A 71,384-nucleotide genomic window follows, 5' to 3' on the forward strand; every position below is an offset into this window, starting at 1 on the left:
TCCTTCCTGCATGTAATTTCAAATTGGACTCATTTACTAAAGCTACTATAATGCTAATTTTCTACTGATTGGATCCAACTATATTAAGAATGTAATATAATCATTATCTTTATTATTATAGTGGTACTTAAAAAAAAGTCTGTAAATGTTTACATTCTGTAAACATTGATAAGTATAAGAAAACGATTGATGTAGTGTATGTTTGTATGCCCTTCAGGCGTCAGTTTGGCAATGTTCTGGATGAATTGTTGGTGCCACCCTCCACCTCTGAAGGCCAGAGTGATGAGCGTGCACTGTTAGACCAGCTAGATTCACTGCTCAACAACACAGACGTCATGGCTCTAGAGGAGATCGACAGGGCCCTTGGAATTCCTGACCTCATCGGCCAGGTCATCACACACACTAACACACACACACCACCTGTGGAGTACGCACAAGTGGTAGGGGAACTAGTTTTCGATTTGATGTATAGTGAAGATCATAAGTATTTGGGCAGTGGTAGAGTATTTGTTGTCAGTTGTGTTCTAATGTGATTTAAAAGTAAACAATACCTGTGAGGCTACAGTGCAAAATGTAACATTGAACCAAGAATCACAATTGAAGAAAGAATCAGAACTGAGCTCTCTCTCCATTCTTCACCTTATCTAGTGTCAGGGTTAGAGGTTATGGGTCAGGGTTAGGCATAGGGTTAGGGTTCAGGGTAAGGCTCATTACACTTTTGCGCTTGACTCCACACATCTGTGGTAGTGCAAAGAAATACCCCTGCAAAAACAGGTGAAGGAACATTTACCTGATGAATATTAATGTCGCATTGTGTTCCAGGTTTGGAAAGTGCTGGAATTTTAGCTAAAGTACTTAAAAATGCTGGAAATTGTATTTCTGTATTTCATTTCAAAACATATGACTGAATAGTTTACTTGTATTACGTTTACAAATACAAGCCTCTTGTAATTTCAGGCCAAAACATGAGAGAACGTGAATATCTTAAGATTGGGCATTTTGAAAATAAACAACCATTAAATAAAATATATGCTAGCTTGGTAGCTAAGGTACTGGAGCAAATCCTAACCAAACTAGCAAATGCCAACAAGTGTATGTAATACACTTATACTTGTGCTGTTACCAAACATGGTACCATCTCTTTTAATGTGATAAAAAGTGAATTAATAATTTCAAGTATATGTGAATTTGTATAAATATGTAACTTGTAAATGTAAATTTATTTAGACACCCTTGCTCCAAAGTGCTTTACAACTCTAAAAATAAATGGAAAAAATAAATAAGAAATAAAATATACAAGACAATCAATAAAAACATGAAACTTTTACATAAAATGCATAACATATAAAAACAAAATAAATCAAATAAGTAAGTAAATTAAGTTAAATTAAAGTTAAATTAAAGTTAAATTAAAACAAAATTAAGTAAAACTAAGCAAAACCCCCACAATACAAAAGTTAATTGTGGATTGTTTACAATAAAAAACTGATGTTTACAGGAAGACTATTCCAGAGTTTAGATGCATGCACAGCAAATGCACGGTCATCCTTTTGCTTAAGTTTTGTTCTCTGCACCATCAGAAGCCCTTTGTCAGTAGATCTCAGTGACCTTGAAGTGGAATGGAGAACTAATAACTCACAAATATACTTTGGTGTCTCAGCATGTAAAGCCTTATAAGTTAAAACAAGCACCTTAAAATCCACTCTCCACTTCACTGGCAACCAGTGAAGGGAGGCCAACACTGGAGTGATGTGTTCCCTACGTCTTGTTCTGGTTAAAAGCCGCGTAGCTGCGTTCTGCACTATCTGAAGCTTTGCCAAAGGTCCTTGGCTAAGGCAGGTGTTCAGGGCATTGCAATATGCGTGAAGAAACAAAGATATGTATGATTCTCTCCAAGTCCTGAAATTATAGAATGTTTGATTTTTGCAGTGTTCCTAAGCTGAAAAAAACGTGACTGAATAAGCTTTTTGATGTGTTCAGTGAGTTGTAGCTGAGGGTCAAGGATAACTCCAGGATTTCTAGGAAGAGCATTTACTCTTGATGTGAAAGAACCAAGAGCCACCTCCACCTCCCTAGGGATTTGATCAGAACCCACAACCAGAACCTCCGTTTTATCTTGGTTCAGCTTAAGAAAATTGCAGTTCATCCAGATCTTTATAGCGTCTAAGCACTCAGTTAAAATGGCTAATTTACTGAAATCGTTTTTGCTAAAAGAGAAATACAACTGTGTGTCATCATCCGCATAAAAATGTCATCCTCACCTTATCTTTCTCTGTTTATCTCTATGATTCTGAGTTTCTCTCTGTCCCTCTCTTTCCTTCCATCAGGGTGCAGAGCTTCATCCAGATCCCTTCTCAGTGCAGGACTCATCCATAGTTATGGATCAGAAGCCCATGTATCCACAAGGCTACCATGCACCCCCATCCATGCCCATGCCCTCTAGCTATGGAGGCAACCCCATGCAGGGCCAACCCCCACCTGGAGGCTACAACCCAATGCTCACCCAAATGGGACAGCAGGGCAGCTTCACCGGAATGGGGGCCATGGGGGGCATGGGACATCCCCGTGCTGGAATGATGAGACCCAGGATGATGAGTGCAACCAAGCCCACCAGACTGCAGCTGCAACAGAGGCTCCAGGGGCAACAGGTAACACACACAGATGGACACTCAGTATATTGTACGTGCTGTACATGCACCCTAAGATAAGTTCACAGATTACGGAAAATACAAGATGTCTTTTTGATACTACTGACAGTAAAAAGCTAACGCACAGCAACAGCCAGTGCAGGTGCAAGAGGTAGGAAGAGGAGGTGGAGGACCAGCCTCGCTTAATCACAGTGCCACTGCGGTGTCTTTCCTCAGTTTCTGAGCCAGTCTCGACAGGGCATGGCCATGAAGATGGAGAACCCTGGAGTAGGAAACCCTGGTATGCGACCTGGCATGCAACCTGGAATGGGAGGACAGGTAGGCAATGCACACACACACAGACTCATACTGGTTTGTAAGTCTTATGAGGACATTCCTTACGAAACCAGCTAAAATGTGGTTTCCAGGGACCCACCATTCCCTTTGATCTAAAGAAATGCTGGACATGTCAATTTTTTTGCAGAACACGAATATCACTTCAGATTTCTTCTAGACCAAATCCGTCCAAAAACGGCTCTACGGTGAATATTTTCATTTTCCATACTGAGCAGTACAGGGAGCGATACAGAGACTGCACAGCCACGCACACCTGCATTCTCACACATGCAGACTGCCCCCATCGTTGTAACACTTTACAATCCATGGTCTCTGTCTCTCCTCTCTCTCTCTCTCCATTTCACATGCACTCACAAAAACACAGGCCTCCCTATAGGTTTTACATACACACTAACTCTAGTCATACCTACCCATTACTAATATACAGATATTTAGCTTTTCCACACATACTATCACACAGGACTACCTCTATACTTCATAAACACACTTCTCTAGCCATTGCCAACACACTAACTGATATTTAGGTTATTTTATCCATCCACACACACACTAAGCTAATCTCAGCAAGTTATTTAGTTTTATGGTTTGAAATATTTTGCCAATATCTCCCACACTGTATAGGACCTAAAAACAAAATTCTACTTCTGTTGCATTCCTTGGCTCAAGCCAAACAAAAATGCCTCAATAACCCCTTATTGCTTACATGAAAAACCAACAAACACATACACACAAAGCTAATCTCAGCAAGTGATTTACTTCAATGATCTGAATCATTTTGCCAATACAATTTCTTTGGATTTTTGAGCCTTTAGTGCATCAGTTGAATCATTTTTTTGCACATTCATTTATTTATCCATTTTTTGCACTGAAGTAGCTTAATTTCACTTGTAGGTTTAAGCACTGCTTTTGATACTGTTGATCATGAAATACTTCTTGATTGACTACAGAGCTGGGTAGGCCTTAATGACTTAGTCGTAGACTGATTTAGATTGTATCTAACTGGGCACGATTACTATGTTGCATTAGGTACTTCTTCCTCCACACATCAAAAAATAACTTGTGGAGTCCCCCAAGGATCAATTTTTGGGCCTGTACTGTTCAACTTATATATGCTTCCGTTACCACATATCATTAACAAACATGGTATTAGTTATCATCAATATGCAGATGACACTCAACTTTACATTTCTCTAGAACCTAAAGCGATATACATACATGGATGTCTGACAATTATCTGCAATTAAATAAAGAGAAGACAGAGGTTCCTGTTCTTGGTAGTGATTCACAAAGGAATAATGTTCATACTTATTAAAATCAAATAAATCTTAAGGTCAAACGATGTGTTAAGGACTAGGGCATCACTATTGATAGTGAGCTCAGCTTTAAATCACAGATCATGATTACATGCAGAACAGCATATTTTCACCTTCGAAACATCGCTAAGGTCCAAGATATGCTGTCTCCTGCCGATAGTGAAAAACTTGTCCATGCATTTATTACATCAAGGCTAGATTATTGTAATGCTGTTTTATCTGCTCTCCCAAAGAGCTCTATTTCTCTCCTACAGTGAGTTCAGAATGCTGCTGCAAGGGTCCTGACCCGCAGGAGAAAGAGGGATCATATTACACCTGCACTCCACTCACTGCACTGGTTGCCTGTCAGTGTTAAAATAGATTTTAACCTTGTGGACCAACATCATATTGAACCCTGTGGAATAGGAATGGAATGTCACTTAAGCTCATATGCGAGTTAAGGAAGGTGAGCTAATACTTTTGGCAATATAGTATATTTCATATCAGAATGTTGACAGAAATCTCAGGCCTCATACTGACCTTTGAGTACTGCATAAAAATGGTCCTAAAGCTGGAAAGATGAAGTCCGATTTTCACATCTCATATGAAACCACACTTTTACTCAAACAACTGAATCATACTGATGTTTGAAATAAGTTTGCCAAAGTGCTTCACAAAAATTGTGAAAATATTAAACAATAGAAATGTATAGAAATGTGTAAAATGCATAAAATATTTTTTTACAAACACTTATTGCATAAAAGTGTGGTCTGAGGAAATGAGATAAAAGGTGACTGATCAATGATTTTTTATTACATGTGATGCTTCATGGAGTATCAAAATGTCAAGATTCATGTGTGCAAGTGGAGGGAGAAAACCCAAAACTGCATAGAACAGTGTACCGCGAGTAGCATTATGGAGCAAAGAGGCAGACACAATCGCAAGATTTATTAAATGCCATTCCATACTCAGGGTCATAAAGGCAAACCATGGTCAAGTCTATGAGAGAGTCCGAGGCGTTACCATAACCAACACGCAACTGTAACAAACTAGGGCAGGTTTGATGCAATCACAAGATTTGTTTTATTATTATTAAATAAACCAGACAGAGGACAGAACAGAGGAGGATGAGGGAACATAAGTACAAAGGAATACACACACAGCGACAAGATAAATATAACGGAACATAAAAATGCTAACTTATATACCGTATTTTCTGCATTATAGAGTGCACCTACAAGCCGCACCTACAAAGTTTTTTTTTTAATGTAAAATGTTGTATAAGCTTCACCGGGCTAAAAGCCGCATATATCTACTGAACTGAATACAGTGATGGTTAACGACGGACCGGAGTTACGACCAACTTTTTTTTTTATTTTGTGCGGTGTGTGGAGGAGCAGTTGCAGCGCAGTGGCAGCACAGTGGAGTGTTGTGTACGATAAGCTGAGGCAGCGCAGCCTCCACCGCAGCCCATCTCGGCAAAGCGATCGCTCTTTCTCACGCTGTTCGCATGCACAAGAACATTGTTGGTTTTTTTTTCTATACTGTATTTACAATCAAAGCATATCTAAATCTAGGGTCACGCTTAACGACAAAAACTGCTTTACGACGGACTTTTCAGTCTCTTACCCCGTCGTGAAGCGGGGACTCACTGTACATTTAACTGAACTGATCAGTTTCTGAACAGTGCCTGTAGCATTTCATGTGCGACAATTTGTTGTGTTGTGTCGAATTCCAACTCCCCTCATTTATCCGCACATAAAGACGCTACAGATTATATTGTTGATTTATGTTTATATGCATAAATAAAAGCTATACTTTAATTATCCATCACAGCCAATGGCACGGCATTATCTATGTCCAAAGCTACACTGGATCAAGGGTGTTACTTATTTTAAATAAAAAACACACTGGCTATACCTCTGACCACAACTTCGCAGTATTACAGCAGTATTATGTCTAAATATCTAGTTAGGACAAAATTAGACTGCTCAATGAACTAAGTCATAATCACTGTAACTCCTGAATATCATCTGTAGCGTCTTTATGCGTGTGCAAATGAGGGGACTCGGAATTTGGTACAACACATGGTTTGAAAAAATTTCTCCACCGTGCCTGCTGCTTGCATGTGCTAAATGAAATTGAGCACTTTCTTCTTTGATTTACAACTTTGACCTACCACCTGATTAACTTTCTGCTCCGCCCCCTGACGGGTGAAGAAAAATCTACAGAAAAGCCGCACCTCATTATAAGCCGCATGGTTCAAATCGTGGGGAAAAATGTAGCGGCTTATAGTCCGGAAAATACAATAACTAAGACAAACAAGAAATACAATTAGTGATGAGCATTAAGCGAACGGGCATAACACAGAATAAACAGACAGAGCACGAGCCAACCACACACGGGAGAACTAATGCTCCTTGTTGCAAATAAACATAAATGCGGCTTTCCCTCTACCATGATTGTTTTCATTGTGCTGTTTGGGTTAAAATTGTCATCATTCGCAAGTCTTCCAAGAGACTCGTCCTCCACAGAAACATCAACACTGTAACATTTAAATAAAGCATAACAGATTTTAGTATTATAACGAAAAATAATATCATAGAAATTACGTTAGCCTTAAATATTACACAAACCACTTCATTAAGAATATCTCCTTGTATCTAGACTCTTTATCCATTTAATCAGTGCCACTTATAGATGCACTTTATAGTTCTTCAGTTATGGACTATTCTCAATGACAATTATTCTTTAAATATCTTAGTTTCTCTGCATACTTCACTAGCCCTCTTGCACAATTTTTCAATTGTCAGGACCACCACAGTGCAGATATTATTTGGATGGTAGTTCAGTCTCAGCACTGTAGTCCACAGGATCCTGACCTCTGAAGTACAAGGTGAAAGGGGGCAAACAAAGTATGCAGAGAAACAGATCATATATTTTATTTAAAGAACTACAAAGTGCACACATTTGGTAAGGGCTGATAAAATGGACAATGAGTTTGGATACAAACAGGTGGACTTAATGAAATGACTGGTCTGCATATCGCTAAAGACAAGTGTAATATACATACCAAAAAAGCTTTCCATTGTAATGAAATTCAAACATCTTTATATTTTTTCTTTCTTCTTTCACATTCATGTTTGCTTATTAGCAAAACATGCTAACAAAATGCATGTTTTTTGAACATTTTTGAAACACAAAATTTCAAAAGAAAATCTCCCTTATCAAAATGGACATAACTGAATACACCATGGCCTACATGACTAAAATTTATTTCCCAGTATTGGACCTGTTTTTGCTAATGAAGAACACCACATTAAACCACAATAATGTGAAATGTATAAATACAGGCAATTGAACATGAATATAAAATTATCTTTATCTTAATTTATATATTTCACATCAAGCCCATCATTGTCTTTACAAGCAGATGTGAAATGTGCAGCCTCCTCTTACTGTTTAAGCTTTCTCTTTCTCAGCTCCATTACTCAGGGGCAGTCATGGCCTGGTGGTTAGGGAACTGGTCTTGTGATCGGAGGGTCGTGGGTTCGATTCCCAGACATGAGGCCATGACTGAGTTGCCCCTGAGCAAGGCCCTTAACCCTCAATTGCTCACTTGTATAAAAAAATGAGATAAAAAATTTAAGTCGCTCTGAATAAGGGCGTCTGCCAAATGCCATAAATGTAAATGTAAATGTACTCTACTCTTCCTAGCACAAAAATCCTTATGTTTTTTACTAAGGATTGTTTTTTACTTAGTTTACTAACTAAAAAAGTTAGTATTCAACAAGGTACTGAAAACATTCCTCAGAGAGTCTGGTCCATATTGACACGATAACATCACACAGTTGCTGCAGATTTGTTGGCTGCACATCCATGATGCGAATCTCCACTTCCTCCACAAAGGTGCTCTATTGGATTGAGATCTGGTGACTGTGGAGGCCATTCAAGTACAGTGAACTCATTGTCGTGTTCAAGAAATGCTCTTCTGCATGCCTTGGTTGTAACGATTGGTTATTTTAGTTACTGTTCCCATTCTATCAGCTCGAACCAGTCTAGCCAATGTTCTCTGACCTCTGGCATCAACAAGGCATTTGCGCCCACAGAACTACCACTCACTCTCTTTATCGGATCATTCTCTGTAAACCCTAGAGATGGTATATGTTGCATTATATTAATCGCATTTTAATATTTCACATGAGAAATATTAATTTGTTTGAGTGATGAATGAATCAATGAACATAATCATAAATCTCAACATCTTGTTTATTTTTCCACCAGTCTACTACACAGACCAATAGACGAGTGCAGAAAACACAGCAAACAGTTTTCAGAACATAGGAAACTCTGACCAAAAATGAGTTTTGCTCAGGATATTGGAAGAATAAGAAGAACTGAAGTAAATCAGAAGATGTTTTTTAATACCATTTTAGATGGTAGACTTTCTTTAATTTCCCAGGCCTCTGCCACAGGCATCTCCATAGTACCTAGAAGTGGTGTTCTGCATGCTCAAATGACTGAATCTTCCATTCATCATCTATAATATGAGCTGTCACACCAAGATAATTCTTGTTGCTAACAGAGGTCCAGTGATCCCCAGTCAGAGACACATTTGTGGCGCTCTTCACAATAACCTGTGGCACTCTTCCCTTTCCTCATCATACAGCTGCTTGATTTTCTTCGACATTGTCTTTCTGGACGGCAGTTCGTAACTTGCATCAGCTGACGCAATTTGCAGCACTTCTTGTAAAGCCTGGATTATACTTTCGTGAGTGACCGTAGCGCACGACTCTACCCACCTCGCACGAACGGCGGAGTCGTTTAAACTCGCGCGTCTTACTTAAGCCTCGACCACAGAGAGCGGTCTACAGTCCACAGCAATCCATCTCGCCAGTGAATTGGTCAGTTTTGTTTCTTAATTTGAACCCCGATATGTGGTCGAGTGTTGACTGGCGACACTGCTCGTACTAGGAATACTTTTAGCAGCTAAGTTATCGTTACTGACCTGTGCGTTAGCCCCAACATGTTTTGCGTTGCGGAGGTAACGAAGGGTAGAAGTGCTCCTGTGATAGGCAAACTCCTTCCTACATAAAGTGCAGATAACACTATTTTTGTTTGTACTTCCATCTGGAAATTTAAATTTCCCATCCATCAGCGTAGCCTCTTCAGTCATCTTCATCATGCGTCCATATAATCTGTATGTCTGGAACTCGTGCACTGAGAAACATTCCATGGTGCGAAAGTGTCTCATGCGTTAAATGCGTTAAAATGCATAAATTTTTTTAGTTCGTTATTTTCCCTGTAATTAATTAATCGAAATGAACACGTTAAAGTCCCACCACTAATATATATATATATATATATATATATATATATATATATATATATATATATATATATATATATATATATATATGTACATGTACACAGTGTTGGGAATGTTACTTAAAAAAAGTAATTAGTTATAGTTACTACTTGATCAAAAAAGTAACTGAGATAATAACTGAATTACACTATAATAAAAGTAACTCGTTACCAGGGAAAGTAACTATTTGCATAACACTTTTGATATTTATTGCACATCAACAGACCAGTGCAGGATAAAATCTTTTAAAATCCCAAATCTTTGTTTAAAAAAAAAAATAAACAGTTACTATATACTATATAAAGTGCATTTACATCTATCAAATTAAATAAAATTCTCTCAACCTGAGACAACTGGTTTGTTCACAACAGAAGTAAACTTAACAATAAAACCTCTATTCTTAATTAAATAAATTAAAAAAACTTCAAGTATTTTCTTAAATAATGTTTATATCGCCACCTTGAAAATACTAATTTTTCTTCGGCTTACTCCTGACTCACCATTTCTGCCTCTTCTCTGTTTGTGTCGTGTGTCACTGGTGTGCTTCGGCACGTGTGTAAAAACACTGGCTCTGATTGGCTACCATAACGCTGCCTTAGCCAATCGCTTACTGACTTGTTAAGTTAAACAGGTATTACACCGAGAACTGTGACCTATCGAGATCTGTTACTCCTCACTAGCCTGGGCAGGGGTCCGCTCAGATTACTCAGTATATAGTAACGCACCGTATATAGTAATATTCTAATTACCTTGTATTTATTTTATTTCACTATGTAGCTCTGAGAGAATGCACACTGAATGTCATTGTATAATGGTAATAGACGCTATTAGAATGGGAGTGTGTGGGTTGGTGTGTGTGTGTATGATGGGGGTATGTGTGTGTCACTGTGTCCATGTGAACTCCTGACTCTGTCTCTCTGCACCTGCAGCCTGGCTTTCTGAGCACTCCATTGATGGTCCAGCGCAGCAGGGAGATGGTCACCATGCAGATGCGTACACACAGAATGATGATGCTGATGCAACAGCAGCAGCAGGCAGCAGTTGGAGGTTTTAGCCCTCCACCCAACGTCACTGCACCCACAGGCATGGGTGGACCCGCACAGCAGCAGTTCAACTATGGTGGAAGCTATGGTAAGAAAGGCCTATAACTGTAAAAGTTCGGTCTAAAATGTAAACACTGACAAAATTTGGGTGAGAGCAAATATCTACCAAACAAAATAATATAAGTAACATCTTGTCTTTTTGTATAATGCAAATGACATTCTACCAGTTAACACTATGCAAATTATAATTGTGATAATTGGTGGCAGCTAGTTCCTTATTACAGTGTTTGGTCAAGTTATTCTCTCAAGGTGTTTATCAAGCTGGCACTCTCACAGAACAGAGTTATCACAGCATTTTTTCATCCAACTGTAGTTGTATCTAAGATTTTTTTCCAGTTGTGTTATAAAACGGTTATTTGGTTTTCCATAGTCAGCATCTATAGATGCATTTTAGTTTTGAATACCATGTCATTTGATGTGTCATTTTTATCTTGCCACATGTATGTATACATTACTGCACTGTTCATCTTAAGGCATGGGTCAGCAGGGAGACCCTTCATTTGCCCCAGCTGGAGGCAGTCCACCCAGTGGCATGATGGCAAGTCACCTAGGACTACAGCAGAACCCCATGATGCAGCACCCCCCAGGAGGCCCAATGTACCAGGCACCAGACATGAAAGTCTGGCCTCAGGGCCACAACAGGTGAACAAGTCCAAAATAGCATGACTGAGCCTAGCACTAACCCTAACCCTAGCATTTACTCTATCCTTAATGCTTAAAGAAATTAAAAGGACTCGACCCATTTTAGTTTCAAGTCCGATATGTACAGATGACACTACTGGGAATATGTGGTGTCTTTTTCTTGTGAGTCATATGGGAATAAAAATTATTTCAAAAAATAAAATGTACAGTTTCTAGAAAGAGAAAGGAAGTGTGTTTCATTAACATTTAAAGGACATCTGAGAAGCTAACATTCATTTGGCAATGATCCCACTGCTATGCATCCGTGAGAGTTGTTAGTGTTAGTTTAGCAGTATACATGTTGTGTCTTCAGTTCATACCCACAGCAGGCATTTGGACAGCAGGGCTCTGGTGGGCAGTACGGAGCTATGATGATGAACGGAGGCATGGGAGGTGGAGCCAGTGCCAGCAGTGGTCATATGGGCCAGATGAATATGGGCATGATGAGTAGGATGCCCATGGGCCCAGACCAGGTGAGACAATTCACATTTTCTTATTGCATTTATTTTACTGTATAGTTTCCCTGCTTGTTGGTCGCCAAGGGAAAACAATCCTGTTGCAGAATGCTCAGAAAAATTTTTAAGTAAATCTTTAGTATCTGTGCTTTGTGTTCTGTTTTGGAATGAGGAGGCCAATCATGTTAATGGGAGAGGGATGTAATTGGTGTTAAATAGTGCTAAATGTGTATTGAACGTTTTGTCACTCCTTCTGTGTCTCTGTTTTCACAGAAATACTGCTAAAGAGCAGCACCAAGACCTATGCCTCATGCACGACTCTTGAAACAAACCAGTTATGCTCTTGCTGCAAGGGAATTGGCCAGATCTATCTCAGATATACACAAATATGAAAAAAAAAAAATGGCACATATAAAGCTTAGACACAATGTCAACACACATGCCAACACAAATTGGCATAACGACTAAAGCTTCACTCACTAAATGAGTGATTAGTACCATCATCTTGAGAATTGTCCTCAGAGATGCTAGGTTTTTATGTGCAGTTCATTTTTATGTCTTGAAATGTGAAGTGTCCTCTTAACCTCTAACGCTCCTCACAGTCGTACTGCACTGAATTGGAACAAAGTTTGATGACAAGAGGACAGTATGAAAGGAGTGAAACAGTCCATGTTGAACATAAGAGACAAATTCTCCTAACTGGATTTCCGAATGTATATCATGTTGTGTTGACAGTTTGGATGTAGGATCTGTCTTGTTAATGGTACTGCAAGATAACAAACCATTGGCTGGGACTGCACTTTAGTGGGTGAGCAAAGCTGATTTATGGTGACAAGACTGCTGCAATATTTCTCTTGGTCATTCCAGCCTTACTGGAAGCTTCATGTATTGGAAAGGAACCTTTGACATTCTCTGTGTCCTCTGCAGAGGAGTGGCAGGACTCGTTCAGTGGTGATTATCAAATAAAAATGCAGAGTTGATCTGTTTATGCAGACTTAAGCAATAATCTGACCCTCTTGATTTTTCAGCTGAGCAGGAAACAGCTTCACAAAGCAAAGGAACTGCAGCATTAGGACTGATGTAACATTCAGAACCCCACCCTTTCCCAGTCTGTGAATAGAATTTGTAAATAAGCTTCAAATTTACTATGTCTGCTTTTTGTAGATGACATACCATTTTTGCACAGATTGTCAAGCTTGGTATTAAAAATATGATTTTCCTATTATGCACATAAGTCAATTCAGCTTTTATTTTCAATATTTCAATTGGGGGGCGGGGTGGATGAGGAGTTTTTTTTTATTATTATTATTATTATTACTAAGTTTTTTTAACTTAATACCACTTTTTATTCTTTCAAAGAGCACTTTTTATTTCTAAAGCAAACCACAAAATTTGTGATGTTCCTTTTGTTAAAGCTGATATTCTGAAACTTTGTAAAAAGAAATTCTAAATTGTTCCTTACAGTGATGCTAGTGGTAAAGAGCTCTACTCTTAGATTCTTATTAAGCTGGTGGGAGGCAACAGCGTTCGCAGCAGATACTGGGAACTTGTCATAGACGATTTGCAACACTGACACTTTGGCATCCTGCACTATAGTTAGAAATTAATTTAGCAGCGTGAATAGAACTGTGACAGTACCATTCTGACTGGCCTTTTATTGTTTGACTGTTTTGTCCATTGCTGCTGTAATTTACCATTGTTATTTCAACCTTCTTGTACTTACTTTTCTTGCGTTTCCTCATTTAATTATGTTTAATTGTTTAGAGCTTTTTACAAATCTACCTGTAACCACTTGCAAAGCCCAAAGATTTTTGTTTTCCATTTAATGCTGTTTCATGTGCACTGTTGACACTGTTGTCGATTATGTAGTGGTGTGTAGATTCCACACTTTTATCACCTTCTTTTCAAGGTGTGAGTGATTTCACTATTTTTTGTTATTTTATTTGTTTGGTCAGTAGAAAAATATTGACAAATTTTGAAATATGTTAGTTGCTAATACAAGGTTATATTTCAGACAAACATTTTGTTAAAGATGGATTATTGATATTCTGAATATTGTTACTTTCTTTTCTACTTCTTTTAAGCTTTTGAATTTTGAGGACTACTTTTCATTCCACTATAGCTTACTAATTGTTTTGTAAGTAATTAATCTAAATTAATTCCCACCAAGATTTATATTGTTGTTCTTTAAGAAGAAATGCAGAAATACCCATAGATTATATCTCTGTGCAATCGCTTTCAAAAGTAAAAAAAATAGATTTAAAAATTGACAAAGGGTAAATTTGCTTATCTTGATATAAATCACTGGTGCATTTATCATATTTCTTTGTGTTAATATTAATGTAACTACAAATTTCTATTGAAAGATTTTTAATGTTTTGTGTGCTTTGACTCATTTTCAAAGAGCATCTGATTTTTTTGAAGAATGTAGAACTGTGCTTACAAAAATTATATTTTATATACCATACCATATTTATTTACCATACTTTTTTTTACACAAGGCTATTCAGGGCACTTTACAGATTTGAGTATAAAGAACAATTGACTGAAAAATTTAAATAATGAAATTAATTTTACAAAGATGCAAACATGCAGTTCTGCTTTGTTGCATTCTGCATTGTCAAATTCTACTCTAATAAGAAACATTCTGGGTATGTGTTCTTTAAGTATATAAAAATGTATTCTGGGCCCAATCCATTCAGTTATTTATACTCTAGTTGTAGAACCTTTAACACTACTGTATACCTAAGGCAAGGCAGTGTAGGGATTTTAGAACTGGAGTATCATGCTATAGGGTTATGGTTAGTTAAAACTTTCACAGTAGAAGTCTGAACAAGCGGCACAGAACAAACTCCTACTGATTATTACAGCCACCTAACCCTAACACACAGGGGCGGACTGGGGAGAAAAAGTGGCCCGGGAGTTCCTGACAGGCTGGCCCACTATAATATATTAAGCCTTTAAGGCCACTATTATATATTGAGCCTTTAAGGCTGAATGTTATACTTTCGCGAGTGACCGTAGGGCGCGACTCCACACACCTTGCGCGAACGGTGGAGGCATTAAATTTGAGGGGTGTTAAACAGCAGCGTGACTATGGACCGTGGCCGCAGTGCCCGGCAATGGCTCCTCCACGGGCTGAGTTAAACCACCGGCGGCTTATTTACCTCAGATCCATATCTATGATTTAATGAGTTACTAGTTCGCTCTGGCGCCAACCACTGGCGATCAGTTTATCGTGATATAACACTTAATTTGTGTCCATTTTACACCCCGACCAGTAACAATTTACGTTCGATGCCCCCCCCCCCCCCAAATCAACAATTTATGTTCGCCACCCCCCCCAGGTTCAAATCTCACTCCAATTGATCTTGAAAAGTTGGCAACCCTGCAATAACCATGAATGCATTACACAAATACAACTTAAACAAGACAGTAGAACCAAACGAACATGCAGACTAGCAGTGCACAGGTATTTTGACATGCGAACTTGGGAATGCAAAAACGAACACTACAACTAAACCAACATTTCTTAGGGAGATAGGACTGATGGGAAAACAATGCAGACGCTGAAAATGTAAAACTGGGAACCATTAACAAGGAGGGGAATAATAGACAAGGGCATATACGCACGACGGGTAACAACTAAATAAATCACGGTAATCAACAATGAGCACTGGATGAAAGAAGAGGTGACATTGGCAAGGAGTAACGAGAACTAAAACATAATGAAGACAAAACAGAACGAATCAGGTTACCACAGGTAAAGCGGGGGGAGCACAGGCTAGAGAACACAGAGAGACTAGAACAGTGGCTCATACAGAAAACCTTACAAACACAATGACCGACAACAAGGGGATAAAATACATTGAAACAGGAAAGAGAAACGAGACGCAGGTGGAAACACTGAGGACGGGAAACCAAGGAAATGGAAAAACAAGGTGGGGCTAGGGCAGAAGACACGGGACTGGGAAGGAGGGTGGAGCTGGACGTAACAATCTGCCAGTAAAACACTTGGGTAAACTAGGTATATCTGCATAATATACTTAGGTGTACAAGGTATATGTGCATAATTTACTTAGGTATACTGTGTACATCTGCACAATACCAAATATATCTGCATATTATCTTTAGGGGTGGGTATCACCACTGATTTCCCAGTTCGATTTGATTCCGATTCACAAGATCCCAATTCAATTCGATTTTCGATTCAATTAGATCCGATTCAATATGGATTCTTGTAGGGAAATTTCTGTTACAATAAAAAGTGTAGTTTGAATGTGAAATGTAATGATACAAGGAACACTAAAACTTTATTAAAATGTATTAAGATATTAGTGTTTATACTGTGAACAACAGTTACATTCTTTTTTTAATATCAATTAATGTATCCTTCATACTACAACAATGTACATGTAATGCACACACTTCCACATAGCTCCTTTACCAGAAAAGGCATTAAAAGCGGTTTTGAACAGCCTTTTAAAGTGCAAATTAAGTTAATGAAAACATTTATGAACATAGTTCTGAATATTGTAAACATTAAGGTCCAAAAACTAAGATTTATTCATGACTCCTTTCTGACATCTTGGAGATTGTCAAATTTTTCTGCAAGAAAAGGAGCTGATCAACATGTTGAGTGAGACAGCTCCTTTGTGCAGTAACAATATTGCCAACTGTTGAGAAAACTCTCTCAGAAGGGACACTGGTCCCAGGGATACAAAGATAACGTTTGGCTTGGCGAGCCAAAAGGAGATATTCCCCTGCATGCAGCCTCCACCATGTCAGTGGATTTTCAGAGAGTGGTTTAGGTTTTATTTCCCTGTATCGGCTCACTTCTTCCCATGATTTGTCAGCTGCCGGTTTCTCTGATAAAGTGTATTTTGGGGTGTAGGCTGGTCCAAGGAGTGACATCAATGCAGAAGATTCCTTTGGTTTCTTGGGTGGTGTAGGGGCATCATTCATTTCAAAAGAATCAAGGCAGTTGTCTTCTTTTCTACAGGCTCAATGTGCTCTGCTCCATCACCATCAGATTGTTGCTTTTGAAAGATGATAATATTGAAGTATAAACTTCAATGAAAAACTGATTAGGAAATTCAGTCACACAAACACTCAGGAAAAAAAAGTATGAAACTATCAGAGTACCACACCCCTGCATTATTGGGGTGGTATCACACACCACACTATGAGTTATATGAATATATAATTTATATAATACATATTAATGGCACACATTGGTCCTTAAACCATTGTTGTATTGTGCCATTTTAACACTGCAGGAGAATTTATTGTTTAATATTCCCAAGGAAAGGGATTATTTTGAATGTATGTCTGTATAAAACTGTAGAAGTTATTTTTATATTTGCATAACTTACATTAGATGCTTCCACAGGCTCCAGACCAGCAGCTTCAGTAACCAGTCTAGAAAATGTGTTGTCACGGGCCTCATCAGTCAAGAAAGGCAGGGCCTTGAAACGAGGGTCTAATGCTGATGCGACATACAGCTTGTCTTTCAGCATAACATATCTTAAAATAAATTTCACATGGATCAATTACCACAATGCATTATATACACAGATTTACCTAAATGCATGCACATGCACAAACTGCATGTATTATGTACATGTAACTGCATGTATTATCCTAGGGTTAATAGGTTAATTGTAGAATGTAAAATGACCAAGCATATAGCCCTTACTAGAAATCCATTGTATTGTCTTTTGTATATATTTATTTATTTATGCTCATTATAATGGATACCTAAGTCCCTCAAACGCACAAGTGAGCATACCTTGATTTCAAGTTGTTGTGTGCAGCAGTCTTGAGCAGCTTAATCATGGTGGACTTGCGGGTGACCTTGTTCATCTCCGCAAGCAGCTGTGCATGTAGAGGTGCAATGACTGATAAAGTTGGGGACTTTTCCTCCGACATTACCAGTGTGGCTGACGTCAGAGGTCCGAGAGCTTTCACCACATCCTCTGCGACAGTTATATCAAGCTCACTCAGTGTGCAGAGATCGCTATCATTCGCCTCACTCGGCCACTCAAACGCGCAACAGTTGGAATTTTGAGAGCTGCCTGTGAGGCTAAATTCAGTGTGTGGGTGAAACATCCAACGTGCAACAAGTTGGTTCATTCCACAGCACAGATCATGTTCGCAGCGTTGTCCGTCACAATAACTGGATCTTTGTTTGCAAGATCCCACTCTTGTATCGCTTCGGACAATAATTTAGCAAGTTTACTGGCTGCAGGGTTGCCAACTGTCACGCATTGAGCATGAGACACACGCATTTGACTGTCTTCACACGCCACACATCCGATTTCTCACGTCAAAAAAAAAATCTAGTTTATTTACCTCTGATCCATATCTATGATTCAATGAGTTACTAGTTCGCTCTGGCGCCAACCACTGGCAATTGATCGATCGATCACGATATAATACTTAATTTGTGTCCATTTTACACCTCACAATACGACACAGGTACGAAGTAAAACAGGTTATTGTGAAGAGCGCCACAAATGTGGCTCTGACTGGGGATCACTGGACCTCTGTTAGCAACAAGAATTATCTTGGTGTGACAGCTCATATTATAGATGATGAATGGAAGATCCACTCATTTGCTTTGAGCATGCAGAAGACCACTTCTAGGCACTATGGAGATGCCTGTGGCAGAGGCCTGGGAAATTAAAGAAAAAGTCTACCATCTAAAATGGTATTAAAAAACATCTTCTGATTTACTACAGTTCTTCTTATTCTTCCAATACCCTGAGCAAAACTCCCAAAATTAAACAACATTTTTGGTCAGAATTTCCAGTGTTCTGAAAACTTTTGCTCTGTTTTCTGCACTCATCTATTGGTCTGTGTAGTAGACTGGTGGAAAAATAAACAAGATGTTGAAGTTTATGATTATGTTCATTGATTCATTCATCATTCAAACTTAAATTAATATTTCTCACGTTAAATACTGAAATGCAATTAAAATGCGATTAATTTCGATTAATTAATTACAAAGCTTCTAATAATTCGATTATTTTTTTTAGGGGTGGGACGTGATTAATCACGTCCCACCCCTAATATATATATATATATTAGTGGTGGGACTTTAACGCGTTAATTTCGATTAATTAATTACAGGAAAATTAACGCACTAAAAAAATTAACGCATTTTAACGCATTTAACGGACGAGACACTTTTGCACCGTGGAATGTTTCTCAGTGCGCGAGTTCCGGGCATACAGATTATGGACACACAATAAGATGATCATGATGGAGATGACTGAAGAGGCTACGCTGGTGGATGGGAAATTTAAATATAAGAAACTTTCAGATGGAAGTACAAACAAAAATAGTGTTATTTACACTTTATGTAGGAAGGAGTTCGCTTATCACAGGAGCACTTCCACCCTTTGTTACCACCTCAACGCAAAACATGTTGCGGCTAAAGCTGGGCGTACACTGTGCGATATTTTAAATCGTGTACTCAGCTCCAGCTCAAACTGTACGACTAAATCGCAGGGAGAGTCGGCTCGTGGAGCTGCTTCAACAGTGCGATACTCTCACGAGGAGCGATTTGAATTTCAAACATGTTTGATGTTCTTGCGACGCTGCGATTTCTGATCGGGAGTTGGTCGTGAGGTGTGAATCGTTCCTTGTTTACCTGTGTAAACTATACGATGCACGACACGCGATTGAGCCGAAACGAGTGAAAAATCGGCTGAAAATGGGCCAAAAATCGCACAGTGTACGCCCAGCTTAACGCGCAGGTCAGTAATGATAACTTAGCTGCTAAATGTATTCCTAGTACGATAGGGTGACCAAACGTCCGTAATTCACATCCTGTGAGGAAACGTCCTGGTTTTTAAATGACCTTCATTGGACCATTAAGACTGGATTAAACTTTCGCGAATGGCCGTAGCGCGCGACTCCGCACGCGATTATACATGATGCGTCACATTATTTGTGTTGTCCGCTCTCTGTGGTCGAAGATAAATGCTTACAAGAAGCGCTGCGAATTGCGTCAACTGATGCAAGTTACGAACTACCGTCCAGGGGTGAGTTTCCCAAAACGTTCTTAGCGCCAAGTACTTCTTAACCTCGTACGTAAGAACGAGGTGACGAAGTACTTGGCACTAAGAACGTTTTGGGAAACTCACCCCAGAAAGACAATGTCGAAGAAAATCCAGCAGCTGTATGATGAGGAAAGAATTAAAACAGGTTATTGTGAAGAGTGCCACAAATGTGGCTCTGACTGGGGATCACTGGACCTCTGTTAGCAACAAGAATGATCTTGGTGTGACAGCTCATATTATAGATGATGAATCTATAGATGATGAAGATCCAGTCATTTGCTTTGAGCATGCAGAAGACCACTTCTAGGCACTATGAAGAGGCCTGGGAAATTAAAGAAAGTCTACCATCTAAAATGGTATTAAAAAACATCTTCTGATTTACTTCAATTCTTCCAATATCCTGAGCAAAACTCCCTAAATTAAACAACATTTTTGGTCAGAATTTCCAATGTTCTGAACTGTTTTCTGCACACTACACATACAGTTGTGATCAAATTTATTCAACCCCCACTGAAATAAAGTGTTTTGGCCAGTTTGACATTGATTTTGATCATTTCAGTCATCTTATTAACAATTATATCAAAGAGGCACTTATAAATTAGACAAACTTAACATAATATTTATGATGGAATAACCACAAATGTCTTTACTGTGCTCACATCATTATCAGTTTTATTCAACCCCCTAGTGACATTATTTTTTAGTACTTAGTACAACATCCTTTTCCAGTTATGACAGCTTTCAAGCGTGAAGCATAGCTTGACACAAGTGTCTTGCAGCGACCTATGGGTATCTTAGCCCATTCTTCATGGGCAAAAGCCTCCAGTTCAGTCACATTCTTAGGCTTGCGCACTGCAACTGCCTTCTTTAGGTCCCACCAGAGGTTCTCAATTGGATTTAAGTCTGGTGATTGCGATGGCCACTCTAGAATGTTCCAGCCTTTCATGTTCAACCATGCTCTAGTGGACTTGGATGTGTGCTTCGGATCATTGTCCTGTTGGAAGGTCCAACGTCTCCCAAGCCGCAGGTTTGTGACTGACTCCATCACATTTTCCTCCAAGATCTCCTGGTACTGAAGGGAATTCATGGTACCCTGCACACGTTGAAGCTTTCCTGTACCATTAGAAGCAAAACAGCCCCAAAGCATAATTGACCCCCCGCCATGCTTCACAGTAGGCAAGGTGTTCTTTTGTTCATAAGCCTGGTTCTTCCTTCTCCAAACATAGCGCTGGTCCATTGTCCCAAACAGTTCTAATTTAGTTTCATCTGACCACAGTACACTGTTCCAAAACCTTTGTGGCTTGTCCACATGACTTTTGGCATACTGCAGTCGACTTTTCTTGTTCTTTGGAGTCAGCAAGGGGGTGCGTCTGGGCGTTCTGGCATGGAGGTCTTCGTTATGCAGTGCGCGCCTTATTGTCTGAGCTGAAACTTCAGTGCCCACATCTGACAGGTCTTTTTTCAGTTCCTTAGCAGTCACGCGGGGATTTTTCTCCACATTACGCTTCAGGTAGCGCACAGCAGTCGCGGTCAGGATCTTCTTTCTGCCACGACCAGGTAACGTTTCCACTGTGCCCTTCAACTTGAACTTGCGAATGATACTTCCAATAGTGTCTCTTGGAATATTTAACAACTTCGCAATCTTTTTATATCCATTGCCATTCTTGTGAAGAGCAATGACCTCTTCTCTTGTCTTCTGGGACCATTCTCTTGCCTTCACCATGCTTGGAAACACACCAGTAGATGTCTAGAAGGAGCTGAGTATCACAGTCCTTTTAAATCTGCCTAATTGGTGCTTATCATGCTTGATTGCTGCTCGTTGACATCCACAGATGTTTTCAATACCTGATGGAAAACACTGGAATGAACCTCTGTTCTTAGGAGTGGTAGTCGTAAAGGGGTTGAATAATTGTGTCAATGAAGAAATCACAAAAAGGCCATTTAATACTTTATGACAAAAAAAATTGATGCTATCTTAGTTGCATTTAGTTCTTTAACAAGTCCTTGTAAGATTTCATTATGAACACAATTACAAATGTGCACTGAATTCCATAAAACCCTTCGCAGCATTGGGGGTTGAATAAATTTGATCACAACTGTATATATATATATATATATATATATATATTCATTATTTACTTTTACATATTTATTTATCTACCTTTGCATAGTTTATGGATCAGTCACTTTCCCATTCCACTATTGATTTGTACCAGCTATTTATATGTGATAAATAAAAATTCTTGATTCAACAGAAAGTAATATTTGAAAAGGGTGCAATGATAATATTTCTTAATTCGCATTCTATTTAATTTCTTAATTCACATTCTATCAGAATTCTGTGTTTAGGTACCTAGTCTTAATCTCCACGAACTCTCCTACAGGAACTACAGGAAAATGTCATGGCTGAGGAGTGCAAAATAAAAAGGAAGCGATCACGCCAGTCTGAGGGAAAAAGGAGGATTTAATGGAAAAGGTGCACAACGCTGTGATATACTCCAAATTAAGGAAACAATAACCAGCAGTCAACTGGTACAAGGACAAGACTTATATAGACAGTCAAATCCTAATAGGCCCTGCCCACCTGAGGGACGAACACAACACAACAATAACAGAACAACACAAACTACTGCCACTGTGGACGGTGGCAGCCGGCAGGGGGTCCCCATATCGTGACATACAATTTCAAATCCTTTAACTCGAAAGTTCTAGAGAAAGTAGAATTTTTGCACCTCTCAGCCTTTTTGCAGACAAATCATATCCTATTATTATTTCAGTCTGGATTTAGACTCCACCACAGCTCAGAAACTGTTGATTAAATTAGATAACAATGTCTTAATATCCTCTGTTAAAGGACACCTTTCTTTTCTTGTACTCTTGGATATTAGTGCTGCATTTAACACCATTGACCACAACATCCGACGGAAAAAGTAGAATATGGTGTCCCACAAGGATCTGTGTTGGGCTTCATTTCTCATACATGCTAACATTAGACACAGTTATTCACTTGGCATTAGCTTCCCTTGCTACAAAAAATGATAATCTTCTAATCCAGATGAATCCCATAGTATTGCCAAAATTGAGAACTGCATCCAGGAAATAAAAAACTGGATGCCATTCATTTTTCTCAATGTAAATTCCAATTGTGTTACATGTTGGTCGCAAAGCTGCAAGAAGCAATTACAATTGTAATATTCTTCTTACTCTAAATGTTTTTTTTCACTAAACCTGTCTTTTTCCATTTATGTAATACAGTACTGCTAAGATGACATTTACTTTCCTTATCAGATGCAGGGAACTGATCCACATGTTTATCTCATCAAGATTGGACTATGGTCTTCTAGTTGGATGTCTCTAAAGAAACTCCATCTTGTACAGAAGCCGATAAGAAAAACCGATGTATCTAGTCTATCCTTACTCTTTACACGCAGGTTCCGTGGGCTCAAAAATACATTGTGTGGCCACATGGTGGTGTGATTTTCCTGTGCATTGATTATATCTAACTGTGATTTCAGGTTAGCTGATTTTATTGTTTTATTGTGTAATTCCTATATATTTGTCTTGAGAATGTAATCACACAATTCACACATCAGGGGATGGTTTGGAGGGAGAGAGGGAAGAGTTTAAGGAACACAGTAACATAATGTTTCACTTAGATCAAGCCATACAAGGGCATGTGGGATAGATTAAAAGGATCTACTCTTAATTCTATTCTGGATTCAAAGTGACTACTCGAATTCTAGTCTGCTCATAGAAATATCCTTAAAATTCTGTAGACAGATGTTTTGCAGTAAATTCTAATTTCGACAGAACTTCACCCACAGTTTTTTCTGGTCACCTTAGTCCTACTTCAATTTGCTAGTTCAAAACTTAACTTATGCTAAGAGCCAGCTCAAACCTTAACCTACGCTATGGGTTGCCATGACTAAACTGGGAAATGCATCTGGTTAGTATGGGTGCTACTGTTTTCTGTTTCTGTGTCTTTAAAAACACACGCAGCCCACGCCTCGAAAAGCGGCTTGTTCCGGCTTCGCCCTTTTACAACTTTATCCTTCCCCGGCAATGAAAATAGTACCACTGCCTGTCACTGTTATTAAATGTGTTTTGTGCTGTTACTGAGGTTCACTGTTAATGCGATTTCAAACACACTTCTCAAATAAATTCCCGGCATTGTACTTTTCGGTTTAATCAAATACCAGATACCGCGGAGTGATACGATTTCAAGACCTCGCAGTGGACGAGCCACGGGAACGAACGCGCTTCGCGGAGTATGTCCGTAGTCAGTACAGTTAGATTATTAGAAATTGCCAGCATTATTTTTTGTGATATCCTAGAGAAATCAACAAATTTCTAAAATGGGAAAAAATACGTCAGTGTGCAACCGTACCATTTAAATTCGACTAAGAATTTTCTTTGGCTTGGGAAATCGACGTGGAAATTGCACATTACGATAATTCTCCGCGGTTACTGTGCGGGTAAGTGAAGTTGCGACTTTGACAGTCAACCAAGTGAGTGTGCTGGGCGCTCTGCACGTAGCTGTCAAGATGAGCTCGTAGCTATTACGCAATATTAGTAATGTTAGTAGTCCCATCTTTCATAGCATTTAACACATTTAATATATATGCTGTGAACAGTACTTGAGTTTCCTAAACCTTCCCGCAGATTCATTACGGAAGCATGATATTACATGTAATTACACTGTGGAAATGACTGGTGCGTGGATATTGGAAGATTTATTGACGATGCTTGAAGTTGATCCTGCTGCGTTAATGTGTCTCACGAAAAACCCGTCCCACTCCAATATATACTTCATTTTTTAAGCGCAAAATTGTGTTGTTTGTTCAATGAAGGACCGTTTTGGATGTTAAAAAGAAATACATACATATTTACATTTATATCAATTTAAAAGTTCTGGAAGGTTCTTCTTAGGGTGGCCACCGGTCCAGCACATTTCTTTAAAACATTGTGCACGTGTGCAAATACCCAAACACAAATGTAAAACCACATAGGCAATGTACAAAGATAGGCTTAGTACATTAGAAAAATATTTAATCCCCTCAGTTAACCCGAGTCGAAATAATTATCAATTGTATGAAACAACCTGTCAGTGTTAACTAAGTGTGTTTGTATGTTTGTATGCTTGGGTGTTTGTGTGCACACAACCCTCACCTCCTCTCCTCAGACACCCACATACCCTCACCTACAATAACTCAAATGTCTAAAATCTAAATGGAACAATTGCCTTTTAGTTCACCATGCATGGTTCAGGTGCATGCATCATGTCTGCAGGTTTACTTCATTCTCCCATATAATCTTGTGTTTGCAACTGGTTTACCAACAGCTGCTGGGTCTTATTGAAAAAATCAGATTGTCCACCAAATAAAGAAAAAGCAGTGCATTAGTGAGATACCGAGTTACGTTTTAATAGCTGATTATAGCGAATATGCCTTAAAAAACGGAATACATCCAAATACATTCCTTTGTGCTATAATGCTGATCAAGTTGCATTTTCGTGTGTGATACTAACTTAGTGTAGAAATAAGGAGCGGGCGACATACGGTAGGTGGCGGTACGACGAGGGTGCTCACGACGCACCAGAAGAGAAGGAAGAAGACCTCCTTCGCACATTATCGCCACATGTTCGGTAGTCCTGTGTGGCCCGCAGCTATTAAGTGTCTTGTGTGGCGTTAAATATAGCAGCAGAGCGGAAACATGAGTCTGTTCAGTGCCGATACGCCGGAGCGCTCCGAGCAGGGGAGAAAGTGTGGCGGACGCGTCAAACGGCCACTTGGACGGTGCGTAACTCGGGTTTACTCCACACACGGTCACGGGCCTAACGCCTGTTTCGTGGAGCGCGGCGCTCCTTTACACGATGTGCGCGGCCAGATAAGTGGCGGTGTCGAAGTAATACGGCGGTTCCGTTTGAGGGTGTCTCATAGATGAGGTTATTTACATTTATTCGGTCGGTTGACTGAATTTAGCCAAGTTGGTACTTTTGCCCAATAACTAAACTGAATAGCTATTAATTTTCTCTCTATCTAGCTAGCTTTCCATCGGCACATCCATCCATCCATTCTTATTTACTTCCTTCGTATTTTTGAAGAAAACTCCGCAGTTTTATTTAGATAAGAAATTTAGATAAGAAGCTCCTGCAGCTGGAGAACAACGTGGCTGCATAGCTACAGGCAGCTAGGCTAGCTGCTTTTGTGGCGTGCTTTTTTGGATGGAGGGAAATATTTAAGTTAAACGTATCCGAGGAAATGGGTTATGAGTTATGTATAACCATTATATAACTAGCTAGTTATAGCTTAAATTTGTTCTTTGTTATCGTTAAGCCGACTGCAAATCACCCGCGTGCTTGTCAGCAGGAAAATGAGGGAACCCTAACCCCTAAACTCTACTCCTAACTATAAATCCCTAACCCTAGAAATGAGTAAAAAGAGTGAGGGCTTGAACATACATCGGCACATTTCAAGATAATAGCACTTGGTTTAAATTCACTAAACTAAGACTAAAACTGTTCCAGTGTTAAGTGTAACATATTTGTACGACTTTTTCTTCAGTGCTGAAGCACACAGATTTCGTTTAATGTGATGTTTAAAACACACTTCCGCCTATTTATTAATTGCATTTACACAAGTTGATACATTTTATGTAAGCTTTAATTTCTTAATTTGTACTATTTCTGTTAATCAGTCAGGTCAATTGCAAGACCCTTTCTCTTCTCTGCAGGCATGGGTGAGGAGTCAGGGTGTTGCCATGCCATGTGGTCTCCTTGAAGGCACCCTGGCCCCCTGCAGGTGACAGGATGCCTGTGCAGGCAGCGCAGTGGACCGACTTCCTGTCCTGCCCTATCTGTTATAATGAGTTTGATGCCGGCGGCCACCAGCCCATCAGTCTGGGCTGCTCCCACACTGTTTGTAAAACATGTCTACACAAACTACACCGCAAGGCCTGCCCCTTTGACCAGACCACCATCAGCACTGATGTTGATCTGCTGCCAGTCAACTGTGCTCTGCTGCTGCTTGTGGGAGCCCAGGTGAAGTGTGTGTGTGTGTGTGGGGGGGGGGGGGGGGGGGGGGGGGGGGGGGGGGGGGTTAGGAGAAGTGAGTGTGTGGTTGAGTTTTCAGTGAGCACACTGTGAGAAGGGTGTAGTAGCTGAAGTAGGGGAAATAACTGGTTAGAAGCGGGGGGTGTAACAGGGTAGTAGAAGGGGGTGGGGGTGTAACAGGGTAGTAGAAGGGGGTGGGGGTGTAACAGGGTAGTAGAAGGGGGTGGGGAGGTAACAGGGTAGTAGAAGGGGGTGGGGTGTGTAACAGGAATGTGGAATGTATGGTGGAGAATGGAACAAGTGAAGAAAAAATGCACGTCTGTCCTACAGCAGCTTTTATCATATTAGGTGTGGGGGTTGTGCATGATTGGCAGATACATCTAAATGTTCTCTTGGAACTTGCCAATCAGGCAACTTGGTTATACAGTTTTCATTCCTGCATTCTGGCTAAGATCAACAGTAGTTAGACAACAATGCCAATTTGAGACTTTCAATCAAGACCTTGAAAAGGCTACTTTAAGGCTACTGATGCAGCTACCATTTCGACCCACAATATTAAACTGACTAAGAAATTACAAGACTGTAGACGTAACAATCAAAACACTTGTAATTTAATTACCGTATTTTCCGGACTATAAGCCGCTACTTTCTTCCCCATGTTTTGAACCATGTGGCTTATAATGAGGTGCGGCTTTTCTGTAGATTTTTTTTCCTTCACCCATCAGGGGGTGGAGCAGAAAGTTAATCAGGTGGTTCAGATCAAAGTTGTGAATCATTTTCATTTAGCAACTGCAAGCAGCATCCACAACGGAGATTTTTTTTCAAACCAACATGTATTGTGCCAAATTCTGACTCCTGGGCACAATCCGACTGCCCTCAGACGCTACAGATTATATTCCTATGCATAAATAAGAGCTAGACTTTAATTATCCATCACAGCAAACAGCACATCATTATCTAATACCAAAGTTCACCTCTGACTACATGACTTTGCAGTATTACAGCAGCATTATGTCTAAATATCAATTTAGGACAAAACTAGAGTGCTCAATGAACTAAGTTATAATCACTTAACTCCCGAATATCATCTGTAGCGCCTTAATGTGTGTGCAAACGTGGAGTCGGAATTTCTCCGTCGAAAAATTCTCCGTCGTTCCTGCTGCTTGCATGTGCTAAATGAAAATGAGCACTTCTTTGATTTACAACTTTGACCTACCACCTGACTAACTTTCTGCTCCGTCCCCTGACGGGTAGAGAAAAGCCGCACCTCATTATAAGCCGCATGGTTCAAAGAGTGGGGGGAAAAGTAGCGGTTTATAGTCCGGAAAATACAGTAATTACTCTTAACCCCTTCATGGAATCTAAAGAGCAAAATGATGCAATGAGAAGTTGCTGTACATGGCCTACATGTATAATGGCTACTATGTGTGCATCTTCTAATGTAATACCATAGAGTGCTTCTATCTGTCTCTGCATTCAGCATGAAGTGTGATTGTCAGCAGACCTTTCTCATGAAAGCTGAAGGAATAGATACTGGAGGTATAGAACAGCAATAATTTCCCACTAGCTAATCAATTGTAGATGTCATACTGTCGGACAAAAAGAAATGTTAATAGAGGTCACCAAATATACTTTGATGGCTGTTAATATACCTAGGCAGATCGCCAAAGGCAGGCTGTGAGAGAAACGCCACATACTAACCAAGAATATGCAAAGTACCCTGATGTGAAGTGCCTGACGGTTCATCACTGCAGTCATCTGTCTGAACTGCATTACACAGTTCATCACAGTTTGTGTGTTCAGTGAGATTAATTGTTGAACTGAATTGACTCTTGGCTACTTCTGTAGGTTCCTGAAGTCCAGGGTGTGTGTCTGGGTACGTCTGAGGACACGCAGCATTATGGAGTGTGCAGAACATGTGTGCAGGAGCTTGCTCTCTACCTCAGACCCATCAGCGGAGAAAAAGGTGTGTGTGAGAAAATGGAGACAAAGGAGTTTCACTATCTGCTAGTTAGATTATGCCACGCTGACTGTTACTGTTGGGCAGGTTATGTGTCTGTGAAACAGAGCATTTCCTGTTTTTCACCTTTGTGTGGTTGGTGCGTCTACGTCAGAGGCGATGGAGTAGAGGTGCGTTCTGGAGCCCATAGAGCTGTGTGGCCATGATCTGACAGTCACACACTCCCCTATGATGAGGTCTTGGTGTCTAAAATCGATGCTGTTTCATGTTTACATGGGCCAGCTGTAGCGATTCATACGTAGCCGAGCCTGTCTTGGGGTTGGCGTTGAACTTCATGCAGTGTTAAGTGTACTGCAAAAACACTGCACATTCAGAACACATCCCTAGTTTTAGGGTCCCCAGTGTTTTTGGAATCGGCTCATAACATTTTGGCCGTTTTGTAGCTAATTTTGTACTGTATAATAGACTAATGTCAGGGTCATTCTGTGCACTCGCAGCCCTGTCAGATCTCTTGTAAAGGGATCAGCTTCCTCATTGCAGCTTCCAATAGTCAGGGTTATAGGATAATCAGTGTTTCTATTCCAAGTATGAGAACAATTTCTCAATGGTTTTTGTCCATATGGTTAGGGTCAGTGTTCACGTGTTCTCAGTGGTGTTTGTCCATAGGGTCATGGTTATCGGTAGTGTGTTCTCAGTGGTGTTTGTCCATATGGATAGGCTCAGGGTTATGGTTGGTGTGTTCTCAGTGGTATTTGTCCTTAGGGTTAGGGTCAGGGTGTGTCCATATGCTAGCTGTGTGCAACAGGCACAGCACTCATGCTAATGCCCAAGTCCTCAAGCTTAATGAAGCCAGTCAGTGTGTCTGCTGGGATTCATCTCTCGGTGCTGCTGCCCCTTTTCTCTCTCTCCAGCAGGTGTGAACGGCCCCAGTGTGCTCAGCCGGCCCATGCAGAGGAAGCTGGTGACGCTGGTCCACTGCCAGCTGGTGGAGCAGGAGGGGCGCCTGCGGGCGGAGCGGGCAGCCCGCTCCCTCGGCGAGCGCTCCATCACCGAGCTCATTCTGCAGCACCAGAACCCTCAGCAGCTCTCCGCCAACCTGTGGGCTGCTGTACGGGCGCGTGGCTGCCAGTTCCTGGGTCCTGGTGAGTATTGCCCGTGCATCGGACTCCACGTGGAGCCCTCACTTCAATTTTTTATGGTCTTGTAGAGGTTTTTGTAGCATAGAATTACTAGAGTGGCAGTCAAAACATCTATGTATGGTGGAGGAGGGGGGGGATTATTCTACTTAACAATGTAATCCTTGTTCCTTAAGGTATGGATTGTGTAGATGTTCTACAATGTTCTTACCTTGGTGTGAGGCAGGTTTGTGTTCAGAGTGCTGGGGCCATCCACTCTATTGTAGGCTAGTATTAGATGAGGTTGGACTGGAGTGTTGCTTGGTGTTGATGATGATCACTCATAGGGCAGATTCTGAATGAGCTCATCTCATGTGATCTCATAAATGAGTTTTTAAAGTCTGACAACATCAAGCATAAGAGTCTTGCCAACTTGCCCAGCCAAACGTGTGTCGGCCTCAGTGCTGTATGCGCATGTGTTTCAGCAATGCAGGAAGATGCACTGAAGCTCGTGCTGCTGGCCCTGGAGGATGGCTCTGCCCTCTCCCGGAAGGTTCTTGTGCTGTTCGTGGTTCAGAAGCTGGAAGCTCGTTTCCCTCAGGCCTCCAAGACCAGCATTGGGCACGTGGTGCAGCTGCTGTACAGAGCCTCCTGCTTCAAGGTGGGCCTGACACTGCAGTCTTGCAGCTGATGGTGGTGAAAACACTAAAAACACTGCTTTAACATAACTGATTCAGCTTAGAAGGATTAATCTAGCCAAAGGCTTCATGAAATGAAATGTGCAGGTCACCAGAGTAAATTAACTTTAGTGATTGGTATAGTCTAGTGGGTAACCACGCTGCCTTTCCTGAGTAAGTGCTCTGTGCCATACCAGTACAAGAGTCCCTGTTCAAATCTCCAAAAACTACACTAACGTGACTGATCATTGAAGTTTTATTCAGTCACTCTGATTATCTGCCAAACATGTAAAATGTATTTAGAACAAGTTAAAATGAATTTTCATCCTAGTGGATCAGTGCATTTTACTGTTAATTGTGACTAATGTTAGCAACTAGGGCTTCGTATCATTTGAAAATGTTCGATACCGATACAATACTTTTAATTCGATACCGAAACACTACTTTTTTCTATACAATTTTCTGACTAAGCATACAACAAATAATTATAACTAATTATTAACACTACACTAACACTGTCACACTAATCTGTTTTCACCCAGATGTTAGTCAGCATGCACCTCCTTTGCTTAATCTCTGCAGCACATTTTAAACTTGTGAAGATTAGCAGGGTGATGCTTTTAGGTTTGTTCTTGTGGCCAAAAAGCACCCAATCAGATGGACTGCTCAGGAGATGCGTATTGGCTAAGGCTGATTTGTTGGAACATAATGAAATGTTTGAAGTTAATGAAACAGACATTCAGTCTAATAATGATACTTCTTGGGGTGGATTAGTGTGTGTGTGTGTGTGTGTGTGTGTGTGTGTGTGTGTGTGTGTGTGTGTGTGTGTGTGTGTGTGTGTGTCCACTTTGATTAGGGCTGGACAATATGGGCAAAATTTATAATACAATATATTTATTCGTTTGGGTCGGTGTGATGATGCCAGTAGCTCTGGCCCATCACCAAAAGACTCTATAGACATTCAAGTAATGGACAAAATGTAGTACTGACCTCTAGGTGCGATTCTCAGGGGGACTGGCGGCCCAGCCAGCTCCTTCTCTTATAGTGGCCGAAGGGCCCTCGGCCTACTAAAGGAGGGGAGGGGGGGTTACAGGTCCTGGGAATACCTGAGGACAGATGTACACAATGGATGGACATATTAATCATCATTATTGTTATGGTGCACTGAATGTGAAATGTCATGTATATATTGTTACTGCAGTAATGTTATGTAATGTATGTATGGTATGTTTGTGTTTATAGATAACCCCTGCTAGTGGTAATGGTATGCCCCAGCTTAATTAAGGGGAGGGGCTACCAGTATAAGAGGGCTTCCTCTCAGAGGCTAGGGGGAGGTAGATGGTGGAGAGGTTGAAGTTGGTTGGTTGTTGGTTGGTGGATATTGTATGTGTTGCGTTAAGCCCAAGGAAGTTAGGGGCTAGACTGGCTGCTGTTGCCAGTGCTTGTTTAAAAGTACTGCTTATAAGCCTTTGCGGGCTTGAGTACATTGTACATATTAGTTTTCCTTTATACAGTTTTCCTTTACGTTTATTCGTCAGTTATTTATTTATTCATTGGATTTCAACATTAAAACACCTGGAACTGGAACTTTTGTGCGTGCATGTCCATCTCACTCTCTGTAGTGGACCCACCTCCATATTCACCCACTCGTACCACGTTCACAGTCGGTATGGTATAATTCCGATATCGATATGAACAATATAAAAAGCCACAGAAAACTACCAAGAATGCCCAAAATGGATGTCTGTACCTACAAATGTCTGAAAAATGAATGTTGACTGTATGAAACCTGCTAGAAAACTATATTTACTTTAGAAATATTTAGTTGTATTCTGCCTTCATATATGAACATGAAGCACAACCTCACCATCAAATAAACTTGTCGGCTTTGTCAATATTAATATGTTCCATACCCGAACCACTTCCACACCACAGAATTCTTTCCCAGAGGTGTCAAATAACAAAGTACTAACAAATACTCCGTTACCTTACTTAAGTAGAAATCTATACTTTTCTGGAGTAATTATTTTTCATCCAACTTTTTAATTTTACTCCTTGCAGAATATACACTACCATTCAAAAGTTTGGGGTCACTTGGAAATGTTCTTATTTTTGAAAGAAAAGCAGTTTTTTTTCCAATTTAGCTAACATTAAATGCATCAAAAATACACTCTATACATTATTAATGTGGTAAATGACTATTCTAGCTGTAAACATCTGGTTTTTAATGCAATATCTACATAGATGTATGGAGACTCATTTCCAGCCACCATCACTCCAGTGTTCTAATCGTACATTGTGTTTGCTAACTGTAAGGAGGCTATTGGATATTTAGAAAACCCTTGAAAACCCTTGTGCAAGTAGGTTAGCACAGCTGAAAACAGTTTTACTGATTAGAGAAGCTATAAAACTGACCTTCCTTTGAGCTAGTTGAGAATCTGGAGTATTACAATTGTTGGTTCGATTAAACTCACAAAATGGCCAGAAAAAAAACAACTTTCAATTGAAACTGGACAGTCTATTCTTGTTCTGAGAAATGAAGTCTATTCCATGCGAGACATTGCCAAGAAACTGAAGATTTCCTACAATGGTGTGTACTACTCCCTTCAGAGGAGAGCACAGACAGGCTCTAACCAGAGTAGAAGGAGAAGTGGAAGGCCCCGCTGCACAACTGAGCAAGAAGACAAGTACATTAGAGTCTCCAGTTTGAGAAATCGACGCCTCACAGGTCCTCAACTGGCAGCTTCATTAAATAGTACCCGCAAAACGCCAGTGTCAATGTCTACAGTGAAGAGGCGACTCCGGGATGCTGGCCTTCAGGGCAGAATGGCAAAGAAAAAGCCATATCTGGCTAATAAAAGAAAAGGATTAATATGGGCAAAAGAACACAGACATTGGACAGAGGAAGATTGGAAAAAAGTGTTATGGACAGATGAATCAAAGTTTGAGGTGTTTGGATCACACAGACGAACATTTGTGAGACGCAGAACAACTGAAAAGATGCTGGAAGAGTGCCTGACACCATCTGTCAAACATGGTGGAGGTAATGTGATGGTCTGGGGTTGCTTTGGTATTGGTAAAGTGGGAGATTTGAACAAGGTAAAAGGGATTTTAAATAAGGAAGGCTATCAGTCCATTTTGCAACACCATGCCATACCCTGCAGACAGCGCTTGATTGGAGCCAATTTCATCCTGCAACAGGACAATGACCCAAAGCACACCTCCAAATTATGCACAAACTATTTAGAGAAGAAGCAGGCAGCTGGTGTTTTATCGGTAATGGAGTGGCCAGCGCAGTCACCAGATCTCAACCCCATTGAGCTGTTGTGGGAGCAGCTTGACCGTATGGTACGAAAAAAGTGCCCATTAACCCAATCAAACTTGTGGGAGCAGCTTCTGGAAGCATGGGGTGAAATTTCTCCAGATTACTTCAGCAAATTATCAGCTAGAATGCCAAAGGTCTGCAATGCTGTAATTGCTGCTAAGGGAGCGTTCTTTGACGAAAGCAAAGTTTTTAAAGTAGAAAATTATTTCAAATATTAAAAAAAAAACATTATTTCTACCATGTCAATGTCTAGACTATATTTCTATTCATTTTGCAACTCATTTGATAAATAAAAGTATGAGATTTCAGGGAAAACACAATTGTCTAGGTGACCCCAAACTTTTGAACGGTAATGTAGTACTTTCTGTACTTTTCGGTACAATAATCTGTACTTTCTACTGTTTACGTTTTAGAAATGGCCCCATTACTCCTGTTTTATTTTGGCTTGTTCTCTATCCGGCGTGTCATTGTTAAACAACTATCCAGATAAATTGCGACATCCAGATGAGTACCTTAGTATGACTATGTTCCTGGCAGAGAGTTGAGAACTCAAGCGAAATGTCCCAAATAAGCACCAGGGAGGAGGCTGGTATCCAAGAAAATCAGCTAACCCGTATTGTATATCTCAAGCGCTCCGTTGTAGGGTTCCAAAATATTTGTCATCCATGTATTTGTCTTCATGTTAATAAATGTTTTGTCATGCACCACTCTTGCTGCCCCTCCCTCACCACCGTGACTATATGGTTTTAATAAAGTTGCATTTTACTAAAATGCATTCATTTTTAATGGGCATATATGCTGCTGAAACAGTTAGCCTAGTGCATCCGTATTTTTTTAACATTGACATTTTAAAATTACATTGTCATTTTGGCTTTTAGGAAAATGTTTTTTGGGGGGAGGTGGGGTAGTGCCCTATAGGCCATGTGACGTGGCTTTCGTTTTGGTCCCAAATGGCATCCCCCCCCCCCCCCCCCCCCCTGCATTACTTATACTTTGATTAGTTTTGAGACCAGTACTTTTACACTTGAGTCAATACTTCAACATCCACGGAAGTATTTTTAAACCCTAGTATCTACCTAGATCATAAATGTGAATACTTTTGACACATTTGGTCTTCCCCTTTTTCTCAACTGTTATGTCTGCTTTATTATCTCTAGCCGAAGCTCGTTCAGTCACATTTGTATTGCGGTCAGCGGTACTCATTTTGCAACTAGCACGTGTCTCATTGGAGCCAAACCAAAACTAGCAGAGCCTGCTGTTGCTGAGCACTGGCTGTCTGCATGTGGTAGACGTCATCGGTCACTGCGTTTTGCTTTTTCAGCTTGGCTTCAATGCAATGAACTAACAGCAGCGCCCCGTTATGAACATTGTAATGTTGTAAATAGCGTTTATCGAAATATTGGAAAAGTGTTTAAAAATCATATCACCGTTATTGAAACATTTTCTGTTGCGTTACATAGTTATTGGCCAGCCTTATGTTTGATATTTATAGTTCTATTTCTATGTCTTTCTAATGTGGATGTTGGGCCTCAAGTACGTGTTGGAATCAGGTTGTGACAACTAAGCTTTTTAGGTGACACCTAGATTTAGGTGTTACTGAAAAACTATTTAGAATAAGAAAAATATTAGACAAATTGCTTCCTGCAGGTTTGGATCTAACACCTCAGTCTTATGGGAATTGAGAAGGACAGAATTGAATTCCATACTGTTCATTTCCTGGATGCAGTTCTCAATTTTGGGTGAAGTACTATGAAGAGGATGCAGGAGCTTATTTATGTATGCTGGGGCCTCGTTATGAACAGCCTGATAAGTAATCATTAAAATCTTAAAATCAATTCTGTATCTAACAGGTAACCAGTGTAAAGATGCCAGTACTGGTGTGATATGTTCCCTACGCTTTGTTCTTGTGACCAGATGAGCCGCAGACTTTTGAACATGCTGTAGACGAGTTACTTCTTTCTGATTCAAGCACGTGAATAAGGCATTGCAATAATCCAAGCGGGTGCAGACAAATGCATGAATAATTTTTTTCAATGTCAGAGGAGGGCAATAAGTTCCTGATTTTACTGATATCCATGAGCTCAAGAAAGCAGGATTGAAGAACCTTTGTAATAGAGTACCCTATTCCACTGTTAGAAAAATGTCTCCACCTAATTATTACATGTAATACAGATTTGCATGGCCCCACATGATCAGTTTTCAAATGGTAGCACTAAAGTAGTGAATTAATCATATAGCATGACAGTTGCAATAAAAATGTAAAACCTTTTATTTAAAACATTTTTGAGACATCAAATCTAGGCTTATACAACTTGTGTACCTGCTACACAATATTATAAATTGCACATCAGTTTAATAACAAATAAGAGGAATTTGGACATAAAGTAGACAGGGCTGTTTGTCAGTGGTTGTACTGAAAGTTCCAAATATCTTACCTTTAATTAAATAAAACTGTTTAAACAAATAAATAATAACAGTGGTCGAATACTGAGGAGATGGTACCATCTCTGTTAATGTGATAAAAAGCGGGTTGGGGGTGGCGAACGAAAGTTGTTGAGCGGGAGGATGAACGTAACACTCAAATGGGTGGTGAACGTAACACTCGTCTAAAAATAAATTCTCCGGTTTAAAATATAGTCTCCCGTTAAATTTTTTTTGGCATTTGGGTCCGTATCCAGTTAATCAGGAATGTGATTGGGTCCGGACAGGACGGCGTTCGGGTCCGGATCCGGACCGCGGTCCGCCATTTGGTGATACCTGCCCTATGTACTTCCTGACAACAGACACGGCTCCTTTCTTTCTAAGTTGGAGATCACCACATGATCTCTGACCTGATTTTGTATGTGTCTCTAGTAGTCCGAGAACATCAGGCATGCTGCACAGTGATTGTTGAGGTCCATTGAATTGAATTCTTTATTGTCATTGCTTAAAACAACAATTGAAGATGTATATATTAATATATAATAATATATATTAATAACTCTTGTGACTTGAGCTCTCTGCTTTTCTCCCGTTTCTGCAGGTTACAAAGCGTGATGAAGATTCCTCCCTGATGCAGCTGAAGGAGGAGTTTCGAATGTACGAGGCTCTCCGGCGAGAGCACGATGCTCAGATCGTCCACATTGCCATGGAGGCGGGTCTGCGCATCTCCCCAGAGCAGTGGTCTTCCTTGCTGTATGGGGACCTGCTTCATAAGTCTCATATGCAGTCAATCATCGATAAGGTACTACTCGCTCACTCTGGAAGCATGGTCTAACTAGTCTTTCCTGGTTGATTCAGGTTTCTTGAATACATATTCAGGTTTTCTTCTTCTTCAGTTACCAGCTGGTGACTTTATTTTATTTATTTTTTTCCCTTTTCTTTTCCAGCTTCCTTGATTTAGTCTCTGAGCCTTAAAATGCTTTGACTCCAGACTGTGTGCTTTTAATGTTTGACGTTTAACTGTCACTTTTATCGACTTAAAATTATGGTTGAATAGAGTTTGAGCAGTTTTACTCTGTGGCAGTGTGGTTTGCACTTTGGTGTGATTGGTGTCAATGATGATTACTCATAGGGCAGATTCTGAATGGGAGATCAGCTGATCTCTCACCTGATCTCATACGAGTCTTTAGTAGTCTGAGGACACCACCAGTCAGACCCGCTTGAACACACTGTGTGTGTGGTGTGTGTTTTGGTACGTGCATTTACAAGTTTTTGTTCTAACAATGTCTGCTCTTTGTCTTCCTCTTGAATGTACCAGCTCCAGTCCCCAGAGTCCTTTGCAAAGAGTGTCCAGGAGCTGACCATAGTCTTGCAGAGAACGGGTGATCCAGCCAATCTAAACAGTCTTCGAGCTCCATTAGAGCTATTGGCTGCCCTAGACCATAACCCAGGTAGATCCAAACACCTGAACATCTCTCCAGTTCACGAGTACACACATCCACAAGGATATAAGAGCAATGGAGTGTGCATATGTGTGGGTGCGTGCATGTATGGTTATTCAGACGCAGCTGCACCTACCTGGGCGGAACTTGAGAGTGTGATGCTGGCGGTGAAGGCTGTGGTCCGAGGGCTCGTTGACTTTATCCAGAATTTCAGCAAAAAGAACCATGAAGCCTTTCAGGTAGGTCACTCCTCAACACTGATTCATCAGTGGTACCACATGACTACAGGAGATTAGGTTAGCAGCATAAAAGCACTTGCAAAGACTGAAGTGTTTTTTGTCTGTTAACTGCGAATCCCAAGAGTGTGTGTTTTTTGCTACAATATTTGGTTAGTTTTATCCCTCACCTGCAACTGAAAATAGGTTTTGTTACCTAGAAGCTAGACTTGGGGAGCGGTCATAGCTGTAGTGAGCCCCCTTTCAGTCACAGTACACCGTGAGATTGTGTTTGCTCACTAACCTGAACATGTCCCTGGACTTCAGGCTGCTGGGCTGGTGTGTGCATGATTTCTATCAGTAATCCACAACGGCTTCAGAAGAATGATGTAACGAAAGACAAATGCCATGTGATCATTTTGGCCCTCGGTTCAGGAACTATATTGATTACAGCAAAGCGTGCTCCAAGGGGTTAAATCTCAGTACTGGTTCCTTAATTGATCAGCTCTCCTTGGGTGGGAACAGAGGTCTGTGTTGTGATGAGCGGCACAAGCGGACACTCCAGAAATCCTGACTCACTGCATGGCTCTGTCTGACATTACTCTTAGGTCTCTGTTCGTGATCGGTGTGGATGTCAACTAGAATACTTAATTATCCTTTTTGCACCGAAAAGCAAATGTTTGTGATTTGTGTCCCAGTCTCAGCCCAGCAACAAGTACAAGACCAGCATGTGCAGAGACCTTCAGCACCAGGGGACATGCCCACGTGGTTCCAACTGTACTTTCGCCCACACACAGGACGAGCTCGAGAAGTGAGTGAAACGCACACACAAACATGGTGCATGTATGCAGTCCTACGCACAGCATGCGCTGGAGAAGAGAGTGAAACACACACACATACAGCACGTGCTAGAGAGAGAAGGAAGCTTGTGTGATCTTGTTCAGGTGCTGTGTATTTACCACCCTCCCATATACCCGTTTGTGTGTGTGTGCAGTACACAGTGTCTTGTGATGCCTCACAGTCGAGAGAGAAGTGGTTCTCTTCTGTTTCCTGTTCTTATGCATGCTCACCCACCCACACTCCAGCATAGCACACTCTTCAGCTCCCACTACCAGTCTCTCTCTCCTGTTTGGTTGCTTTCTACTGCTGTTCTTTTCCTCCGTTGCTGTCCTCATCCATGTTTAGTCTTTATGTTTAGTCATTATTTCATTATTCTCTCTCTCTCTCTCTCTCTCTCTCTCTCTCTCTCTCTCTCTCTCTCTCTCTCTCTCTCTCTCTCTCTCTCTCTCTCAGGTATCGGTTAAGAAATAAGAAGGTTGGTGGAGCAGCAAGGCCAACTTTGCTGCCCACAGCAGTGGTTCCTAAATCAGGTGCCGTTAAGTCCCTCCCCACAGACCAGGTTCCTGCGATTCCGCCCAGCCATGAGCCAGAGGTGGTGTCTGAGGGCCTGTCCCCCATCCACCTTGTTCCCAGAGGAGGAGAGCGAGAGCAGGACGATGTGAAACTGTCCCCCACAGATGGTGCCACCACACTCACCACCACCAGCCAAGAGGAGTGAGACCCTCTTCCTTAGTTTGATTTTCAAAGTAGTAGTCCCTGATCACAGTGCATGTCAGTAAGGCATGTAACAGCAGGTTTTTATCAGACATCTGTTAAGTGTTGCGAACCATTTTCAGTCACACTGCTAAGAACGCTTTGCACCTATATTCATGAGGTTAAGTTAAAAAAATAAACATCCTCTTGGAATTCTGTGGCTTTACATAGCAACACTAAAAGTATATCCAATCAGTAAAACAATCCAGAGGATGAAATTTGTCACATGGCTGTCCATGCACTGGCCTTTCTCCAAAAGGGCTGCCTCAACAAACACAATACCAAATGTGAATCCTGTTTCTTGTAAAGAACGTTTGAAATTGCGGAAATGCAGGAGGAAGTGGGAGTTTTTCACAAGGCTGAATTCCTGAGAGAAGTGAACATGCTGTCTTTTAGGGCCACTTCCTCGACCCAGTCCTCAACTAGAATAAAGCCTTTGTACATTTTGTCGAGTTCGTAAAAATGTCCAGTGGAACAACTTTGTTGCATTTACTTGTATAGACAGACATGTTGTCCAAAGTGAATCACACTGAATGTTTGGAACAGCTTGGTATCAGATTCTGCAGTCTTCCAACACCTGAACAAACTGCACCCTTACACCCCCAGGAAACCACTTTCACCTCCAAAGACCCTGGTAAGTGCACACCAGTCTCCTGGGTCGCGTCCACACGCAGCTGCTGCTCCTGCAGACGACACGGCACTGCCCAGCCGAAGCGCTCTGGGCCTCCCCAGGGCTCACCATGAGATGGGCTACCACTCTGAACAGCAGCTGGCCTACGACATGCAGTCCTACCACTCATCCAGTAGGTGTCCCCCCTGTAGGGAGCTGGTCCAGGCTGAGCACAGAATAGCTTTAGTCTGCATTGCTTAGTGGATGGGCTTTTATTTTTTTATGAGATACATGGGAATATATATATATTAGCCAAGACCTGTGGATACTAGCCTTCCCTGAAACTGGATTGAATATCTGTGACAAACCTTTCTCTTTCCTGTAGGTAATTACTACTCCATGACAAGTTCCCACAAACCCTGCTTGGCACGGTTCTCTCGCTCCAGTCCTGCCTCTGAATCCCCTGCCCAGACGTCTTTGCCACCCCCCTACTTGGAACAAGCTCCCCCCCTCCCCTCTCGCTATGGCCCCACCCCTAATTGTGCACCCATGCACCACCCTCACGGGCATGGAGTCTACACCCCAGTCTACGACAGCCGGCGGGCGTGGAGACCCCAGCTGTACCACAGGCAGGATGGCCGAAGTAACTCTCTCCCTCTGGAGGTCCTGCATGCCTCTGTCTACCAGCGACCCCTACGGGAACGTTTCAATTCACTGGACAGCCAATACTGCAGTTTCGCAGATAGGAGGACAGCTCTGCACAAGGTACTATCAGTCACACTTGCTTATGGATTGATTTATGATTAGAGGAATTAGTGATTTCTACCTCCCTACCTAGGCCTGGGGGAGGTGCTCCTTGGCGAGCGCCTGGTGTCCGGGTTTCTACCCATGGGGCCCGGCTGGACACACCCTGATTGAGATACATGGGTTCACTCTCCAATGGGTCCAACACCTGTGGGAGAGGTAGTACCAGGGGTTTTTGGTTTGGGTGGTGGCCGAAGGCGGGGGCCTTGGCGTACTGTCCCTCGGTTACTGAAGCATTGACCGCATCCCTGAGCTGAGGTGACCAGGGTAGTTGTGAAACTCTGGCGGCAAGTCTCCACAGGGGTGGATGAGATCCGCTCTGAGTTCCTTAAGGCTTTAGATGTTGTAGGACTGTCCTGGCTGACACGTCTTTGCAACATCGCGTGGACATCCGGGGCAGTGCCTCTGGACTGGCAAACCGGGTGTGGTGGTTCAAGGGGACCGGAGGGTGTGCTCCAACTATCAGAGGATCACACTCCTCAACATCCCCTGTAAGGTCTATGCAGGGGTACTGGAGAAGAGAGTCCGGTCAATAGTTAAATCAGTTACAAGAGGAACAATGTGGGTTCTATCCTGGTCGTGAAACACTGGACCAGCTTTTTACCCTTGCGAGGACCCTAGAGGGTGCATGGGAGTTTGCTCAACCAGTCCACATGTGTTCTGTGGATTTGGAGAAAGCATTTGACCGTGTCCCTCAGGGATTCCTCTGGGGGGTGCTCCGGGAGTATAGGGTACGGTGCCCGCTGCTATGGGCTATCCAGGCCCTGTACAAACAGAGCAGGAACTTGCTTCACATGGCCAGCATTAAGTCACACTGGTTCCCGATGGGAGTTGGACTCCCAGGGCTGCCCTTTGTCACCGATTTTGTTCATAACTTTTATGGACAGAATTACTCTGCGTAGCCAAGTGGCGGAGGAGGTTCGGTTTGGTGGCCTCAGGATTCCGCGTCTCCTTTTTGAAGATGATGTGGTCTTGTTGGCATCATGCCGGGACCTACAGCTCTCACTGGATCAGTTTGATAGCTGAGTGAGAGACGGCCAGGATGAGAATCAGCACCTCTAAACCTGAGACCATAGTACTCAGTCAGACATGGGTGGAGTGCCTTCTCTGGGTCGGGAGTGAGTCCTTGCCTCAAGTGGAGGAGTTCAAGTATCTCGGGTTCTTGTTCACGATTTACTGGTCAATCTACCTATGGTCATGAGCTCTGGGTAGTGACCGAAAAATGAGATCGCGAATGCAAGCGGCCAAAATGAGTTTTCTCCGCAGGGTGTCCAGGCTCTCCCTTAGAGATGAGGTACGGAGCACGGTCATCCGGGAGAGGCTCGGAGTAGAGTCACTGCTCCTCCATGTAGAGAGGAGCCAGTTCAGGTGGTTCGGGCATCTGGTCTGGATGCCACCTGGGCGCCTCCCTAGGGGGGCGCTCCAGGCATGTCCAACTGGGAGGAGACCCCGGGGAAGACCCATTGACACACTTGAGAGATTATGTCTCTCAACTTTCCTGGGAACACCTCTGTATCCTCCCAGAAGAGCTAGAAGAAGTGGCTGGGGAGAGGGAAACCTGGGCCCCTTTGCTTAGGCTACTGCCCCCGCGACCCAAACCCGGATAAAGCAGATGAAAATGTAGGGTGGATGGATACCTCCCTACACCCCACAGTCACTATCATGTATTTTGTCAGATGTGTCCTTGTATGCAAGAATAACACAGACATGTGCAATCCAATTTAAAAAAAAACATTCTGTAGCCATTGCATTAATAGTATGGCATCGTTACTGCCAAGTTATTGTTCATAGAAATACTGACAAACCTTTTGAGTCTAGTTCTGGGTTGGTTTGTTACCCTCTTTTAAATGTTTACATTTAGAAAATACATTTTTAAATGCCTGGTTGTGGTTTGCAAATATTTGTTGGGCTTTGCTAGGGGATAAACGTTGGTATGTTGGTGGGTGGGTGTAAAGAGTTGTGTGGGCAGTTAGTGTGATGTCATCTGTGTGCTGCAGGAACAGTATGGGTGTGAAGACTTGTACAGAGTACGCCAAGAACCACACCAGGCCAGCAGCCCTGGCAGAGGGTCACAGCCCTCACCTGTTCTTACTGTGCATATCTGCTCAGAGGTAGGCCGTGTGTGTGTGTGTGTGTGTGTGTGTGTGTGTGTGTGTGTGTGTGTGTGTGTGTGTGTGTGTGTGTGTGTGTGTGTGTGTGTGTGTGAAATATATATTGCATAATGTCTTGCATCGTAGTGCATCTTATGATGCAGTGTTGAACTCCAGCTTCATTTAAAGTAGTTAAACAGCAAAGCAGCCATCATTCTCATGTAGAGTTATTCAGCATATATTTAAAGTGGAGCTGTTGCTCACCAACTGTTGAATTTAAGCGAATGCTAGTGTGATGTGGAAAACTGTGGGGAGTTGCATATTTTAATCACTATTTCTCTTCTCTGTCCTTTGTGGAGGGGGTTGGGGGTTGCAAGTGTGGAGAGGGAGGCCATGCCCGTTACTCACCCTGGTCATGTGACACAGAGTCGGTACCTCGCAGGATCTCCACCCACTCCTGTACCCAGCATGCAGTAAGTGGACTCGATTCACATCTTGTGCACACTTCATTCATCTGGTTCAGCTCCACATTGACAATAATACTTGTCACAATCTTATGTGTTTCCTGTCACAATCAAAAATAATTACATTTATCCAATACAAGGCCCTGTTTAACTTGTATTCGTTGGTCTAATCGGGTTCTCGTAGACCAGGGGTGGCCAACCCGTCCGAGACCAAGAGCCACTTTTTTTTTTACTGTGTTACGGCAAAGAGCCACATCACATGTATTAGCAAGAGGGAAACGAGAACAGCGACCCAGAACAAACAAACAAAACAGTGCGGAAGACAACATGCAAAAGGATAGAAACCAAAACCATGAGGGCACGGAGTAAATAGAAACAAAAATACAAAATACAGCGCGTGGAAAATAACACTCAACCGTAGAGAGACGGGAGAAAGAAACAAAATAACATTAACTAAAAACAGCGCGGATAAATGCAACGCAAAAACTAAACCAGAACCAAGGACACCAGGGGAAGTAACTGGCAGCAGGCAAAACAAAACCCTTCCCAAAAATAAAGGCAAAACGGATAGGAAGAAATACAGGATTGGAATCACTGCTGATTACGGTTTAGTCTGGGACTGACTCTGGTGCCCCTAGCCATGGCTGGGGGAACATCATCCGCGCCAGCCCTGAGAACTCACAAAATGAAGCTCAAGAATTTGGATAACACAACAAAAAGCATTTTATTTTACCAAAGCACTTTATTTTTGTTAATTAAATGTGAAAGACACTTTATTTTCTGTATTTGTCATTCTGTCGTGCAAAGCAGACTGTAGTAAATCATGCAGATTTTATAGACTGAAGCAGAATTTTTTATAAATCAAATCATTTTTTAATCGAATCGTGGCCCCCAAAATCGGAATCGAATTGTGAGATAGTAAACGATTCCCACCCCTATTAGTGAGTTATTAGTGAGTTCACTTGTATTCACCTCTCACTGCACTTCTTGTACACACTTGTATATCCTTGTGATGTGGATTTTTCAGCTGGTTAGTGTCTGTAGCTCCAGCTTTTTATTCCAGAGACCTTGTACTTCTGCTAGGGTGATGGTTTCTATATCCTGTTGTGGGATGATGTGTATCTCTTCAGTTGGGCGGTGATATCCCCTGGCTGTCCCTTGCTGTAGCATTCCTGTTGTACCTTTTCAGTCTTGACTTGTGATTGTAGATGATGCTTGTCAAATATTAGTTATTTTAATGCTAGAAAGTATATACATACATTGATTATACATAGTTCCCAAATCCAAAATTAGCAGATGACCTGAATATCTAGGAGTCTTACTGTAAACACCACCTGTGGCAGTCTGGACCAGTTTATTTTTCACTTACTACACTGTTCTCTCTCTTCTGCTCGTATGTTGGCATGTCTGTTCATTTGTGTCCATGTTGTAATTAAAGCTATAATACTATACCTACAGATATGCTTAATGGGAATTGACCGTAATGTTTGTAATGTTCCTGTTCTTGAAGCCACAGGCTTGTAATTGATGTTTCTTCACTGGTCTCTCTTGTGCTGCTATACCAATGCCCTTCTGGTCTCTCTCTCCTGCCACCTCCGTCATTCCATCTCTCTGCTGGTCTCCCTCTGTGATCAGGACACCGAGTGTGCGGTCAGGTGCTGGCCCCACTTCTTTGAGCCCTATCGGCGCATGCGGGACGAGGACCCCATTATCCCCTTCAGCGAAGGGCCCATCATCTCCAAGTGGGGCGCCATCTCGCGCACTTCTCGCACGGACCCACACACCTCTGACCCTGTTCGGGCCACCACTCCCCAGGTCTGGCCCAGCACAACGCCCGTCTTCAGAGGTGAAGCATGCTCATCAAGTCTGCGGTGTTGCCCCGTTTCAGTGGCACTAAGCTGATCCCTGTTGTGCATTTACTCTTTGCAGACTACGGCTCCCACCTGGGAACTTCAGACTGTCGCTGGGGTGCGTGTGGCTTCAGCTCCAACTGTTCCAGCTTCCTTGAGAGGTAGTCTGTTTAATCACACACAGCTTGGATTGGGGTAATGTTGTATCCAGATTCAAAAAAGTATCGAACTAGAATATCTATTATAGTAAGTTCAGTTCCATGAAGTTTGAAGAAGATTGTTGAAGACTGTTGTACAGAGCAGTGTTTCATTCCTTAGTCTTTTCTTAGCGATCCAAATTATGCACATTGTATATACAAGTGTCAAATTTTAGTTTTGTTTTTCAATTAATCTCATGGATGGTATTGTGTCTCTGGGCTCGATAAGTGAAATCAATGTTAGACACCTGTGTTAATAGTTTACCAGGTGAGCACAATATCAAGAAGCACATTCCATATTATTAAGCATGCTCCAGGTTTCAAGCAAAATGTGAAGGTAAAAGGAACTCTGTTACCAAAAAAGTATGAAAACACATTTCACATAAACTTGAGCATGATCATAGTACTGTGAAAAGATTTGTGGCTGATTCAGCGCACTCTTGGTTTGTGCAGATAGACCTAATGAAGAAGGTTAAGATTAAGAGAACAGATGCATAATTGCCATTACAAAGCAGCTGTTGGTGCCTCTGGAGTTTCGTGAAATTGACCTCATGCATGATTATGCACCATCTCGTGTTGCAAAGAAAACCTCTGTCAGCTGCAATGGGCATGAAAGGAGAGACATTTGGTGTAGCCCCCATCCTCCCTTGACCTCAACCCTATTGAGAACCTTTGGAGTCTTAAGCAAAATATCTATGAGGGTGGGAGACAGTTCACATCAAAACAGCAGTTCTGGGAGGCTATTCTCAAATCCTGCAAAGAAATTCAAGCAGAAACTATAAAATCCCAAGTTCAGTGGATATAAGAATTGTGAATGTGATCTCAAAAATAGGTCTTGTGTTAACATGTAACTTGGCCTGTTAAGATGTTTTTGATGGAAATATCTTTTGGTTTCAATAAATAAATATGTAAATTAATAGTTCTGTCAGAACGTTCTTAGCAAAGAGCAGGCCTGTACACACTTGTGGCTTTTTGTAGGTGTTTTTGTAGGAAAACTCATTTTGGCCACTTGTGTTCGCAATCTCATTCTTTCGGTCACCACCAGTAAGGTCACTTTAGGCAGGTTTGTGTTGTCAATGATGATTACTCATAGGGCAGATTCTGAGTGGGAGATCACCACATGATTTCTCACCTGATCTTATAATTGAGTATTAGTCTGAGACACAAAAATATAATTTTGGTTATGCAATTTTTTTACTTCCTTTGTTTAATTTTAGCATTGTTTGTGTGTGTGTGTGTGTGTGTGTGTGTCAGTGATCAGAGGCGCAGGTCCTTTGGCAGTGGAGGGAAGCATGGTGCAGAGTTGCTGGTTCACAACGGCACTGAGAGCGAACCAGACCGTGATATTGAGCTAGAGCTGTCTGCTGTTAATATGGAAGACCCAGAATCACAGGAGTTCCAGTGTGAGGTACCAACTGCAGTAGAGCTGCTCTCTGAGCTCAAGCTTTAGCTAGCTACTGCTGGGCAGTCGCGGAATAATTGGTGGTGGTGTTAACTGATTTATTTCTTTTTATTAGGCTTCTCTGGAATCTGGGAATTGCCTGACCCGTGTGTTCACAGATCCAGTGTCAAGGCCAGAGGCTGACCAGCCAATACCTCACCACATGGTGGATGCGCGTTTGAAGATGACTACTGTATTCAGGTTCGCTTTTAGTTAATTCTAGGTTTGGTCAGAAAGGGTAACTACTGTACACAAGCCATTATTATACCATTCACACACTATCCTCTAATTCTGTTTCCTGTTCCTAAAAATGTTTTTATAACTGGTTAATATGTTTTAGCAGCAGCGGAGTTGGGGTGGCATGGTGCAGGGATGGAGTCTTGAACTCTGAGCGCTTTTCATGAATTTTCTCCACGTTCATCAGGACCCTTGTAAAGTAAATTCTTATGTGTGTTGTGGTGTGTTGCAGGAAGTCGCTCTCCCCGGGAAGCCGGAGCTCAGGAAGCCTCACTATGGGAAGCCTGGTGTTGAAGACACCAGTGGGAGCTGGAGATCCAGGGCTGGAGATGCTTCTCAACGGCAGCTAAGAAAAGCCCCAGGAAGCCTTCCCAAGACCAGTTGCCATCCAGTCAAGGGTTATGCCCCAATAACATATAATTGTCCTTGGATAGCATGTTGAGCTGTCTTTAGGAGCATTTTAGTATTTGTTAAAACGAATGCCACTCTGTTCTGCTGCAGAGTTGTTTTAGATTGTGGTGGAGGCTCTTTAAGGCCGTGAAAAAAGCACACACTCCAGCAGTCACGCGCGCCTGGTGTGTCTGGATATGGTGGAGTGTGTTGGGTTCTAGAATTTTGTTTTTGATATGTTTTGTTTTATGGATTTTATGTAATAAATCCCTATGTATTCCCCAATGTTCTCTTCATAAGAGCTACTAGGGCTGTGCAGGTATGGTTTTTTTATTTTTTTTATTATTATTTTTTTTTTCCCTCCCATCCAGCTTTCATTTATCGCAGCTTATGCCAAGGTCTGTTTACAATCCCATCTCAGGTCTCCTAGCTGTCAGCCAAGCAGAACGTCACAGGTGCTCCTTATAGTGGTAGATCCCCATGGTTTTCTTGCTAGACTGTCCAGCAGTAAAATGTAATCTCTTGCTGATAATTAGCTGCACTTATAGTAAAATTATACATACTACATAAATACTATATTGCAGTTATTGCCAGTGGGTTCCTATGGTCACAACACAGTTTACAGTATGTATTTATAACAATGTCAGGTGCTCAGTAAATACTGTACATTGCTTATGTCGTAGTACAGTATCAACCACTGAATTAATGTGCATGCATTCAGAGTGCTCTTTTAATCATCAAAATTGTCAGGTTTTATATTGAACCCATTTCTTGTTTAATATTTGCCTAGAAAGTGGTAGAACATTTCAGCTTTCTCCGATTATGAAGCTTCATATATCAATAGCTGATTACTATTACTGCTCTAGATCACAGTGTGTGCATCTAACACATATTGTAATGTGATAGCATTAATGTGAATGCAGTGATCATCGTGCCACTTGAATCTGTAATCATTTAATAAAGCTTATTCGGTTTTAATACTTCATGCTAAAACATATTACAACTCTGTTAGAAGTATTAAAAGCAAGTAATACAAAGTATTGGCATACTTCATATGAAGTCCAGTCATCAGGTAGCAATTCATTATTGTACAGTGTCTCATACATTGTTTGCCATGCAGAGGCTCTGGTGTGTTGGCAGTGTGGGGAACAGGCTGCACTTCCCCTGAGTAACTTTTCACTGGTTCAGTTCAGCCCCAGTTCTCTCCCCTTTTCTTTCTTTTTTTTATTTTTATTTTTTATTATTTTTTTTTGTTGCGTATTGTTGGCTGCTGTGTTTTGCCTCACATGCCTTTTCCCCACACTCACCTTTTGTTTTGATAGAAGCATTGCTAACTTCTGTGAAGTTGTTTGTCAAAGCATTTTGTATGAGGAATCTTTTCCTCTTTTGGCCATTCAGTCACTATAAAGCATCAAAAGCAGCTCCATCCTCTTTTTGTGTGTGTGTGTGTGTGTGTGTGTGTGTGTGTGTGTGTGTGTGTGTGTGTGTGTGTGTGTGGGGGGGGGGGGACTGCACGATCTAGGGTTGCTTGATTGGTCCTGAACTCCCCTTACTGACTAAAGGGTGTGGTCTTAGTTCACTGAAGCCAGAGGTGGTGTTGGTTTCCCTCGGAGGGTGTCTGATCTGGGGAGAATTGTTGCATGACTTGAGGGAGAACCCTCCCAGGATTTGTTTTATACGTAATGCCGTGGTAAGATGTGGGAAACCTGTACATACCAAGCTTTCTGCCTGGCTTCAACTGTTTGATATTTCGCTGGGTGAAGCTGGTCACTGATCTGGCTGTTTTATTTATACTTTCTGTGTTTGCATTCAACAATATGGTGGTTGATGTGTGGCACCACAGACCTTGATGCACTCTTGTATCTCCTATAGTTTTTTCTAAGTGAGTTAGGATCAAATGTCATCTGCAGTCATAGTTCAGGTAGTGTTTTTGGGAGATTTAGAGTAATGCCCTTCATCTCTACACAAAGCTCCCGATTTCATTGTACACACTGAGTGACATGCAAGTGTGGCTTCACTTGTTACATTTGGTCATTGCTTTTACACTTTGACTTCTTTAATGCCAGTGTGAGCATTTCAGATCACACACAGATTTTTGAAATGGGTATTTTTTTTTTTTTTTTTTTGCTTTTTTTTGTAACTCAAATCATTGCAGCCTTCTGCACCTGTGCAGCGCTTTAATCTGTCAGTGTTTCGTCAGTTTGGCCGCCCCAGTTCTGGGTCTCACATGCATGTCATTGCAAAAAGTAGGAGATTGTATGGTTGTGTACCTGTGATCCTGCTGCCCTCTGCTGACTGTGTTTTGCGCTTGCCTGTTGGGTGGCCTCACCTCCAATCTGTTTGGATTTCTTCCACCATCTCTTGTTTGGCCCATTGGAAATGTCACAATTTCAGCTTTTCTGAATTTTATAAATTTGTTTAGTTGCAATAATTTGTCAGGTTTGATGGACACCATATGTTTGCTTGTCAGATGTACCACTGATGTACCACAAAGGAGCAGATGTTTTTGAATATTTCACGTCTGTATTAGACATTTCCTTTGCAAATCTATTGTTCGATTTACTTGTAAATGAAATACAAGATGGTACACATCCGTCAGTTTATACAGAGCCATCATTAGATGGACTTACTGCACAGTTTTATGATCAACTATAAGAAAATATTTATCAGATTTTAAAGGTTGGGAATATCTTTTGATGAAATATGACCTGAAATTATTTTAATGCATTTGGGTTCAACTGAGCAAAGATTTCACTGTTGTTTCTGGCCATGCCAAGCAGGCTTGATACATGTGTGGACATGTCGCTGCTGCTGAGGGGTTCTTCATGCCCCCATTGTTATTGCTGTTCGTACCTTTGCTAAGGTCTGCTCCACTGTACCGAGCAAGCTTAAGACCTGTAATCGCATGTTGAGGTAATAAAATTACTTTCACCATTAAATGAGTGTTGTATTGTGCCATTGGCTAGGTAGAAATTTTCCTATTTTTGACAAATAACGTTTTTGACTAGGTACTACCTCCACATTTCTGAAAGGAAATTAAAGTGGATATGTTATGCTTTCCTAGTTTTACTTTTAAAATTTTACAGCTTTTTGTGACAGTTATAGTTTGGGATTTTTCATTAAAGGGTGCAGAAGAAGGATTAACATGCAGAAAAATTTATCTGACTCAAATATAGTTTGTAAGGGAACTCCAAGGGAACTCTCTTCTCAAATAGCTCTGTGCAGGTTATAAAATGTATCTAACTTTATGTTCCTATAGCCTTTGTGAGAGGTTTACTATGCACTTGCCCTTACTTGGAGGTTGGCCTAGTAAACATGCAGCAGATGGGATATTGTTGGATACGTTTATCTGATACTAATCACAAGTTCATCTGGCCCACTGTAGCTATAACCTAGGGTTACACAATTAACAGATGAATTAAACAACCAACAAAATATTAAACAAAGGTTCTAAATTAAATTAACAATATACCCAATGGAAACGGTAATACAGAGTGGTACAAGGAAAGAACAGCCCCAAGACCCAGTGAAAAGATACCCTACCCAGTGAAAAGATCCTCTCCCTTTATACGCCCAAGCATATCAAAAGTACAGAAGTTATAAAAAAACAGGTATACCAATGGCAATCAGGCTGTTGGTATACACAATCAAATACATTTGCATACAGGTTAGATTTACCCATAGAACCTCTACCTTTGGGGTGAAGTCTGCATTCTTTCCCAGTAAGTAATGGAACCCTTTAGCTGTGAGACTAAACTAAAGACATCACATTTCTCCCTGTACAACATGCTGCAAAATGAGTCTAAACATACCACACAAACACGCTGATGTAACCAAAATAGAAAGTTTTGGTTTTATCCCATTTCTATGGGATTTTATGGTAAACGTCCCCCACTATGCCTATCCACAATCACCAGGGAAAGGCCACCATTCGTGCCACCCATGGTTTTACGCAGGAACACCAGATCCTACATCCCCCACAGGAACATCACATCTTGCTACACCTGCAAATCCCTCCTCATGGACACGAAAATGTAGAAGCATTCAGTAGCCTGAGCATGAGTGCCTCCGTCATTGTGGAGCAAAAGGCAGCGATGTCCTTCCCAAAATAGAACTGGATCAGGGTGATGGCAAGTTAAAAAAAAAACTGGCCAGGACACACCCAGTCCAACTGAGTATACATGTATTCCTCTGAAAAGGTTGAGGCACTGGTCAGGAATCTCGTCTCACTGGAGAGATGCATTTCCACTTGAGCTTGATGACAGCTAGTTGACTGAATCAGGTGTTGAACCACCTGTACAGTGTCAGTGAGGTTTTGTGCTTTCCTCGTCTTCCCACCATGGAGAAACCAGTGTCCATTGATACTCTGCTCAAAATGCTTAAAAGATCCCATTATGAAGTCAACTCTAACCTCTAGACAGAACATGTGATTGGCAGGGTGCAAATAGGTCCCCATAACTGAAATATGTCATTTCACTAATTAATCACCATTGGGTGTGTGACACTTGGAGTGCATCAGAGTACCCATGCAATGAATAAATCAACTTGGTATCATTTGAAGAGACAGGTTGTAATCTCTTGCATGTACAGATTACATAGCTAGATGTTTCACGGCAGCAAGAACATGTAATGAGCAACATTTCAGTACCTTTTTAAAGTCATATAACCAGTCACCTGATCTCATGTGATAACCTGATCCTTGATAACCATTCCCAATGAATGTATAGTGGTGGAAGTTGCTTAAAAACCAATACAACCAGGACATTCGTTTCCATTGTACATCGTAATAATTATATGAAGTTCAACATAATAGATGGTTTTCATAGGAACCGATTTAAACCAATTGATTTAAATCAAAATGTAGCATTTCGGTTAAGTCAGCTAAGGCATGATGTAGTGATTTCTGGAATCTGAGATCCAGGACCTCCTGCCATGCTGCTGTAAACGTCTTGAGCATAAGATCTATGTGCAAATTCAAACTCTTGTGTGTTTGGTTAAATATCATATGACTGAGGCATACAGCTTGAGCCTATGACCTTACTGCTTTAATAATGGCATTATCACCATTTCATGTTATAGCACTTTTGGGGGTCATCTCCATTATTTCCGTTATTGTACACTGCTCAAAAAAATAAACACCCAAATAACATCCTAGATCTGAATGAATGAAATATTCTCATTGAATACTTTGTTCTGTACAAAGTTGAATGTGCTGACAACAAAATCACACAAAAATCATCAATGGAAATCAAATTTATTAACCAATGGAGGCCTGGATTTGGAGCCACACACAAAATTAAAGTGGAAAAAAACACTACAGGCTGATCCAACTTTGATGTAATGTCCTTAAAACAAGTCAAAATGAGGCTCAGTATTGTGTGGGCTTCCACGTGCCAGTATGACTTCCCTACAATGCCTGGGCATGCTCCTGATGAGGTGGCGGATGGTCTCCTGAGGGATCTCCTCCCAGACCTGGACTAAAGCATCCGCCAACTCCTGGACAGTCTGTGGTGCAACGTGACGTTGGTGGATGGAGCAAGACATGATGTCCCAGTTATGCTCAATCGGATTCAGGTCTGGGGAACGGGTGGGCCAGTCCATAACTTCAATGCCTTCATCTTGCAGGAACTGCTGACACACTTCAGCCACATGAGGTCTAGCATTGTCCTGCATTAGGAGGAACCCAGGGCCAACCGCACCAGCATATGGTCTCACAAGGGGTCTGAGGATCTCATCTCGGCACCTAATGGCAGTCAGGCTACCTCTGGTGAGCACATGGAGGGCTGTGCGGCCCTCCAAAGAAATGCCACCCCACTGCCAAACCGGTCATGCTGAAGGATGTTGCAGGCAGCAGATCGCTCTCCACGGCGTCTCCAGACTCTGTCACGTGCTCAGTGTGAACCTGCTTTCATCTGTAAAGAACACAAGGCGCCAGTGGCGAATTTGCCAATCCTGGTGTTCTCTGGCAAATGCCAAGTGTCCTGCACGGTGTTGGGCTGTGAGCACAACCCCCATCTGTGGACGTCAGGCCCTCATACCATCCTCATGGAGTCAGTTTCTAACCGTTTGTGCAGACACATGCACATTTGTGGCCTGCTGGAGGTCATTTTGCAGGGCTCCTCCTGTTCCTTCTTGCACAAAGGCGGAGGTAGCGGTCCTGCTGCTGGGTTGTTGCCCTCCTACGGCCTCCTCTACGTCTCCTGGTGTACTGCCCTGTCTCCTGGTAGTGCCTCCAGCCTCCGGTCACTACGCTGACAGACACAGCAAACCTTGCCACAGCTCGCATTGATGTGCCATCCTGGATGAGCTGCACTACCTGAGCCACTTGTGTGGGTTGTAGAGTCCGTCTCATGCTACCACGAGTGTGAAAGGACCACCAACATTCAAAAGTGACCAAAACATCAGCCAGAAAGCATAGGTACTGAGAAGTGGTCTGTGGTCCCCACCTGCAGAACCACTCCTTTATAGGGGGGGTCTTGCTAATTGCCTCTCATTTCTACATTTACATTTATGGCATTTGGCAGACGCCCTTATCCAGAGCGACTTACATTTTTATCTCATTTTTATACAAGTGAGCAATTGAGGGTTAAGGGCCTTGCTCAGGGGCACCTCAGTCATGGCCTCAGGTCTGGGGATCGAACCCACGACCTTCCGGTCACAAGACCAGTTCCCTAACCACCAGGCCATGAATGCCCTATTTCTACCTGTTGTCTATACCATTTGCACAACAGCAGGTGAAATTGATAATTGAAATAATCCATTCAGTGCTCTGAACGCCATTAACTCTCGCTTCTTGACAAAGGGGCACCTGCCAATATCCCTTACATAAGTCCAACATAGACAAGAATTTAGCCTTTCCCAGCCTTTCTATGATCTCATCCATCCTTGGCATCGGGTATGGGTCAAACGCCGATACGGTGTTCAGTTTTGAAAAATCTACACAAAAGCGTAGCTCACCGTTCTTTTTTGGAACTAAAACCACAGGACTGCACCACTGACTTTTTGATGGCTCAATGATCCCTGCTGAGAGTATTTTCTTCACTTCACCTTTGAAATCAGGGACCAACCTTGCTGGAACACGATAATTGGTCTGCCTGATCGGCTCCTCTTTCCGGACATGGATATAATGCTCCGTCACCGTCATCCTCCCTGGATCTTGGCTGAACAAACCAGTTGGTATAACGCTACTTAGCGCCTCCATCTGCGTTGGAAAGAGGTGTTCCAGTTCTAATGACTCCTGTTGACTTGTAGCTGAAGGGAAGTACTGTTCTTCGCATTCCTCTTCCTCTCTGATTGCTTTCACCCACAGATGTTTTATAGTTCCATTTTCCTTTTCATGCCACTGACGCAACATATTTATATGAAAAATCTGTTTTGTTTTCTTACACTCGGGACATGACAGCTCATAAGTGGTCTCGTTCACTCTTCTCAACACCTCATAAGGCCCATGCCATTTTGCTAGAAGGCTTGTGTCAGACGTCGGTAGCAACACTAATGCCTTGTCACCTGGTGTCAGTGTCCGCTTCCTCACTGACTTATCATACCAGCTCTTTTGTCTGCTTTGCGCTTGTTCCAGATTCTCATGCGCCAACTGTGACAGATTTGCGAGTTTCTCTCTCATCTTTAACACATGGGAGAGGATATTCAACTGTAGGTCTGGTCTCCGTCCTCCCCACGTTTCTTTTAAGACATCTAGTGGACCGCGAACCTCTCTCCCATATAATGGAATGGGGAAAATCCTACAGATGCCTGTGGCACTTCGAAATATGCAAACAGAACGTAAGGTAGCCATGTGTCCCAATCTGACCCGGTCTCATTTACAAAACACCTCAGCATTGCCTTCAACGTCTTGTTAAATCGTTCTACGAGACCATCGGATTGCAGGTGATATGGGGTAGTTTTTAAACCCTTAATGTCCAACAAACTAAAGACATCTCTCAGCTGTTTTGACGTGAAATTCGTACCTTGATCAGTTATAATTTCTTTGGGTATCCCTACCCTTGAAATTAGCTGAATAAGAGCAATTACCACCTGTCTAGTTTTAATATTATGAAAAGTTAATGCTTCAGGATAACAGGTTACATAATCACATAAAGTGAGGATGTACGTATTACCTGACTACGTGGCAATGGTCCTACTACAATATCCATCGTTATACGTGCAAAAGTTCATCTACTATTGGTAGGTTGATTAAAGAAGCTCTATCAGATTTGTTTAATGGGTCGGTTAGCTGACATTGTGGGCACGAGCGGCAGTAGCTCGCTACATCCAAATGGAGCCCTTGCCAATAAAACCTCACCGAAATACGGTTAAGTGTCTTGGTATTCCCCATATGATTGCAAGGTTGCATCTTTCTTTTGCAGCTCTGGAAAATTAACATCACCCAACTCATGGCTCCTACTTACTGCTCCCCCTGTCTCTGATTTTTATGCCATGCACTTTGGCTTGTCTGTGCTCACGTTTAGACTTTTTTGTTTTAGCTGATTCGCTAAGCGGTAATTCTCTCAATATCTCCCTATTCTCTTCCATTTTGGCACGTTGTCTGGTTGTAACTAATACTTCCACATTATTTTGTTTTTCTATTAACAAATCAACCAAAACTGGCACATCTCGACCCAGTATAACTTTGTAAGGGGCAGTCTGCATAACTCCTACCGTAAGCACTCTAGGCGTAAAACTACCTCGAACCACCCCATTTGACTCACCGGCCACTTTAACTTGCAGAATTTCACTACTAACTCCTCCCAGTTGGAATGTTCCTTCAGTACATCTCGCCGTCACATACGCCTCCGCCAGTTTGGTTGCCTCGGCTGCTGACGCCGGGCCTCGCTCCAGGATCCCGCTCCTTAAGTTAGGGTTACCCATTTTTTAAAACTGTTCTAAAATGATCGTCTCAATCGATTTGTTCTATCGTCTTCGTATGTGGCAGCATCCATTTTTCATAGAGACCTTTGATGCGGATATAGAGTTCCCCAGGCGTTTCGTCCTCCTTTATTATATTAGTGCGGAATCTCTGGCGATACGCCTCTGTACTGATCTCAAATTTCAGTAAAACTGTGTGTTTTTAACACACGCATAATCTAATGCCTCTCTCTGATCCATGGCAACATAAGCCGAGCATGCCTTACCTTCTAATAGCGGGGCTAAATATATATCCCACTGTTGTTCAGGCCATCTGGCAGCTGTTGCCAATCTTTCAAACACTGTAAAAAAATTCATTTTTTTTTACATGGGGAGTCTGTGGGTCGGCCAGTTCGTAACGGCCAGCCTTTGTGGTTCATGGACTGTGTATTCAGGTATTGATACCCTCCTTAATATTCGCGTTCTACTCTCACGCTCAGTTGTTACGCTGTTCTCTTCCAGCTCATCACCCAGGGTTCCACCTTCTAATCTTTCATCGGGGTGTGTCACTATAATTTGTTGTTGTAACAAGCCGAATTCCTGCTGCATAGCGCCATCTCACTTCTTGCTTCTCTACCACCTCCTCCTGGGCCTCCGTTCTCTGACTTTGCTCTTGCATAAAGTTCTGGAGTTTCTTACACAATTCCGCAACATCGTTGGTCATCGGGCCTGTCGTCGCACTGGAGGTAGAGGGTGCGTCGCTTTGATCCCTTTCTGTTGCTGGTAACTGTTTCTTTGGTCCCATCTCACCTCTTTTCACTATACTTTGTCGTCTTATTGGTTTCTAGTGTATTCGATGTTACACATCCGTACATATCGTCCGTCCCTCCGTACTTTGTATACCGCTGCCACCATTTGTGACGGTTTAGTATCGCTCAAGGGCCATACCCTGGGAATTACACAAGACTGCAAGGGTAGGTGTGGATTATGGAGGTAGATGGTATTAAAAGGAGAACTCCAGCATTACTGTGCACTGTGTTTTATTCTCTCACTTCGCACTTGAAGACGAATCAGACAAGTTACACTTCACAACGAGGGTTGTTCAGTTTGCACCAGAGTATACTTCCAACACATGATCGACTCAAAGCATTATTCTCATCCTTCAGGATTACACCTACTCCATTTCTCTTCCTGTCTACACCATGATAGAAGAGTTTGAAGCCACCACCAATGCACCTGGCCTTGCTCCCCTTCCACTTGGTCTCCTGTACACACAGTATATCTATCAGCTAGCTCTCTCCCTTTACCCATCATAGAGCCCACATTCAACGTACCATTCAACGTACCAACTCCACCTTCCTACTCTGCCTCCTCTTTTTCAGCTTCAGAACCCTCTTTCCCCCTCTCCTCCTCCTCCTTGTCCCAACAGTAGTCCAATTTCCGCTAATGCCCTGTTGGACAACAGCACCAGTGGCGGTCGTTGTTTTATATATATATATATATATATATATATATATGAATAGTTCGCTTGTATTACTACATTTACAAATACAGTGCACTGACACAATCGTAATGTCAGAAGAAACATTGTTACTGTTAAAAATGTACTTCCAATAAAGTGAGTTTAAAAAAACTGATTCCCAAAACTGATTCTTCATTTTGTTGTCGGCAGCTGCTGAATGTAACTTGTAATCTAACAGTTACTTTTAAAATAAGGTAATCAATAAAGAAACTAAGTTACTTTTAAAAAGGAGTAATCTGATTACTTTTTCAAGGTAACTAAGCACTGTCACCCACCCAGAAAGTATTCAGACCCCTTTAAAATTTTTTACTCTTTTATTTGCTAAAATCTAAAAAGTTAATTTTATTTCTCATTAAATGTACACTCTGCATCCTATCTTGACAGAAAAAAAAATGTAGAAACTTTTACAAATTTATTCAAAAAGAAGCTGAAATATAACATGGTCATAATTATTCAGACCCTTTGCTCAGTGTTGAGTAGAAGCACCCTTTTGAGATAGTACAGTCATGAGTCTTCTTGGGAATTATGCAACTTGGGAATGATGCAAGTTTTTCGCACCTGATTTTGGGGATCCTTTGCCATTCTTTCTTGCCGATCCTCTCCAGTTCTGTCAGGTTGGATGGAGAACGTTGGTGGACAGCCATTTTCAGGTCTCTCCAGAGACGCTCAATTGGGTTTAGGTCAGGGCTCTGGTTGGTCATGAATGATCGCAGAGTTGTTCCGAAGCCACTCCTTTGTTATTTTAGCTGTGAGCTTAGATCATTGTCTTGTTGGACGTTAAACCTTCAGCCCAGTCTGAGGTCCAGAGCACTCTGGAAGAGGTTTTCTTCCTGGATATCTCTGTATTTGTCTGCATTAATCTTTCTTTCAATTGCAACCAGTCATCCTAACCCTGCAGCTGAAAACCATCCCCGTAGCATGATGCTCCCACAATTGCTCAGTTTGGCTGGACGGCCAGGTCTAGGAAGAGGTCTGGTCATCTTAAACTTCTTCCATTTAAGGATTATGGTGGCCACTGTGCTCTTAGGAACCTTGAGAGCTGCAAAAATTATTTTGTATCCTTGGCCAGATCTGTGCCTTGCATGTCCCCCCCCCCCAATTACGTCTGTGCTTTGACCTCATAATTCTCATTTGCTCTGACATGCGCTGTGAGGTCTTATATAGACAGGTGTGTACGTTTCATTATTAAGTCCAATCAGTTTAATTAAACACAGCTGGACTCCAATGAAGGAGTGGAACCATCTCAAGGAGGATCAGAAGAAATGGGCAGCATGTGAGTAAAATATACTTATGACCATGTGATATTTCAGGTTTTCTTTTTCAATAAAGAATTATTAGCCAAAAACTTTCTACATTTGTTTTTTAATGATTTTAAATTATTATTTTTTACTGATGTTTTTTTTTTTTTTTTTTTTAATAATGGGGAACTGAGTGTACATTAATGAGAAATATTTTAGCTGCAATTAAACTATCTAAGTAAACGGCTGGGGGCGAGTTGAGAGCACCCAGGCTTAGCCTCCGTCGAGCATGCGCACTAGACGCGGGGTTTGGTTTGTGTTTACGGCAGTTCTGGTACTGGCTAATATGCGATGTTATGACAAGCGTCTCTGAAATAAAACTCTTCTGTGGAAACAGGTAACTATGGATTTATGGCAGCATCTCGTATTTCTTTTCTTTCGTATATACGGCGCGAGTACGCTTATATATTTTTAAAGATTTGAAATGGCTGCGTGAAAACGGTATAAGGTTAATTTGCTGAGGCGCGCTAGCGTTTGCTAACCGAGCTTCATGTTCGGCTAGGCTAGGTTAGCCAGGCGCAAATAGTTGGGTGTGGTGTGGACAATTACGCGCTTTAACACATGGACAGTGGTTGTTGGTATAATGGATACAGTCATGTAGTATTTTGTGCGCATTTAAAATGTCCATATGCAAGTCAAACTAGTTATCTCGGTGGTCGGGCTGCTGGTTTATGTGCTCATCACAGAGCAACGCGTCGTCCGTTTGGGTGGCCCGCTGTGACTCTGAGCAGGTTCCTCCTCTTGATTTATCTTCATTTACAGAACAACAGATTTACAGGGCTGACGCATAACCAGGCCACTGTGTGGTCATTTGCTCACATTGGTTCTGATGTACAGTAGCTGTCGTGTACAGTAGTCAGCGGACGAAATGTCAACTCTTGAATTGGTCGTGGATAACAAAGTAGGCCTGTTTGACCCGGTTTTGTTTTTGTTTTTCTACACAGTCCCCCATGTGCTTCTTTAAACGCGTCCTTTATAGGCCACTTACAAAGGCCAGAAGTAACATATTAATAGTGATAATTGTGTTTTGAGATTAGCACATACCTTGATAAACTTATTTAAATGTGTAACTTTACTAAAAAATATGAACCAGACTAACTGCTAACAATGGTTATGATAGACGTTGCGTGGCACACTGTACAAGGGTGGGTGGGTAGGTCGGTTTATATTGAGCCGTACGACCAAGAGTTTTTCTCTTTCACAGCTCCTGCTGCTGGCTTGGTGTCCTGTATGGTCATGACTCCTGAGAACTCTCTCTAGGATTTTGTCCACCATTCACAGTTATTCAATCGATGTGTGAATTCTTTATTCTGAGCCTTCTAAAGACTGTAACTCGCATCTGGTAGGGCTGGTGTGTTGTTCTTCTAATATGCACTTATGATGTTGGAAGAAAAGAATCCGGGGCAGTTCTGTGCCCAGGAGGATTACATAAGATGGTTCAAATCAATTAAGCAAGCTGTGGATGCTTGGTGAGGTCGCTGACGTAGATTAGCCTGTCTTTACTTTGCCCACCTCTGGCACAGGAAGTGCTGGCCAGCTAAAGCTGTTCATGGCTCAGGGCTCATGGGTTTGCCCACTCACAGCTGTTTCTGTCTGTGAAGTAGAGTGAGGTGGGAAGAACAGATTTTCTTGAACGAGCTGTCTTCTGCCTGGTTTGTTTGCGTGAGCCAAACTATGGCTGTTATGCAATGTTTACAGTTAATATCTACACAGGAGTCCAGAAATATTACACACAATTGGCTGGTTATCAATATACACACAATGTTTTAACACACAATACAATACATACAATATTTTTTGTGTGTCTTCACATTTTCATTTCTTTTTTTTCCCTTAACAAATCAAAAGATGTAGCCTAAGCGGAAAGGATATACCAGATTGTTGCACTGTGGCATTGCAGGTCAGCTGACTAACCCCTGATCTCAGAGCAGTGGCATTGCAGGACAGCTCACTACTCCCTGTCACCTACAGCAGTGGCAAGATCTCAAAAACTGCGGATGTGTTTGTACCCATCTGGCTCACCGTATTTCGTCTTCTTGGAGCAGGAAGGAATAATGATTCACTAATGTTTAAATAGTTAAATAGACAAGCTTTTTACAGCAGCCTCTTATACAGACTTAAGTAAATTGAACTTGTCTCTAGCACTTGTGTTGCTAAGAGGGGGACTGGCTTTACACTGCCCTACGCTGCTGCTGGGGTCCCTGTTGAGAATGGGTACATGTGGTTTTCCATGGAGACACCCAGCTGACTAGTCATTTTAGACAGAGAAAAGGGGTTTTGCTCTCTCTGTGATTTTCTCTCTCTCCCTGTGTCTCTCTCCTGCTTCTTTCTCCCTCTGGCTGCTTCTCTTTCTCTCCTGCTTCTCCTCCTTCTTCTCTCTCTCCTCTCCCTGTTTCTCTCTTTCCCCCCTCTCTCCCCTTGTGTGTGTCTTTCTCTCCTGTCTCTGAATCTCTCTCTCTGCCTCTCCCTGCAGCTCTCTCCTTTCCCTACTGCTCTCTCTCTCTCCTGCTTCTTCCCCTCTCTCTCCTTCATATTTCTCTCTCTCTCTTCTGTCCCTGCATCTGTCTCTGCCTCTCCCCCTCTCCTCTCCCTGTACACTCTCTCCTGCTTCTCTCTCCCTCTCTCTCTCCCCTCTGTCAGCACCTCTCTCTTCCTCTCCTCTCCCTGGATCTCTCTCTCCCTCTTTTTATCCTCTCTCTACTTGTCTCTCCTGCTTCTCACTCTCCCTCTTCCTCTCTTTCCCTCTCTCTCTCGCACTCTATCACTCTCTTTCCCCCTCAATCCCACCCCTGCCTTTTATATCTAAGAAGCATCAGCTTGTGTTTCATTTGCCCAGTATCTTTCTCCATTTGGCTGTAGTGTCTCAGGGGAAGGAGGGAGAGAGGGAGGGGAGAGAGGGACAGAGGGAGGAAAGAGTCTGACAAGGCAGCCATTATAAAAGTGGGAGCCAGAGAACAGAGCATCAGTGTGTGCAAGCATGAAACAGCAGTGTGGGTGTGTGAATTCAACTTTAGTACCCTGCACTGGTAAAGTGATGCACAATACTGTTTAAATTTAGCCACTTATCTAAAGGAAATGTCAAGCCACTCCTTCGCCAGGCGAACAATGCATGCCCTTCATTGCCCTGCCACTCAGACTGGCCTGGCCCGATGCCGGCTCTTGTCAGTGCTGTGTTTGTGGTCATGGTGGTCCGGGGCCCTGCCCTGAGGAAGCCGTGCTTCCCCCCGCCATTCTCGCAGTGCCTCTGGCCCTCAGCCCGTGCAGCTGGAGCTGATGCTATGGCTCTTTTCAAGGTGGAGCTAGTGGTTCAGAAGGACAATATTCTGGTGTTTGGACTAAGCACCAAGTCTGGCATTTTAGTGCAAAGCACGACTCGGCTGATGTGTGCGTTTGCCACCAACACCATTGTTCAGATGTTTCAGCTTCGTTTCAGGGCCATTTCAGGGCAGCAGCCTCTCAGCTGATGTGCTCCATGTAGGTGCTGAGCTTGCTGCCACTGATGTGTGTGTGTTCTGAGAGAGCTGAGGGGTGTGAGGGGTCTTTCACTGCCCTGGGTGCTGCCTGGGTGTTCGCTACTGATAGCCTGGCGCCCTGCTCACCTCCCTCTCTTGTTTGTTCCTTTGTTCATTCTCCCTGTTAATTTGTTCTATTGACTTTGAATTAAGTGTGCTAAACATTTATAATTAGGCTATGGCTGCTTTCATTTATATATGGAAAAAAAGAGGTGGTTGTTGAGGTTATTTTTTCTTTTCCATTTTCACATTTAAAAAGTGTTGCAATTTTGAGGAACTTTGTAGTACAGCCTGTGGTTTTCATGTTCTGGTTCACAGACACTCTGATTTGCATATTGCTGTGGAGATGGTGTGTGTGTGTGTGTGTGTGTGTGTGTGTGTGTGTGTGTGTGTGTGTGTGTGTGTGTTGCAGTTTGTTTTTCATTGGCTGATCTAGAGTGGAGCCTGTGCCCATTCATTCCACTGCGCTTCCATTAAAAGATATCTGGACTCTGAAAGCACAACCAGTACTCTGGATAGTGGCTTTCCCACTGCAGATCTTTGCTGATTGGCTGCTGTGTAGTGGGCAGGCATGCTCTCATTGGTGACATTTGAAGTTGAAGACATTGGCAGCACAACTGGCCATTTATGATGTAGCTGGAAGTTTCTTTATGTGGTGGAAATGTAGTATAAGCCACTGATGGCCTTTGTGTTGGTGTTGAACCTAACCCTTACCTTTTTATTGGTGTGAATCCTAGCCCTCTTATTTGTGCTGGCATTAATCTCAACCCTCTTGTTTGTGTTGGCATAAACCCTAACCCTTCCCTTTGTGTTGTATTAACCCTAACCCTTCCCTTTGTGTTGTATTAACCCTAACCCGCTTGCTTGTGTTGGCGTAAACTAGGGATGGACCGATTCCGATATTAATATCTGTATTGGTCCCGATATTGAAAAAAATTCTAAATCGGGTATCGGTGACAATGTGACCGATCCATAAAAACAGATCTATTCAGTCTAATTCTATGCTTGTAACGTTCTTCGGAGTTAGTTCAACCTTAAATATCCACTCTGTCCCGGATAGAAGTGAACTTGAACAGTTAACAGGCGAGTGAAACACAAAGCACACAGAGGAGAGGTGAATCACTGACTCGTACTCACGCTGGTGGTATTCCACTTAATCCGTTTATTTCCTGGTTGACCAAAATAAACCTGGGCTCCAGCAACACATGACTGTTCATACATGAACTGGTGAGTTGTCCAAAGCTCATTTAATGCGTTACTTACAGAAATAAAATAAAGAGCAGTGGTCTGAGTCGGTCTACGGCAGAAAGCTAAAAAAACAGCAATATTCCATATGCGCGCTCAACTTGCTCCCTTAAAGAGACAGTACACATGTTTCTGGCCGTTACATGCTTTGTGCTCTGCGTGATGTCTGCGATAGCAAACTAGCCGCATAGGTATTGCTGTTTCTATTATTTCATCTCCTTATTTATTTTAAATTATATTTAGAATTCTTGAACCATTTCAAAGATTTCTTGCAGTTTATTTTTTTCATGTTTCACCAAAGTTGTCAACCTATTGTTTTTGTCAGTTTCAGGTTCTTTGGTATTATTTATTTTACATTCAATGTTATATTCATAATTGCACTGACTGAACAAATGCAAGTTGTGTTGTTTTTACATGTTTTTATGTGTGTTTAAGTGTGCTATACTGGTGCTCCTTATCAGAGCAGGTGCATACTTTTAATTCAGTATGTCTGTGTAAAAAAATGTCTGTGTGTTCGGTTCACAGGTGATTCATGAGCGGTCCCGGCCTGGCGTAGCAGGCATGGATGACATGGCCTCTGTGGGAAAGATCAGTGTCTCCTCTGACTCTGTGTCCACACTGAACAGCGAGGACTTTGTGCTTGTGTCACGCCTGGGAGACGAGACCCCTTCCACCAACAACGGCAGTGACGATGAGAAGACTGGCCTCAAGGTAAGCATCCGACCCTCCTCTATGCATGGAGGCTACATCTGTGTTTTCACTCCTGCTCCTGGAGAATCACCTGCATAATCACCACAATATAGGACTTACAAATAGCATTATATTATTAGGACAATATTGTGTAATATTGGAATAGCTTTGAGGTGAAAATTGTTTAGATTTGTTGGATAATATTAGTGCTGTGACTGGTAAAGTCTCGAACAGCTGAGGTTGGTCAGCTAAGATTGGTCTGTTGCATCCTTTATTTTGTCGGTATTGGCAAGGTCAGTACTGTCATAAGGATGTAGAATGTAAAGATGTCTGTTGTGTATGTCTTGCCCGCACAGTTCAGTGGTTGTGGTGTTTACTTGCTCTAAAATACTTTTTGATGGCTGAATAGTGATACAGGCTGGACAGTGTTGGGTTGTAGCCATGGACTGCCTTGCATTTGCAGTTCCAGTCTTAGCCACAAGGGTCAAGACATGGGCATTAGCCTCTTAGCTTATACTTTTACATAAACCCTGACTGACGGCCAGTAGTTGATTGGATATGACCCGTTGAAGGTGACGGGTTTGGGCCTGTCCTCATCCTGCTGAAGGCAGAGCAGGGGTTGCTTGCCTAGTCTCTCCTGTTAGTAAGTCATGCCTCTTCCAGCTCACCTTCCTGAGTTGGCTCACTGGTGTTAGAGCATTTAAATGTTCAGATTGGTGTGGATAGAGAATTGCTTGTAGGAATGTGTTTTTAATCTGTAGGCCTAGGCTTACTCCTTTAATCAGGAATTTGGTTTAGGTCCAGGTATAGGCCTAGGGTTAGGCCGCGTTATGCAAATATGAGATCCCTTTACATTTTAAATGTTCAAGACCATGGACATATTCATTTATAAGTAATTTATATAAAGAACGAAAAAAGTATTAAAATAATTGTGGGGAAATTCCACAATATCCCAATACTCTGTCTGTTTTAATTTCTTCTGGGATTTGTAGGAAAGGATGAGGAACAGCTTTACTCACACACACTGGGTTGTCTTGTAGCGCACTCATCATTGTGTCCATTCCCTTTCCAATTGGTTACGCAGTAGAGCCATTGAGGTTTTCAGTTTAATTTGCATTTGTTCATTGCTTTGTCTTGCTTCAGAGTTATACAGTCATGCAATAATGTGTGTGTGTGTGTGTGTGTACACAAGAGTATCTGTATCACCCTTGAGGTGTATTGTATGAACTCCTTATTCCTGTCTTGGTTGGAACTCCCTAGAAGGTCTACGTTCATTGTTGTTTCTCCTTACGTCTTCTCTGTTCCATTAAGGGTCCCTCTTTCATGTCCTCTCTCACCATCTTTGCTCATGTCGCTTCGTTCTTCTTTGAACCATAGTTCTGGAGAGGCACGGCTGTTCATTTGCTCACCTCTGTCCACGTTAATCTGCGTGATCTGTGCCACAAATAAGTAAATTTCGTTTTATTTTTCTTTCGCCAGTCCATATATTGGCTTGACGCATGTGTCTGTGGCTCCCTGTCTCTTTTGCCTTGACTCTACTGCATCTTGCCACTAGAGGGTGTTCAAGGACCATTCAAGCATTAGCTGTTCACCTTTTTGAACCCACCAAGGCAAGAACTCTTGCATGGGTGTACACATACAGTACCTGGCTTTTCCTTGCCTTGACAGAAAAGTTGGACACACACGACTTGTGTGATCTGAAAGCTGTGATGTTAGGGGCTAAGTCTTATTCTGAAGGTATTCATGTTTCTCTTTGTTCCCATTAAGTCATGCTGCACAGTGTCTGTGGCCCAGACGAGGGCATGTGGGCCCTGAAAGAGGCTCTCTAAACCTGTCATTTGTTACACAGGTGATATCTGAGGAGGGGGTCAGCTTTAAGGTCAGTCTTCCTCTCTCGCCTCGGCTGTTCTGTCCCTCTGTTCCTGCTTCCATGCTTGCTCCTGTTCTTTCATCCCCCTCCACTGTGATTGTGACACCATGTGCATATTCTCTGTGTCTTGATTGGTTGTTGTGCCCCATCACCTGGTTTGATTGGCAGCTGTTCTGAACCATACAGTGAAACGGGGTGAGATGTAGGTGGGTCTTGCTCTCCTTGCATAGCTCACCAATGCCCTTCCAGTCTTAGTCACTCATGTTTATACCTAGATGTCCACATGCCTCTACACTTCCAGTGACTTCTGAGCACAAGCAATTTACACTAGTCTGTGTGCCAGCTCTCTCTGGGCCAGCTCTCTCTGCCCAGGCGGCTGATTGAAGCCTATTCTTGATGTGCAGTTTTGTGCATCAGAACTGTAGGTGGTGTATCACAATAGCCTTGGTGTACACGTGCACTCCCAGTAATCCCTCCACCACTGCTGCCAATACTTGTCAGACTGTTTTAATATTCACATTTCAAGATCCTTTTCCCTCAATCTGCAGGTGTTTAAGCTGCACTAATTCTGCCAGTGTTGTAAATGTTTTAATTAGTGCACAATCATTTGAAAACTAAAGGTTAAAGACTGTACTTGCACTGTAACTCGTCTCTACATGAGGAAAGGGTAAAGCACAAGTTCCAGATGAAGTTCAGTAATAAAATGCTTTAAACATCAGGGGAAATAAATGTTAAAACCAACCAGAACTACTAATGAGGGACCAGCCATGTTTGAGCATTACAACATAATCACCTTCCCCCCGGAACACTCCCCCTGGAGTGCTGGAACTTACTAAAACCCATAAATTGTGTGTGCATGTTTGTGTGCGTGCGTGCGTGTTTGCGCTCGTGCAAGCAATTTTTAAATATGTATTTTGTGGTTATTGCATGATTATACACTCACTGGCCACTAGGTACACCTGTCCAAGTCCTCATTAATGCAAATGTCGAATTGGCCAATGACATGACAGCAACTCAATGCATTTAGGCATGCAGACATGGCCAAGATGATCTGTTGCAGTTCAAACCGAGCATCAGAATGGAGATGAAAGGTGATTTAAGTGACCTTGAACGTGGCATGTTTGTTGGTGCTAAACAGGCTGGTCTGAGTATGGTCTGAGATCAGAAACTGCTGATCTACTGGGATTTACACACACAACCATCTCTAGGGTTTACAGAGAATGGTCCAAAAAAGAGAAAATATCCATCCAAATGCGTTGTTGATGCCAGAGATCAGAAGAGAATGGCCAGACTGGTTTTAGCTGATAGAAATGGTAAGTCACTCAAATAACCAGTCGTTACAACTGAGGCATGCAAAAGAGCATCTCTGAACGCACAACACAACCTTGAAGCGGATGGGCTGCAGCAGCAGAAGACCACACCGGGTGCCACTCCTCTCAGCTAAGAACAGGAAACTGAGACTACAACTTGCACAGGCTCACCAAAAATGGACAATCGAAGTTTGGAGTAACATTAATATTAGAATAATGCGCCATGTCAAAGCATGAATCATCTCATACTGGTTTCTTGAATACAACAATGAGTTCACTGTACTTGAATGGCCTCCACAGTCACCAGATCTCAATCCAATAGAGCACCTTTGTGGAGGAAGTGGAGATTCGCATCATGGATGTGCAGCCAACAAATCTGCAGCAACTGCGTGATGCTATCATGTCAATATGGACCAGACTCTCTGAGGAATGTTTTCAGTACCTTGTTGAATCTAAGCCACGTAGGTTTAAAGCAGTTCTGAAGGCAAAAGGGGTTCAACCTGGTACTAGCAAGGTGTATCTTGAGTGGCCGGTGAGTGTATGTGGTAATGTGTATTTGTGTTTGTGCCATATGTTTGTATTTGTGTTCTTGCTTACTTGTACATAAATGTGTGTGTACATAAACACCTGGAGGCTGTGTGTGTGTGTGTATGCGTGTGTATGCGTACGCATACATAAACACACTGTGTGTGTGTGTGTGTGTGTGTGTGTGTGTGTGTGTGCGTGTGTGTAGATTGTGGGAAACGGCAGTGAGCAGCAGTTACAGAGGGAGCTTGAGGATGTTCTCATGGACCCGTCAGTGGCTGAGGTGAATTCTGGACATGACCACATTGCCGGGGGGGACCAGGGCTACCCCACCACTGTTGCTCCACCACGGCCCTGCCCTGCACCCCCTAAACTGGAGATAGTACTTCCTGTTCAGGGAGCTCAAGAAGGTGAGCTTGTTAACTCTCTTGGTTTTTCAGAGTCCTCCCATAATGCAGATCTCCAGTCACGGAGAGCAGTGTCCTGTGTGTTGTGCTATACCCCGGTGAGGCTGCGAGGAGTGTGAACGTCTGTGGTTCTCTGAGCCAGATGAGTGCTTGGCGGAGAGCCCGGGGACACTGGTCCCGGATGAGGACAGTGTGGTGTTCAGCAAGCTGACGTACCTGGGCTGTGCCTCTGTGAACGCCCCCCGCAGTGAGGTGGAGGCGCTGCGCATGATCAGCCTCTTGCGTAGCCAGTGCCAGATGCCCCTCGATGTCACCCTGTCTGTGCCTGGCGTCTCCGAGGGAACTGTCAGGTGAGGAGTTGGTGGGGTCTCTGTATACTCAACTGTCACGTCTACAGTCGTGGTCACATGGTTTGAGAATGGCACCAATTTTTTTTTGTTCATAAAGTTTGCTACGTCAATTTTTATGGTGACGATTTATATGAACTCTGGATTGTGAAGAGTTAGTGAATTAATGAATTACAAATAATTGCAACATCATTCCATGTCATGAAAATGACCATATGACAAAATTATTGCATTTCAGCCTGATAAAATGGCCTGATAACATCATTTCAGCTCAGGAGAAAAGATTAATGAGCACAACAGCTGCTCTCACTCTGTCATGCTGATTGTAAGAGCAAACTGGTTGCTTAAAGAGGGTAGTGGTGCCTTTTAAAGTTTTCTTCTGTTAACCATGGTTACTTGCAAGGAAACGTGCATCATTGAATCAATAAGGGTTTCACAGGCAAAGACATTGCTGCTTGTCAGACGCTCCCCAATCAACTTCAAGGAGAGCGGATCAACTGCAGTGAAGATTTCAGGGCACCAAGAAAGTCAAGTGAGCATCAGGACCGTTTCCTAAAGAGGGTGCAGCTATGAGATCGGGTCCTCACCAGTGCTCAGGAATGGCAGAGGGTAGGTATGAGTGCATCTGAATGCACACTGAGATGAAGACTTTTGGAGGATGGCTTGGTGTCGGATACGGCAGCAAAGAAGCCACTTCTCTCCAAGAAAAACCTCACGGAAAGACTGGCATTCTGCAGGATGTATGGGGACTGGACTGTAGAGGAATGGGGCAAAGTTGTTTTCTTTGATGAAGCCCCCTTCACTGTTGGGGTCATCTGATTGTCCAGAGAAGAAAAGGTGAGCGTTACCATGAGTCCTGTGTCATGCCAACAGTGAAGCATCCTGAGACGAAACACAGCCATGAATAAGGAATGATATCAAAACATCCTCCAAGAGCAACTTCTCCCAATGATCCAGGAGTAATTTGGAGATGAACAATGGTTTTTACAGCATGATGGAGCACAACCCCAAGCACTGATTAGGCAAGGATGGGTTGCCATCACTCAAGATATTGCCCAGAAGCTGATATCCAGATATCAAGTCTTAAAGAATGGTCAACACTGTAAATATAAGTCTTCGTTTAAACTGAATGTATTTGTCAATAAAAAGTAAAAAACAATTATGGAATTCTTATTACATAATGAAGAATTGTACTTCATTATATAATATAAACATCTGACAAAAGGTAAAAAAGGTTCAACTGAATATTAGAAAAAAATGAGGTAGTAAGCTTTATGAAAACCAAAATTTGTGCCATTCTCAAAAACCATTGGCCGTGACTGACTTTACAGAGAGGAGTTGGCGGAATATGAGAGATAGCTGACAAGAACATACAGGTTCACTCACTGGACTGGCTTCCCGCATCTGTGTGGTTTTTCATGCATGTTTCTGCTTCCTTGTTTCACTGTCAGGTTACTGGACCCTCAGAGTGGCACTGAGATCTCCAACTACCCCATCTACAAGATTCTGTTCTGCGTACGTGGTCATGACGGTACACCAGAGAGCGATTGTTTTGCCTTCACAGAGAGTCACTACAACACAGAGATCTTCCGTATACACGTCTTCCGCTGTGAAATCCAGGCGGCGGTGAGGGGCGCGCACACACACACACACACACACACACACACACACACACACACACAGGTTTTCATAATAGTACTATGAAGTTCCTACCATTTCCACTACTTTCATTTGGTCTGACCCTGTGTGTATTAATTGTTTGTCTAATTCAGAGTTGTACATGATTCAGTCAATACAGAATACTGTGTGCATCATGCCAATGTGCCATTATTAGCAACATTGAAAACTGTCTGACTGTATTTAAAATATGACCATATCACCTTAATCCTGACTGTATTTAAAATATGACCATATCACCCTAATACTGACTGTATTTAAAATGTGACCATATCACCTTAATCCTGACTGTATTTAAAATATGAC

The 71,384-nt window shown here is 42.1% G+C and overlaps 4 protein-coding genes across 13 annotated transcripts in view; 3 read left to right on the top strand and 1 right to left on the bottom strand.

Annotated features, from left to right (window-relative positions):
• Nucleotides 1–14,305, top strand: part of LOC143525296 (nuclear receptor coactivator 3-like) — a 59,751-nt gene extending 45,446 nt beyond the window's left edge. For 2 of the 5 annotated variants that reach the window (XM_077019029.1, XM_077019030.1), the window contains exons 16-22: nt 218–389; nt 2,328–2,648; nt 2,865–2,966; nt 10,574–10,775; nt 11,221–11,389; nt 11,742–11,901; nt 12,157–14,305. In XM_077019029.1, the coding sequence (XP_076875144.1) occupies nt 218–389; nt 2,328–2,648; nt 2,865–2,966; nt 10,574–10,775; nt 11,221–11,389; nt 11,742–11,901; nt 12,157–12,168 (1,138 nt within the window). In that variant the 3' untranslated portion in view covers nt 12,169–14,305. Of the gene's footprint in view, nt 1–217; nt 390–2,327; nt 2,649–2,864; nt 2,967–3,111; nt 3,170–4,530; nt 4,675–10,573; nt 10,776–11,220; nt 11,390–11,741; nt 11,902–12,156 lie in introns of those variants that run through there. The other 3 variants (XM_077019032.1, XM_077019031.1, XM_077019033.1) reach the window with 3 other exon arrangements.
• Nucleotides 14,306–16,288: 1,983 nt separating this feature from the next.
• LOC143526250 (E3 SUMO-protein ligase ZBED1-like) lies at nt 16,289–17,835 on the bottom strand. Its single transcript, XM_077020893.1, has 3 exons — nt 17,675–17,835; nt 17,259–17,409; nt 16,289–16,922 (listed from the first exon to the last, which is right to left on the bottom strand). Exons 1-3 carry the CDS (start codon nt 17,812–17,814, stop codon nt 16,845–16,847), a joined length of 369 nt encoding a protein of 122 aa, XP_076877008.1. The 5' UTR covers nt 17,815–17,835; the 3' UTR covers nt 16,289–16,844.
• A 6,287-nt stretch (nt 17,836–24,122) lies between these two features.
• Nucleotides 24,123–50,767, top strand: rc3h2 (ring finger and CCCH-type domains 2). 3 transcript variants are annotated; one of them, XM_077019035.1, is made up of 19 exons: nt 24,123–24,427; nt 26,685–26,991; nt 28,852–28,969; nt 29,875–30,105; nt 30,564–30,739; nt 37,103–37,303; nt 37,820–37,952; nt 38,064–38,182; nt 38,857–38,969; nt 39,452–39,712; nt 40,358–40,554; nt 40,747–41,126; nt 43,163–43,276; nt 43,615–43,728; nt 45,355–45,565; nt 45,649–45,730; nt 47,021–47,174; nt 47,284–47,408; nt 47,677–50,767. In XM_077019035.1, the coding sequence occupies exons 2-19, from the start codon at nt 26,761–26,763 to the stop codon at nt 47,792–47,794; spliced, it is 3,078 nt and encodes a 1,025-aa protein (XP_076875150.1). In that variant the 5' UTR covers nt 24,123–24,427; nt 26,685–26,760; the 3' UTR covers nt 47,795–50,767. The 3 variants fall into 3 exon arrangements, with proteins under 3 accessions (XP_076875150.1, XP_076875149.1, XP_076875151.1); XM_077019034.1 differs by lacking the exon at nt 24,123–24,427 and adding an exon at nt 25,571–25,747; XM_077019036.1 differs by lacking the exon at nt 24,123–24,427 and adding an exon at nt 25,571–25,747 and having other exon boundaries at nt 29,878–30,105.
• An 8,930-nt stretch (nt 50,768–59,697) lies between these two features.
• Nucleotides 59,698–71,384, top strand: part of rabgap1 (RAB GTPase activating protein 1) — a 43,419-nt gene continuing 31,732 nt past the window's right edge. For 3 of the 4 annotated variants that reach the window (XM_077019037.1, XM_077019039.1, XM_077019041.1), the window contains exons 1-6: nt 59,698–59,832; nt 64,778–64,963; nt 66,792–66,821; nt 68,856–69,057; nt 69,197–69,404; nt 70,853–71,027. In XM_077019037.1, the coding sequence (XP_076875152.1) occupies nt 64,814–64,963; nt 66,792–66,821; nt 68,856–69,057; nt 69,197–69,404; nt 70,853–71,027 (765 nt within the window). In that variant the 5' untranslated portion in view covers nt 59,698–59,832; nt 64,778–64,813. The remainder of the gene's footprint in view (nt 59,833–64,777; nt 64,964–66,791; nt 66,822–68,855; nt 69,058–69,196; nt 69,405–70,852; nt 71,028–71,384) is intronic. The other variant, XM_077019040.1, reaches the window with a different exon arrangement.

Source organism: Brachyhypopomus gauderio, chromosome 10 (assembly GCF_052324685.1).
Source record: "Brachyhypopomus gauderio isolate BG-103 chromosome 10, BGAUD_0.2, whole genome shotgun sequence".
In the NCBI taxonomy this organism is placed as follows: Eukaryota; Metazoa; Chordata; class Actinopteri; order Gymnotiformes; family Hypopomidae; genus Brachyhypopomus; species Brachyhypopomus gauderio.

What these genes read in the sequence shown, in the direction of transcription:
- LOC143526250 (XM_077020893.1), bottom strand. Translation starts at nt 17,814, where the DNA reads ATGTCGGAGGAAAAGTCCCCAACTTTATCAGTCATTGCACCTCTACAT. An exon ending in CACAACAACTTGAAATCAAG is followed by an intron (nt 17,410 to 17,674) that starts GTATGCTCACTT and finishes ATTTATTTTAAG; the next exon opens with ATATGTTATGCTGAAAGACA. An exon ending in AGCCTGTGGAAGCATCTAAT is followed by an intron (nt 16,923 to 17,258) that starts GTAAGTTATGCA and finishes ATCTTTCAAAAG; the next exon opens with CAACAATCTGATGGTGATGG.
- rc3h2 (XM_077019035.1), top strand. Translation starts at nt 26,761, where the DNA reads ATGCCTGTGCAGGCAGCGCAGTGGACCGACTTCCTGTCCTGCCCTATC. An exon ending in TGCAGTCAATCATCGATAAG is followed by an intron (nt 37,304 to 37,819) that starts GTACTACTCGCT and finishes TGAATGTACCAG; the next exon opens with CTCCAGTCCCCAGAGTCCTT. An exon ending in TGCCCTAGACCATAACCCAG is followed by an intron (nt 37,953 to 38,063) that starts GTAGATCCAAAC and finishes ATGGTTATTCAG; the next exon opens with ACGCAGCTGCACCTACCTGG.